General features: G+C 33.9%; 3 protein-coding genes and 1 non-coding gene across 4 annotated transcripts; 3 read left to right on the forward strand and 1 right to left on the reverse strand.

The window, feature by feature from the left end:
• The first annotated feature begins 18,785 nt into the window (after nt 1–18,785).
• Nucleotides 18,786–20,285, forward strand: LOC116114906 (small heat shock protein, chloroplastic-like). The gene is made up of 2 exons (XM_031401038.1): nt 18,786–19,221; nt 19,816–20,285. The coding sequence occupies exons 1-2, from the start codon at nt 18,969–18,971 to the stop codon at nt 20,250–20,252; spliced, it is 690 nt and encodes a 229-aa protein (XP_031256898.1). The 5' UTR covers nt 18,786–18,968; the 3' UTR covers nt 20,253–20,285.
• A 5,257-nt stretch (nt 20,286–25,542) lies between these two features.
• LOC116114909 lies at nt 25,543–25,649 on the reverse strand. Its single transcript, XR_004125605.1, has one exon. It is a non-coding gene; the product is annotated as a small nucleolar RNA R71 (small nucleolar RNA).
• A 12,686-nt stretch (nt 25,650–38,335) lies between these two features.
• On the forward strand, nt 38,336–41,671 carry LOC116114905 (50S ribosomal protein L9-like). Its single transcript, XM_031401037.1, has 6 exons — nt 38,336–38,477; nt 38,830–38,985; nt 39,085–39,219; nt 39,756–39,863; nt 40,137–40,241; nt 41,295–41,671. The coding sequence occupies exons 2-6, from the start codon at nt 38,851–38,853 to the stop codon at nt 41,457–41,459; spliced, it is 648 nt and encodes a 215-aa protein (XP_031256897.1). The 5' UTR covers nt 38,336–38,477; nt 38,830–38,850; the 3' UTR covers nt 41,460–41,671.
• A 486-nt stretch (nt 41,672–42,157) lies between these two features.
• Nucleotides 42,158–48,158, forward strand: LOC116114896 (nephrocystin-3-like). Its single transcript, XM_031401028.1, has 9 exons — nt 42,158–42,359; nt 43,066–43,287; nt 44,496–44,769; nt 45,182–45,332; nt 46,145–46,367; nt 46,452–46,543; nt 46,786–46,921; nt 47,370–47,701; nt 47,847–48,158. Exons 1-9 carry the CDS (start codon nt 42,313–42,315, stop codon nt 48,095–48,097), a joined length of 1,728 nt encoding a protein of 575 aa, XP_031256888.1. The 5' UTR covers nt 42,158–42,312; the 3' UTR covers nt 48,098–48,158.
• Nucleotides 48,159–58,830: the final 10,672 nt, after the last annotated feature.

Below are 58,830 nucleotides of genomic sequence, written 5' to 3' on the forward strand. Positions count from 1 at the left end.
CCAAAACACCCTTATAGAATTACAAATTAACCCTTATAATTTTGAAATATCACAAAAACCTCTCTAAGACCTGAATCGAACCGAAGAAGCTGTCGGGTCTCGGTCGGACCAGCCGGTCCGGTCCGGTTTTTAAAACAGAGGATAGATGGTAATTATAGCCTTGATAGCTTTTAAGGAAAAACCTTTTCAAGGTTATTATTTATTAATATTATAGGATCCACAAAGATTGAATAGCCTTTGATTTGAATCTCGACCATATTATATTATGTTGAAATGAATTCTGAAATAGAGCAAACAATATAATATTGGAAGTGGTAGTTGGTATTTGTTTATGTTTAATGGAAAGATAAATAGTGTACCTAAACAACACAACAAAATTCTGTCAAATTGTAGTTTTTTAAAGTAGCATATAAAATATTGAGTTCAGATGTTACTTTATTTAAAGAAAGCAACATTTTTTTTTCTATTATCTATTAGATTAGTTATATGGGTATTATTTTATATACTTATAGGATTCTTTCTTTTAAACCTCTGGAGTCATTAAGGCTTAGTAAACTCAATAAAATCAAGCTGAACTACAATAAAATATTAGTTTTCAAATGCCTGATTATTTTAAGGCATTGTTTATTGAAAGATGTATGATGTTGAATGGAGAGACAAAAAACTATTGGTGCTGATAGTCAATGGTTTGTTAAAAATACTGAACTCTTTGTAAACTTCAATCAGTTTTCTCTTATCTAGAATTTTTCTCTCTTTAATTACTAACTAATCTTATTATCTGACACTTTCAAATTATAACTTTCCGTTAAAGTTTAGAACTTGGGTTTGCGAAACAAATGTGTAGATTCTAGATAACTTTTTCTTTCCCAGTTTTCTATGTTAAGAATGTGTTTCTCAAACAGGTTGATGAATAGAAGTTGTCATTGAAGTTTGATTCATAAATAAAATATATATTTTTTAAAATTTCTTGTGTTTATGATTGGGGTGGGAATCTTGTTAAATGGTTAAATGTTCCTTCAGAGATCAATTCCCAAAGACTTTTAATCATCAAGTATGGGATACATAATAAGCATGGTTGGGACTCTAAACCATTAGGACAAGAAATATTTACAAATGTGTGGATGAGGCATCAGTCTGTTATATTCCCTCTCCTTTACAGGGTTTTCAAAAGCATGATCTATGGTTCCTCATCTCAATAAGGATGGTAATTGTTGTGAGTGAATGCTGAAACGACGTAGCACTGAACATTAGTGGAACAGTGCCGTTTTGGACAGCTTCAAGATGAATCTTGACAGCTGATTCAGAGACAATCCAACGGATGAAAACAAGCCACATGTCAACACTAAAAAAAGAAAAAGGTCTTCGTGTAAACGGAAGATCAAACGAGAGAGAGAGAGAGCCTGTTTTCGTGTTCATCGTTTTGTTAGGGTTCTTGATAATTTATGGGTCTGATTTCTATTGTAATCTGTTGCTTCTTGAGTGATTGTGGGATAATCAATCAAGGGAAGAACATCTGTGTTCTTGGTATAGGAATTCCAGGTTAGAGTATTCCTAGGGTAGGTTACGGGTTTGAATCAGAGTTGTTTGATTTGGGGATTCTGGTGTATTCTTGTAATTTTGACTGTAAGTGGTTGTTTGGTTAATCATTGTGCAGCAAACTCCCATTTTTCGGAGTTCAACGTGGATGTAGCTTGCTCAAATAGGGCAAGTGAACCACGGTAAAATCCTGTGTTGATTGTGTGTGTTGTTCTTGTTTTCTTTGTGGTTTGTGTTTGTTTGTTGGTTGATTACATAACAGTGGTATCAGAGCCATCATTCGATTAGGTGATAATATTCGAGTGCTAGGGTTAGGGTTTTCTCAGATCAAACAAATTATGCTAAGGCCAATCTGAGGTCAACTAGTCTCTATCAAACCAAGGGAAACACAAATTACGGTTTCTGTGGGTTGTGTTGTGAAGAGTTAGTTCTGTTTCAGGTTCTTAATCTTTCGTTCCTAAACACAAAATCCATCACAAACCATGTCGAATACCACTACCCGAATGGAGATCTCCCAATATGATGGGAAGATTGACTTTGGGAGTTGGAAGAAAAAAAATGAAAGCTTTGCTTTCACACAATAAAGTTGGTCTTGTGCTAGAGAAGAATCCCAAGAAGTGGTCCGAGGAGAAATTGAAGACGAAGGAGGAGATTGATGAAGAAGCCTATAATCTGATCGTGATGAACCTTTCAGACAGCGTACTGAGAAAGGTTGATGGAATCGAAACCCCTTTGGGGTTATGGGGTAAACTCGAAACCTTGTATGCTCTTCAATCTGCACCAAACCTAGCATTTCTTAAGGGTGCTTTATTCTCATATAAAATGGACAATAACAAGACTATAGAGGAGAATCCAGATGAATTCCTCAAAATGACCCTAATTTTAAAGGGCACAGATCAGGAATTAGGACAAACTAGCTTAGCCATGATACTGTTGAATTCCATACCTGAGGATTATCTTGTTGTTAAGAATGCACTCCAGTACTCCGGTACTGTCCCTAGTGTTGAATTGATTGTGGTTGGTCTTAAGGCTAGAGAACTTGAGTTAAAAGTTCAAAAACGAAATGGGAGTAACCTGTTAGTTAGGGGAAAACTAGACACCTTTCAATCTGTTAAAAGAAACCAACCTAGCCAGGGGTCCAAAAACAAAAAACGGGGTAAATGGAACAATAAGCATAAGACAAAGTCTAGAAAGTGTTTTTTCTGTAACAAAACTGGTCATTTGAAGAAAAATTGTTTTCAGTGGCTTAAGAAACAAAAACAGGGAAATACAGAAAGTAACCTAGCCTCAACCAAACACTTAGTTGAAGAAACAGAGGTACTTACTATTTCTGTTTCTGTTTCTGATAATACAAAAGAATGGGTGTTAGACTCTAGGAGCTCATTCCATATGAGCCCCAATAGGGACTGGTTTCAAGACTTTGAGGAATATGATAGGGAGACAGTTTTCATGGGGAATAACAATACGTGTAGGGTTAAAGGTAGAGGTAACATAACTCTTAGACTATGTGGTGGGAAACTAATAAAACTCACCCATGTTAGGTACATTCCAGAACTCAAAAGGAATCTCATATCTTTAGGAACCTTAGATGAGGAAGGGTGTTGCTACAGAGCTGAAAATGGGTGGCTGAATGTGTATAAAAACCAGAATCTTATCCTGAAAGGAGAAAAAAGAAATGGGTTATACATCCTATGTGGAGAATATTATTCTGATTGTCTAAGTTCAGCCCTAGTCACCTCAAATTTGTCAATAACTGAAAGATGACACCTTAGGATGGGACATATGAGCCAGAGGGGATTAGATATCCTAAGTAACCAGGGCATGTAAGGAAAGGACACTGTTTCAACCCTAGAGTTCTGTGAGAACTGTATTTTAGGTAAACAACACAAAGTCAGTTTCCCAAAGGGCATACACCTGGCCAAAGGATGCTTAGACTACATACATTCAGACTTATGGGGGCCTGAGAAAGTGAGGTCTCATGGGGGCAGTAGTTACTTTATGTCCATGGTAGATGATTTTAGCAGGAAAGTGTGGATATACAACCTTAGAACTAAGGACCAGGCCCTGTCTAGGTTTCAAGAGTGGAAAGCCCTAGTGGAGAATCGACTAGACAGAAAAGTAAAAACTCTAAGGACTGACAATGGATTAGAGTACTGTAACACTAAATTTGATAAGTTTTGTAGTGAGCAAGGAATTCTAAGACATAGAACAGTAAGAAGAACCCCTCAATAGAATGGAGTAGTTGAGAGAATGAATAGGACTGTCCTAGAAAAAGTTAGATGTTTGCTGTTCATTTCAGGTTTACCTAATACCTTTTGGGGAGAAGCCTTGTCCACTGCAGTCTAGCTGATAAATAGGAGTCCTTCTACTGCCATAAACTTTAAATGTCCTGAAGAGGTGTGGTCTGGGAGAAAACTTGGTCTGAGTCACTTGAGAATTTTTGGGTGTGCTGCCTATGCACATACTGTTGGGGGAAAGTTAGAGCCTAGGTCCACTAAGTGTGTGCTCCTAGGATATCAAGATGGGACCAAGGGGTACAGACTTTAGGACAGAGAATCACCAGGGGTAAAAGTCATTATTTCAAGGGATGTAGTCTTTAATGAAGGGGTGTTCCCTTGTAAAGCCACTGGGTAGGACACTGTTAATCACACCCCACCTGAACATACAAAGAACCCATCTGAGATTACAACAATTGAGGTGGAGCCTGTGGGTCAGCAGGCTGAACCACCTCAATCTGATGATGAACAAGTACCAGAAAACCAACCAGGACCAGATGATCCAGAATCTGAAAGTGAAGAACCTGGAGCAGATGCTCCAGAGCCACAACATACCCAACTGGAACACTATCAACTTGTCAGAGACAGAATAAGAAGAGAGGTAAGACCCTCAGCCAGATTTTCTTATGCTGAACTGATATATACTGCTTTGCTTGCAGGTACAGGTATTCAAAGAACAGAACCAGTTTCATATGAAAAATCAATGAAATCCAAGGAAAGGGAAAAATGGAGGGAAGCAATGGAAGAGGAAATGAGATCTCTTGAGGTAAATAGAACCTGGTCCCTGGTTCCGAAACCCAAGGACCAGAAACTAATAAAATGTAGATGGTTGTATAAGATAAAAGAGGGCATTTAAGCCATTGAGCCCCCTAGATATAAGGCTAGGCTAGTAGCTAAGAGGTATACCCAATGTGAGGGAATATACTTCAATGAAGTCTTTTCCCCGATAGTCAAGTACAAAACCATTAGGTTAATGCTCTCTATAGTTACCCATTATAACCTTGAGCTAGAACAGATGGATGTTACCACTGCCTTCTTGCATGGTAACTTAGAAGAGGTGATTTATATGAGCCAACCCCTAGGCTTTATTGACCCTAAAGCCCCTGATCATGTGTGCATTCTGCACAAATTACTGTATGGATTGAAACGGTCCCCAAGACAATGGTATAAGAGGTTTGACAATTTCATTGTAAGTATAGGGTACACTAGGAGTAGATATGACAGCTGCTTCTATTTTAATTTGAATCAGAATCTGCCTGTTTATCTCTTACTGTATGTGGATGATATGTTGCTGGTTAGTAAGTCTAAGGCTAAAATTCATGAGTTAAAGGGAAAGCTTAGGTCAGAATTTGACATGAAGGATCTAGGAAATGCGAAAAGGATCCTAGGGATGGACATTACCAGGAACAAGAGTAATCATGAACTAATCATTAGGCAAAAGTCATAATTAGAAAAATTAGTGTCTAAATTTGGTATGGCTGATTCAAAACCAGTGTCTATGCCCCTTGCAAACCATGTTGTGTTAAACAAGAGCCAATGTCCTAAAACTGAATCTGATATAATCAAAATGGAATCTGTTCCCTATGCAAATGTTGTTGGATCTGTGATGTATGAGATGATTAGCACCAGACTAGACCTGTCCTATTCCATTTCCTTACTGAGCATATTTATGGCAAATCCAGGCAATGATCACTGGACTGCCTTAAAGGGAGTATTAAGGTATATTAATGGTACTCTGAATGTTGATTTAAATTTCTATAAAAGGCATGATACACTTGACTTGGTGGGTTTTGTAGACTCTGACTTTGTAAGTGACAAAGACACAAGGAAATCCACCACTTCATATTATTTTTCCCTTGGAGGAAATTGCATTAGCTGGAAGTCACAGCTTCAGCCTATTGTTGCTCTCTCATCAACTAAAGCAGAGTATATTGCTATTGCTGATGTGTTCAAGGAAGCTGTGTGGCTGCAAGGATTGTTAGCCGAAGCAAAGCTGACTGATGGTAAGGTTACTGTATTCTCGGATAGCCAAAGTGCAATCCATTTTAGCAAGAATCCAATCTATCGTGAGCGGACCAAGCATGTGGATGTTCGCTTTCATTTCGTCAGGGACTTAGTAACCCAAGGGGTAATTGATCTCAGAAAAGTATCCACTGAGGATAATCCAATAGACATGGGAACCAAGATTGTCTCACCTGCAAAGTTCAAGCACTGCTTGAACCTGCCGGATGTGAGATAACCTGTGAAGATCAGAACTATGAGGGAACTGGTTTTGGGTTTGCTGCACTGTGTTTGTTCCAGCATTCAAGGTGGAGATTGTTGTGAGTGAATGTTGAAACGACGTAGTACTAAACGTTAGTGGAATGGTGCCATTTTGGACAGCTTCAAGATGAATCCTGACCACTGATTCAGAGACAATCCAATGGATGAAAACAAGCCACAAGTCAACTCTATAAAAAGAAAAAGGTCTTCTTGTAAACGGCAGATCAAACGAGAGAGAGAGAGCCTGTTTTCGTGTTCATCGTTTTGTTAGGGTTCTTGATAATTTCTGGGTCTAATTTCTGTTGTAATCTGTTGCTTCTTGAGTGATTGTGGGATAATCAGTCAAGGGAAGAACATCTGTGTTCTTGGTATAGGAATTCCAGGTTAGAGTATTCCTAGGGCAGGTTACGAGTTTGAATCAGAGCTGTTTGATTTGGGGATTCTAGTGTATTCTTGTAATCGTGACTGTAAGTGGTTGTTTGGTTAATCATAGTGCAGCGAACTCCCCTTTTTCGGAGTTCAACATGGATGTAGCTTGCTCAAATAGGGCAAGTGAACCACGGTAAAATCCTGTGTTGATTGTGCGTGTTGTTCTTGTTTTCTTTGTGGTTTGTGTTTGTTTGTTGGTTGATTGCATAACAGTAATGCTACCTTAAAATTCTTTAGAAGTTTGAATGGTACAGAGACTTCAGTATGCTCCCCTACTTTAGGTAGAAACTGTTACTAGATTTGGTAAATCTTCCACAAAATTCTTCTCCAACACATCCTCATTGAAACTCCTGGATTGTACATGCTTGTTCATTGATTCTTGAGTGTATCACTAATGTTGCTTAGTACTGAACTTTGTTTAGGTTCTCATATAAGAAGCAACTTAATTATATATTTATGGAGGAGAGACTCCTTGTTACTGCATATCCCTTCCTGTCTGAAGTTGGCATAATAGCTAAGGGAAGTTAAAAGATTGAGCATAAAATGATTCTTGACAAGGGATAAGTTTACAAAGTGAAAAGCTCCAATTTTAATGACAACAGCATATTGGAGAAGAATAATGCTCTTTATAATGAGTTCACAAATATATTCGATGTTCTCAATACATACTTATTTTAGTGACTTGTATCACATATGAGACATTTTTCAAGTATCCTAAAGATTTAACTTATTAGATGATGTAGTCTAAAAAAAAAAAAATGATTAAAGGGGATTTACAAATAGTAATATTAAAATTTTAAATGAGATATATTAAGAAGTGAGATTGTTTTCTTCTATATAGGGGATAGAATCACTCTCATTTAAAATGCCTAATCCTATGAATATTATAAAAAACATATGTTGCTTAATAATCTTAGTTTTGTTTCCTCTTAAACCACAATTCTCTAAAGTTGTGACTTGATTTTGATAACTTAGTTCGATATCTTTGGGCCTTCTGGATGGCTTGAGCTTCTTTGATAAAAATGAATAAAAGAAGTTAAATAAATTCTAATACAAGTCAACTAAAATAAAACCTATAAGTTGTAAATTAAATTATAAAGCTATTGTCGACCTATGGAAGAGTGAGTTTACACATAATGAGGAGTGATTTGTGATTTTTAGGTAAATTTGCAAAAGCAAATATGATCCATGGCAGGGAAGTTGTAATTGGAGTTAGAGGGAAAAAAGAAGTTGAAGGAGACACAAACTAGAAATTTACCAGAGGTGGAGTTTAGAAGCAGATAAGAAAACTGTTAGCTTTACTTTATTATCAATTTTAATAAAATTCATTAAGAATTTTTCTTTTCTAATTTCTTGATGTTTAAAAAAGAGTGTTCTGTGTATAATTTCATAAAGTTTTCAACATTAGTTTAATAGATTTCCCTTTTTTTTTTTTTTATTACTTATTTTATCGTTATACTAAAGGTTATTGGTAAAACAAGCGGGGATCAAATATCACTTCCCTATTTATTTTTATTTTTTTAATTGATTTTGGGTTTTCTTTTTGTTCTCTTGTTGGACATGTTTCACTTTTTTTTTTTTTTTTTACCCAAATTACATACAATCATGTTAACACTTGACAACATAACAAGTGAATTATATAATGAATGATTTGGTTTCAACGTGGCAAGTTAAAGAAAAACATTTCAAATATTATTATCCATGAAAAATTGACTTTTTAATTTATTAAACTTCATTAATAAATCCTCCTATACTAAATACTTTTGTATTTATTTTATGTGTTTGATTTGTAATAAAAAAAATTTAAAATTTAAAATAATAATTAGAGTATTATTTAAGGAAATGCTAGATATGTACTGTATTATCATGCATGTGACATGTTATCAACATAGTTTTCAAGTTTTTTTTTTTTAAATTAAAAAAAAAACTTTTTACTAAAAAAGAATACTTTCAAATTAATGCATGTGCAATAAAATTATTATTTACCCATTAATCCCAAAACTTGTTCTTTGAAAATGATAATAAGCAAAAAATAAAAAAATAAAAAAAATCTTATTTATAATTTCAAAACAAATTAAATAATTCATACTACTATTTGAGCAAATTAAGATAATTTATGTCAAAACAGAGAAAAATCAATTTCAGATTAAGATAATAGGAACTCTTTTATTTGTATATTCTATTCTCAAGATAAAAATAAAAGAAACAACTTAAAATATAGCTGATATTTCTAGAAAAAAAAAATTGTGGTGAAAATGCTTTATTTAAGGTATTTTGATTAAATAAAATAAAGGGGTGTTAATGTTAAAACATAGAGTATAAGAGTATAATTAATATTTTTCCAAAGTCAGTTAGTAGCTCCGTCCAGCTTTTAAGACATTTAGTTTAATATTTTTGAAAATATTTTTTCTTTTTTTTTTTTACCTCTCCACAAATTTCTTAAATACTCTTACATTCCATTTTTTTCATTAAAAACATAACCATTTAATAAACTTTACCCATGCTATTTGGCTATTTGCCCACAACTATTATTCATTTCCTCAAAATAAAATTTTAGTGATATAAATTGAGATTTTGAATGTACGCAAATCCTCTTTCATGTGTATTATAGATGCGTTTCACGGGTAAATTCATGATGTTTAATTTATTTTAAAAATTCATTGAAATTATTTAATATGACAATATTTGAATGCTACTAGAATTGAGAGACTGTTTTCATAGAAATTCCCAGTTGCAACTCAGTTTTCCTTAAACGACAGAAAGAAGCGGAGGCGAACTGTGCCTCACCCATTGCAACCGCATCATCTTTTACAGGTATTTCACGCTTCTGCTTTTGTGGGTGTTTTGCCAACTTCTAATTTACACATAAATTCTAGGGTTTTTTTTTAATATATCAATAAACCATATGTGTTTGACCTTTTTATAGCAAGCATCCTTTAGTTTCGGAAATACGATCCTAATCTCTAATATTTTATGTAACGTTAAGTTATTCTATTTAAGTTTGTAAAGAAATGATGCTTTTATTATTCACCTAAATTAAATCAATCTAACATCCAAAGCCTTGAAAGATTAATATATTTTTTTAGAGATTAAATTGATGAAATTATTGATAAATTTGAAAGTTGAATTGCTAGCTTGTATACCAACTTCTATTTTAAACGTAAATTATATAGAAAAAACTAAACATTATCATGGTAAATCAATATAACAAATTTAAGTATCATTTTGAAACAAGAAACAGTGGTAACATCTCTAGTATCCTTTATGCAAATATTTTATTCAGTAATTAGTATTACGAAATATGAATCACTAATCTGACTGTGAGAGCTGTCAATATATGTTGTTGCTGAGAATAATGTTAATTAATTTGAGTGCACTATAGGGAAAGGGCCAAATTAACTGTTGATATGTTTGTAGGAAAAAGAAATGGATTCATAAATTGTTATCTTAAATTTTTTGTTAGGGTAAATGATTTTATTACTAAGTTACTGTTTTTCTTTGGTGGGTTTTTGTGCTTCTTTTTTTTTCTTTGGTTAAGCTGATTACGAGTTCATAGTTCGAGTTCCTTTTGTTTAAATATATGTAAACTGTACTGCTTCCCGAGGACCATATTTACTTGGAGAGAATTAAGATTTCAAATCCCCATCTTAAGAGGTTGTTCATCAGTTATTCGATGAAGTTGGTTGAACTCAAGGTTGAGACTAGTAGTTTAAGTATTCGGGTGATATAATATCTTTCTCTTCAAATGCTTCAACTCTGTCAGAAACTGATCTCTGTTTCTACTCCAGAAATACTCATATGGAATGGTTTCTCAAGTATTTGAACTAGTTCTATCAAATTTCTGAAGTAGCGAATTTGCAATCTAAATCCGGTGAGGTATGTCTGGTTCGGTAACCAATTGATTCTCATATAATTTCATATTATAAATTTTGAAGTTGAAGCTGTAACTTACTTTTTTTTTTTTTTTTTTTTTTTTGAAGTAATTTCTTTTATGAAGAATATAATTGGCTCTGGAGAATTGAAGCGAACCTTAGCGTTTACACTTTGAAATGACTTCATCTATGGATATTACATTTCTATAACTTGTGGACAGTTTGCTCTAGATTTCACCTCGCGTAGAGGATGTATAAGTGAAGATCTGTGATTTTCACTCGCACAAGTTCTCTTTTCAGGTACTGTATATTTTCCTTTTATGAGAATTCAAGTTGCGATGAGATTAACAACTTCTTTTACTATATTTATGCTTTTCTTGTTAAAATAGCTAGGCTTCCTTGAACAGTAGAACCTCTTAACCCTGAACAACCAAAGTATAAATGAATTTCGATGTAATTTGTAAATAATATTATTGGAGATATAATTAGTTCCAGTAGCTCAGCACATTTCAATCAGCTCAACACACTTCAGCAGAGTAGTTTTAAGTTGGTTACTGATGTAACAATAGAATTGTAACTATAGTTAGTTAAGTGTTAGTTGAGTTTACTAGAGCTGGAACTTGAGTTAAGCTTTTAATACTTAAACACATTGTATTTTTCCAGTATGTAAGCTTTTACCCGATTAATAAAATGATCATTTTACACTCTCTGCACAAAATCTAATATGGTATCAGAGCATTAGGGTTTTTCATTCTTCAAATCGGTAAGAAGAAGAAAAGCTTAGAAAAGCTCAGTTTGTTCAATTCGTTCATCAAATTGTTTGATTCAGCCATCAATTCGTTCAACTTTGTTCAATGATTAGCTCAAGTAAGCTCAGTCTTTTGTTCGTCTTTTGTTCAAAGATTCTGGTTTCAAGCCATCAATTCGTTCAATTTTGTTCAAAGATTCTAGTCTTAGAAATTGTTCATCTTTTGTTCAAAGATTCTGGTCTTTAAATTTGTTCAATTTGCTCAACAATGGTTATCTTAGTTTTGCTTGACAACGCAAATTTGTTTGACCGCGAATCAGTGTAGTTTGATGTTAGTTTTGCTTGAAGACGCCAATCTGTTCGACGGCAAATCAATTTAGTTCGAAGACGCGAATTTGCCTTTTCTTTATTTTTGCTCGACATGGTTAACTTAGTTTTGCTTGACAACACAAATTTGTTTGATGGCGAATCAGTGCAGTTCGACGTTAGTTTTGCTTGAAGACCCCAATTTGTTTGACGACAAATCAATTCAGTTCAAATGTCACTATTGCACTATATGTGCAGAATACATAGAAATGGCAAAATCAAAATCCTAAATACAAAGGGAAGAAGCCCTACATAGAATGAGATTTTTGCCATTTACCAGGCCACAAGAGAGACACTTGTTATAAAATTCATAGATATCCAACAGATTATAAAGGGAAGATGATTGGATCCAAGGATAAATCATCAGCAAATCAAGCACAGTCCCATGCTCAAGCACCTTCTATGGCTGACTCTGCAAGAGATTCATCCAAAAGTTCACTTGGAACGATTCTCTCGACTGAACAATACTCGCAGCTCCTCCAATTGCTTGGCAAAGAAAATATTTCAGCTTTGGCCAACGTGCAAGTATTGCAACATCAAACTTCTCTTGCTATAATGAAACTGAAAATTGGATTATTGATTCATGAGCAACAGATCACATGACCAGTAGATTGTCTAGCTTAAATTGTCCTATTGACATGGACTCTAGCCTAAACACTTATGTTGGTCTGCCCAATGGTACAAAAACTAGGATTTGACACACTGGTTCTGTTAAACTTGATGAAAATCTTAGTCTTGATCATGTGTTACATTTACCAGATTTTAAGTATAATATGTTTTCAGTCTCAAAATTCACTTCATCCAATAATTGTGTCATTACATTTTATCCTGATTTTTGCTTAATCCAAGACCTCTGGAGTGGCAAGTTGAAGGGGATTGGTAGAAACTTCCAAGGCTTATACTTCTTTGTGCCTATTACACAATCAACCTCACCCAATCCTAACATTTATGCACTAGCTAAAACACTTTCCACCATTGATGTTTGCTATACTATAGTAAATAAGTCGAGTCTTAACTCCAAGTTTATTTCTTCTAGTTCATATTCTAATTTTCATGTTTGGCATCAAAGGCTAAGTCATATACCAAATTCTGTCTTTGAACAAATGATAAAGACTTTGCTAATTGACAATTTTTCTCACTGTTCTGTGTGTCCATTGGCAAAGCAAACTAGAATACCTTTTTCATCAAGTCAAACTAGTTCAAGTCATGCTTTTGATCTTATGCATTTGGATGTATGGGGACCTTATAAGGTATCTACTTATGGAAATGCTAGGTTCTTTTTAACAATTGTGGATGATTGTACAAGAGTTACATGACTGTTTTTGATGCAATTTAAATTTGATATTTTTCAAATACTAGTAAAGCATTTCTTGACTATGGTAAATAATCAACATTGTGTGACACCTAAATGCATTAGATCAGACAATGGTTTGGAATTTTTCAATAAAAATTGTCAAGAGTTATTCCAAAAGTATGACATTCAACATCAAAGTTCATGTGCTTACTCTCCACAACAAAATGGTGTTGTGGAAAGAAAGCATAGACATATTTTACAAGTGGCCCGGGCTTTAAAGTTTCAATCAAATTTACCACATTATCTTTGGGGTCATTGTGTTCATGCGGCTATTTACTTGATCAATAGATGTCCCACACCTGTGTTAAATGGTCTTTTCCCATTTGAGAAGTTTTATGGCAAGCCCCCTTCACTTGCACACTTGAGAGCTATTGGATGTTTAGGTTATTCTACCATTTTTACTCCTAAGGATAAATTTTCTCCCCGCTTTAGTCCATGTGTATTTGTAGGCTATTCTTTGGATAAAAAAGGTTACTTATTACATAATTTACAAACTCATACTATCCAAAATATTAGGGATGTTGTATTCTATGAGCATGTATTTCCTTTCAAATTGCATACATCAACTTTGCTTCCTTTTCCATCAGATTCCTTCTTAGATATTGACACATCTGATTTACAAACACATTCGGGTCAGTCCCCTTTGCATCATGATCACCTTACTAATTCCACAACAGAACCGGCTGTGATCTCTAATTCCTCACCTATATCAGGTCCTACTTGTCCACCAATTGTTCCTATTCTTACTTTTGAACCTGAATCCTTAAGAGATCCTCCTCTTGAGCCTTCTAGAAAATCCACCAGAATTACCAAAACACCTATTTGGACCACAGATTTTCATTGCCCTATACTTTCTTCTTCATCACAAAGTCATCTAGTGAAATATCCAATTTCAGATTGTATTTCTTATACACATATTTCACCCAAATACCAAGTTTGTCTTAGCAAAATTTCTTCCTTAACTGAACCTCTCAGTTTCTCCCAAGCTTCCAAAGATCCTAAATGGGTTGAGGCTATGTCAAAAGAGATAAAAGCTTTAGAAGATAATCATACCTGGTCATTGGTTCCCTTGCCTCCTGTTAAACATCCAATTGGATGTAAATGGGTGTATAAGCTGAAATTTAATGCCGATGGAACCTTGGAGAGGTATAAGGCTATGTTAGTGGCAAAGGATTACACACAACAAGTAGGGATTGATTATAAGGAAACATTTTCCTCTCCTATTAAAATGGTAACCGTCAAGAATATCTTGTCTTTGGCTTCCATTAACAATTGGCCCTTATATCATCTTGATGTTGATAATACTTTCTTGCAAGGAGACTTAACAAAGGAAATTTACATGACCTTACCTCAAGGTTTTCCTAAGCCCTTTGGACAGCATATTGTATGCAAGCTTACCAAGTCTTTATATGGTTTAAAACAAGCCTCTAGGGCTTGGAATTTCAAGCTTACTTCTGCCTTGGTTCAAGGTGGCTTCTCTCAATCCAAATCAGGTTATTCCTTATTTGTAAAGAAGGATGGTAATCAAATGGTGGCTATTCTAGTTTATGTTGATGATATAGTCCTCACAAGTAGTAGTTCAGCCTTGATAGCTAAAACTAAGCTATTACTTCACTCACATTTCAAACTTAAAGACTTGGGGCTACTAAGATACTTTCTTGGTTTAGAGGTGGCAAGATCTAATAAGGGCATTTCTATTTGTCAACGCAAATATGCCTTGGAGTTGATATCCATTACTGGTTTAGCTAGCACCTGACCTTCCCTTATCCCTCTTGATCAACATGTAAAGTTTACATCATCAGATTATGATAACCAATTTGGCAGTTCGAGAGATTCCTTGTTACCTGATGCTGCCCCTTATCAACAGCTTATAGGTAAACTTCTCTACTTTTGCATGACATGTCCAAATTTGAGCTATTCAATCAATATGTTAAGTTAGTTTATGCATGCTCCTAAAATGTCTCATATGCAAGCAGCCTTGAAGATTGTCAAATACATAAAAAATGCTCTTGGTTTAGGCTTATTTTTTCCTCTGAAAATTCTGTCCAACTTAATGCTTATTGTGATTCAGATTGGGTTTCTTGTTTACTAACAAGGAGGTCGGTTACTGGTTTTTGTGTGTTCTTGGGAAAGTTAATTATATCTTGGAAGTCTAAGAAGCAAGTCACAGTGTCTTGATCTTCTTTAAAGGCTGAATACAGGGTCATGGCCTCTGCTATCTGTGAAATTGTTTGGTTGGTACATTTGCTTTCGGAACTTGGGTACCCTCTTTCTTTTCATGTCCCTCTTTTTTATGATAACCAATCAGCCTTGCATATTGCTTTTAATCTGATGTTTTATGAATGTACCAATCATATTGACATTGATTGTCATATTGTTCGGGAGAAGATTCAAGCTGGTGTACTTCAAACAAAATATGTTCCTAGTGGTGAGCAAAGGGCAGATATCCTGACTAAGTCACTCGGGAGTTAGTTGTATCATCATTTTTTGTCCAAGTAAGGAGTCATTAATATGATATCATTTTGAAAATTCAACAAAATTAGCACACTTTTAGGTAGATTCAAGATCTTGCTTGAGGAGCAATAACTAATTGATTAATAGTAAGTTATTTTTAGAAGTTAAAATATATTTCTTGGGAAGTAATAGTTAAGCGTAGTTTATTTTCTGTAGTGTATTTTATCCTTTGAAAACCATTGTTCAGTGTGCTTTTCTTTATATTGAGCTCTTCCTATCGGATATTCACCATTTTACTATTGCATTAGGTTTTCAAAAGATTTAATCTTTTTCTTTTTGTGAATTTTATTCTACTTGTAGTTTTTGAAGAATTTTCTATATATATATATGAAAAATTTTCAATGCGGTCCTTAAATTTTTAACATCGGACCAAAAGTGAGCACGTAGTCGCTCACTTTTGATTGTAGGGTTTTTGAAGTGAGTGACTAGATTCTCACTTTTGATCCATATATTAAAAAATTTCAAGATGTTTACATTGGAGAAGAACTATATATATATATATTCTAAGGTGTAGATATTCATTGCAATTACTAGAGAAAACCATGTATTTATAGAATATCGCTACCCAATTTTCTATAATGTTGAAGATTTTGATTTTTCAGAGTATTTGTCATTAGACAATCAACAAAATGTACTTTAGGGCTTATTGATGCGATTGTCAACTTAATTCATGTAATAAATTATTGAACTTACCTTGTTAACATATTTGAAGCTAGAATTTTGAATTAGGTCTTTGCTGACTTTGATAAGGGTCTTTTGTTTACTTCGATCATTAAATGCTGAGATTTTCCCCCTTCTTTTTGTATAACAAAGATTGGTTAATTAATTGTTTCAGTTCTCATATAAGAAGCAGCTTATTTACGAAGGACAGACTCCTGATTGCTGCCAGTCCCTTTTTGTCTCATGTTGGCAGAATTGCATAAAGGAAGTTAAGATTGAATTTGAGGCTACGACCTGAACACTCGATGGAAGAAAATTAGTTAATGTAAGAAGGATGATGAGGTCTTAGGAGAAGATTAGGGGTCTTTTCACCGATTTTATTTGTTCCATTTGATTCATTCACTGGACTCTAAAGGTATTGTTATTTGTTAGCCACTAGCAATTTTATGTCTTATTGACCTAAGACAAATAAGTTTGAATACAAAATTACTTATCGTTCTCTTTATCTTTTAGGGTTAATTGTCCACATTGCTTTGGATTTTTATTTCATTTTTTTAATTAATATTAGAATTATATTTATATTTTTTTATACAATTTCTATAATTAAATTGTTTGATAAAAAAATATATTTTGTTAATGTCTTAGATTCCTAAGTTTTTTTTTTTTTTTTTTTTTAAGTTTTTTTCATTCAAAGTGTACTTTTTATGAGTTTCGGTACATCTTTGTATTCAGTTGAGATGGATGATGGCCCCTTGCTCGGTAGCCGCTACTTGGTCCTGGCTGCGGCAGCCCCAACGTGTTCTAGGCCCAACAGTTGCTAATTGGCCGTTGGTGGCATTAGCATCAGTAACTGTTGCAACTTGGCCCACGAAGGCGGGTACCATTATCCTTCCCTCGAGAGATTGTAATGTACTAAGCAGAATCATGATTTGCGAAAAGTATTTGATAGGCCCCTATTGTCAATTATATCTAACAGTTGAAGGACATTCTTGTTTCATATATTAATTTTTTCTATTCTTTTTCCCTTAAATATTTTTTTTCCATTCTCTCTTTTCTCTTTATTTTCCTTCTCTTCTTCTTCTCCCTCAATCTTCTCTCCGTTTTCGTATGTGAGAAAATAAAAACCTAATTTTTTTTTTTTATCTTTTTCCTTTACTATTGCTTTTCTAATTTTTTTTTTCTCTCCCTCTTCTTTCTCTCCCCTCTCTTCTTCCTCTTCCTTAAATCTTTTTATTTTTGGATCTAAGAATTAAAATGGCCAAGCATTAGTTACGGTGGCTGGCCGCAACAGGAGATGTATAGATGTGTGCCTCGTGGTGCTGCTCCGTACCAGGGATCGTGCCGGGGGTGGACTTGTCTCCCTTATGATTTTGTTTAATTGAATTTGTTTTAATGAGTTTCAATTGATTTTGCATTTTAGTTAATTGTTTGTGCAAATATATATTTTGTTTTGTTTTTGGGTTAAATTGTTTGTTTAGAGACGAGATTTAAGAAAAAAATTGTAAAGAGGAATGCAGAAAATTTTAGAGGGGGGATTTTCCTTGAGAAGATATAAGAGAAAATGAAAGAAAAAAAAAGGGAAAATAAATTAATATTTTAATTTGATAATGGGTGTATAAGGGTAAAATAGACTTTCTTATTTTAAAATTGAATATTAAAAAATTATTTGGATCAAACCTAACATTTAATTGACAGCTAGGGGTTATTTAATAATACTTTTCATAAATCATGGGTCTGCTATACTTTACGATCTTTCAAGGGGTTGGATAAGGGGGGAAAAAAAGGTTATTAATTTGGAAGTTATGTGTGACGTGTGGGCTTGCAAATTTTCCCTCTTTTATTTATTTATTTTTTTTTTTTTTAATTTCTTTGTTCTCATTTTTTAATTTTAATTTCGACAAAATATCATAGCCAGGTTTTTAAATTTATCAACCGGAAGATAAGCTTTTACACTGTTTTAATAAACCCTTAAAGTTTCAAAATTGTACATTGAATACCCTTTTAACTTAATAGACCCTCAAAGTTTAAAATTTTTATTACTGATACCCTTTACCCTAACTCGGTTGCATTGTCAATAAACTTGTAAAACCCTTTCTTAGAAAATCAAAGTTACCATTTTACCCCATCACTTTTTTATAAGATTAGAGTTACCATTTTATCCTTCTAGCACTTACCATAACATAACAAAGTTAGGCAAAAGGGTATTAGTTAGTTTTCAAATTTTGAGAGTCCATTTCATAAAAAAATGTGAATATTATAATCCAGATGATAAATTTAGAAACCTTAAGAAAACTATATGATAATCAACTTTTTTATATTTTAAAAAGTTTTGGTTAGTGAGGATATTATGTTGACTCTTCTTGTATTTTTTAAAATTGTCGGGTTGTTTTTATATTTTAAAAGGTTTTTAATTTGTTAAGTAAGTCGAATGTGTCTTTGAAAGTTAATTTCACACTACGTCTTTCAACTTGAAGAATGATTTTGTGGATGAATAATAAATCTATCCCTCAAGGACCAAAAATATAGGGACCAACATGTTATTTACCCTATGATCTTGTTCTTCTTCCCTTCACAGATTTAGGTAAATGGGAGATGATGCGATTCAAGAGAATCTAGAAAAATGTGATGGTACACTTGGAAGACCTTATGTTAAATATAAAAAATAACATAAAATACAAGGACCTACTTGCAAAGACATTCATTTGTCCCCACCCAGATGTGATAAATGAATGCCTGTAGAGAGTTTTCCCGAAAGAACGAGAAAATAGTAGAAAGCAAAACGTAGGTCCAGAAATTTCACACTCAAATCAAAACCTTCAAGATTTCTCTTCAAACTTCCCCAACTTTCTTTTCACATATCTATAAATATGCTTCTACCCTTGTTGATTCAGAACCATCTAAACTTAACTACACCAGATTGAGTGTGTTTTGTATCATTGATAAATTAATTAATGGCTTCAACACTGTCTATTTCTGCCTCACCTTTCCTCTCAACCAACCCCAAAATTTTAACAAGAAATAACTCAGCGCCGTGCCGGGTTGCTTTACCGTCGAGGAGGCCGTCTCGGTTGCCTATTGTTAGGGCTGAGGCCGCTGGGGACGGCAAGGATAGTGCTGTGGACGTGCATGTTAATCAAGGAAACCAAGGGACGTCTTCTGTGGAGAGGCGGCCCCGTAGACTGGCCGTAGATATTTCACCTTTTGGTAAGTTTCAGCTTTAATTTGCCACAACTTTTGGGACAAAAATGTTTTATAATGAAATGTATGATTTTATTTGAATTGGACAACTTTAAATGTTAGAATTAGTCTCCAACAAATTTTACGAGATAAAGAAAAAAAAATTACCATCATTCAGCTTTTTGTTCTTCTCTCATTCTCTACTAATATCAAACATTCTGGCTTTAAATCAAATTTAAAAAAATAATAATAATAAATAAATAAAAATATGTTTTGAATAAAAAAAGAAAGCACAACTTTAGGTTTAAGACTTGGTTTTAAAGGATCGTATTATACTTTTTCCGATTTCTCAATTTACTTTACTAGTAATTTAAATTTTAAACTTTTAGTTAAATTCTAATTTTTTTTCTTGATATTTGAAACTAAAGTGATAAATTGAATTATTAGAAACAAATTTCTTTTTGTATCAAAATAAAAATAAGAGTGATCTTGTTAACTATACAGATGGTCAAGCAACCACATATCCATCATTAAATAAATGTTAGCTCAAACTCAAATTGGCAATTTATAATTTTCTCAAATCTTGTTGGTCTAATTTTCTTAAATTTTTGGTGCATGAAGGTTTGCTGGATCCTTTATCTCCAATGAGGACAATGCGTCAAATGTTGGATACAATGGACCGTCTATTCGAGGACGCCATGACACTCCCCGGCAGCAGGAACCGGACTGGAGGGGAGGTGAGAGCGCCTTGGGACATTAAGGACGAGGAAGACGAGATCAAGATGCGGTTCGACATGCCAGGACTCTCGAAGGAAGATGTGAAAATCTCCGTGGAGGATGATGTGCTTTTGATAAAAGGAGAGCGCAAGACAGAGGAAGGCGGCGATGGAGAGGATTCGTGGTTGAGCAGAAGCGTTAGTAGTTACGATACTCGTCTTCAACTTCCTGATAATTGTGAGAAAGATAAGATCAAGGCGGAGCTGAAGAATGGTGTTCTCTATATAAACATTCCTAAGACGAAAGTAGAACGCAAGGTCATTGATGTTCAAATTCAATAAATAATTAATCAGCTTTTGGTGTTTTCTCTGGATTTTGAGCTTCATGTAAATATGTTTGTGCTTGTGTATTAAGTAATTTGTAAAGAAGAAAAAGCTTTTCTTCCTAAATGACAATGCTTTCTTATATGTAAATGAGATAATTGAGTTTAAGTTGCATTAATTTTTATCTTAAAATCTGTTATTTGAATCATATATCAAACAAATTGTTATGCTAAAAATCAGAACTCAATCTACCAAAACAAACATCAAACACATTTCAAAGAATCTAAATCACACACCAAATAAGCAAGAATGCACAATGAAGAACATCAAAGATTTTACCGTGGTTCACTTATTCCAAAATTGGAAATAAGCTATATCCACATTGAGATCCAAGAACTTTTGGGGCTCATTGTACTAAGAGATTAGAAGTTTACGATTACAAGAACAAATCAACTCTAAATCTTTACACACTCAATCAATCCCCAAATTCTAACTATAACATTTAATCAAAAGAGAAATCACAACCTAGATTCTCTACCCTTGAAGGAAGCTCGACCTTCAACTCAAGATTACAGAAATTTAAAACTGATTACAAGAAAATTAGACTCAATTAGAAACCCTTGTAAAGTACCATTTTTGATCGTAAAGAGAAAGCTGGAGAAAAGATGCAAATCTGGAATTTTTGATGTCTTTTATAGCTTTGACTGTCTTGGACAAATGGCAGTCGTTAGATTTCTTTAACAAGCAAAGGCCAAGATTAAAACTTCTAATTCCTCAAAATGCCACCATTTTGAGCTTCATTTAACAATCTCCACCTTGAAGCTCAAAACTCATCAACTCCAGAATCTCATTAGTGCAGCTAACCCTTCCAAGTTCTCTTCATAGCTTAGTTGTTGCTCTAATTTACAAACAACATGTTCAAGCACTGCTTGAACTTGGCAGGTGTCACCATCTTTATCCCCATATTTGCTGGATTATCCTCTGTTGCTATCTTCTTCAGATTTATCACTCCTTGCGCCACTAAATCCCTGACAAAATGAAACCTCACGTCCATGTGCTTGGTCTTATCATGGTAGACTAGATTTTTACTTAGATGTATTGCACTATGACTATCACAAAATATAGTCATTGCCCCATCTATTAATTTCACCTCCGTTAGAAGTCCCTGCAGCCACAATGCTTCCTTGAATACTTTTGCCAATGCCACATGTTCAGCTTCTGTCGAAGACAATGCCACAATAGGTTGGAGTTGGGACTTCCAACTCACACAATTTCCAGCCAAAGTGAAGAAATAGGAAGTAGTTGACTTCCTTGAATCCTTGTCACCTGCAAAATCAAAGTCTACAAAACCCACAAGATTAAGTGACTCATATCTTTTAGAATATTCTAAACCAACATGAGTTGTACAATTTATATACTTCAACAACCATTTTAGGGCAGACCAATGTTCTAACCCTGGGTTAGACATGAACCTACTCAGTAGTGAGATGGCAAAAGCAAGGTCAGGTCTTAACCTTATCATAGCATACATAACTGATCCTATTACATTAGCATAAGGAACATTTTCCATTTTTAACAAATCAAAATCAGATTTAGGACATTGAGACTTACTCAGCATAAAATGACCAGCTAAAGGCAGATTTGCACTCTTAGACTCAGCCATACCAAATTTAGAAACCAGTTTTTGCAAATAAGCACTTTGATGTATTTTCAGCCCATTACACTTTCTGTTTCTAGTTATAACCATCCCTAAAATCCTTTTAGCACACCCTAAGTCCTTCATATCAAACTCAGAATTGAGTTTTTTCTTTAATTCATCTATTTTAGACTTAGACTTGCTAATTAGAAGCATATCATCCACATACAAAAGAAGATACAAAGGCATGTTATCATTTAAGGCATAATAGAAACAATTATCATATTGACTCCTATTAAAACCAATACTCATGATAAAAGCATCAAATCTTTTGTATCATTGCCTAGGGGACTGTTTTAAACCATATAAGGACTTGTGTAGCAAACATACATGATTTGGAAGTCTTTTATCTACAAAACCAACAGGCTGCCTCATGTAGATTTTTTCTTCTAAATTTCCATGTAAAAATGCAGTTTTAACATCAAGTTGTTCTACTTCTAAATCATGGCATGCAACAACAGACAACATAAGTCCTATGGTCTTATATTTCACAACAGGAGAAAATATTTCATTAAAATATATTCCTTCCCTTTGTCTGTAGCCTTTGACTACCAATCTTGCCTTATATCTAAGAGGATCAGAGAGAGATATACCTTCTTTTACCTTGAATAACCATTAACACTCAATTAGTTTCTGGTGTTTGGGATTTGGACCAATGACCAAGTTCCATTTACCTTTAGGGAATGCATTTCCTCCTCCATTGCAGTCTGCCATTTGCTTCTGTCCTTGGATCTGATTGCCTCTTCATAGGTGACAGGTTCTGCCCTTTGCAATTCAGCCCCAACCACCAAGGCTGTGTATATGAGCTCAGCATAAGAGAACTTTGTTGGTGGCCTGATCTCTCTTCTAATTCTGTCTCGGGCCAGTTGGTATTGGGCTAGTGAATCATGTTGAGAAACCTTAGGATTTTCAACATGTTCCTCTTCATAGTCAAGATTCAGATCTGGTGTGACAATTTTAGTTCCTGGATCTTCTTGTTCAGGTTGGGTTATTAGAGGCTCCAACTCAATTTGAACATTCTCAGGTGGTTCTTGACTTATAGGGATACTGCTTGAGGTACCTACACCATTATCAATAGATTTGCAAGGAAAAATATTCTCATTGAATATTACATCCCTACTAATTATAATCCTCACTCCAGGTGCACTCCTCTCCCATAACCTATACCCCTTGGTTCCCTCTTGATAACTTAGAAACACACACCTTAATGATCTTGGATCTAATTTTCCATCAATGGTGTGAGCATATGCTGCACATCCAAAAACCCTTAAGTGACTTAAGTTGGGTTTCCTGCTTGACCACTTTTCTTCAGGGCACATAAATTCTATGGCACTTGAGGGACTCTTATTGACTAAGTATGTAGCAATGTTTAAGGCTTCCCCCCAAAAGGTTTTAGGTAGGCCAGATGTAAAAAACAAACATATAACCTTTTCTAATAGGGTTCTATTCATCCTCTCAGCAACTCTATTTTGCTGAGGAGTTTTCCTAAGTGTTCTATGTCTTAGAATACCCTAGTCACTCCAGTAGTTATCAAACTCTAAATTGCAGAATTCTAACCCATTATTAGTCCTAAGGACTTTGACCTTTCGGTCAATTTTTGATAATCCTAGGGTTATAATGTTTTATCTAGGCTTTTTGGCCGGATTTTGGATACTTCTTCTTTCGTTTGTGCCTGAATTGCAACTTAATTTCATATATTTTATGTTTCAGGCCAAAATGTGTAGTTAGAGCAAATATTGAGCGGAATTGAGTTTTTGGACCCAGAAGCAAGCGAATCTCAGGATTTAGGGAAGTTCTGATGCGGATTCAAAGCACTATGAAGCTTGTTCCTATTGGAGATCACTAAAGATTGAAGATTCAAGCAAGGAAGCAAGCGGATGGCAGTTTCATAATTTCATAATAGTTCAGAAAACTTCACCGCGTCGATAATCTCTCGGGTCAGATAGTGAATTAGAAGCCAACTCGATGCTACGGCGAAGTTCTTTCTTCGCCACGGTGAAGTCTGCAATTTTCAGTTATTAAAACTGTGCGTTTTAATTGTATTGAGAGAATCTTAGGGTTGAGGGATCGACTATATAAGTGGGACTTAGTCATTTTAGAAGGGTTCGACTTTGTTTTGGAAAAAGATGAGAGAAATTGAAGATTGGATGTTTTGGGTTCATCAAATAGGGAAGATTCACTCTCTTTTCATTATTCCATCATGTTGAATTCTTCGTTTACAGCTTTTATTTTGATTTGCTTTAATTTCAGTATGAACTAACTCACTCTTGGGTTAGGGTTTTGATGTAATTGGGATTTTAATGTCTAATCAATAAATTGATGTTGCTTTTACATTCTATTGCATGGATTGTGTAATTACTCTTGTTTTTATTGAAATTACTTGTTGAGCATGATGAGACTGAGAAGTGAATCATTGTATTAGCTTCTTAGGGTAATTGCCATTGATTTATTGGACGCTAGAGATAGGTTTGAGAATCAATGAAATCAATTTTGGATTCCATTTAGCTTAACGGACTTGGAACTATTAACCTTCAATTTGTTGGGTGCGGAAGCTTAATAGGGATAAGTAAAAAAACATAACCTGAGAAGGTATGTTTTACATGTTAGGGTGTCCGATTTATAATCTTTGCATGTGAATGTAGAAGTAACAGAATTCGTAGATTAATTCATAAAATCCTAGTGAAGTCAAAACCCTAGCCGCTTTGTCTTAATTGATATTTTTCTTGAATTAATATTGTTTTCATTATTTAGATTTTAAATTACGTAGTGAGTTTTGTTTTAATCTTAGCTTAATTGTCTCCCGCAAATCCAACCATTTTTCATTGCTCCAACTTGATACAATACTAAGAAAATCAGTGCTTAACAAGCAATCCTTGTAGGAACGATACTCTACTTATCACTTTATTACTTTTTGCAACTAGTGCGCTTGCTAAACATTGCATGTTGTAAATTCAATGCATCAAGTTTTTGGCGTCGTTGCCGGGGATTGATTTTTTGTTAATATTGAATTTTTTTGGTTTTAGCTAGATTAGAGTTTAATTTTAGTTTTAATTGTTTCTAGTTTAATTTTGTTGTTTCTTTTCTGGTTGCTTGTGATCTCACGCTCTTTTTCTTTATGTGTAGTTTATGCGAAGAGCTAGATGTCATCCAATGGTTCCTATTGATCCAGAGATTGAAAGAACAGCAAGAAGACTTAACAGAGAGAGAAGAGAACGAGAGGCGATAGTCATTAAGATTATGGAAAACAGAACATTGAGGGAATTCTCAATGCCCTTGGTTGATGGTAGTGGTCCAAGTATAACTAGGCCACCGATGCAAGCCAACAACTTTGAAATAAAGCCGACAATCATCCAGATGATCCAACAGTCGGTACAATTTAAGGGAAATCTAAAGGAAGATCCAAATTCACACATTGCAAACTTCTTGGAGTTCTGCGATACCTTCAAGTCAAATGGAGTGTCAGATGACACCATCAGATTAAGATTATTTCCTTTTTCATTAAGGGATAAAGCAAATGGATGGTTAATGGCACTACCAACAGGAACAATCACAACTTGGAATGAATTGGCACAGAAGTTTCTGACTAAATACTTTCCTCCAGCGAAATATGCAAAGATGAGAAATGATATCACATCATTTCCACAGGAAGAGAATGAATCACTTTATGAAGCTTGGGAAAGATATAAGGAACTACTGAGAAAGTGTCCATACCATGGTTTGTTGGTTTGGATGCAAGTCCAAACGTTCTATAATGGGTTGATGATAAATGTGCAAACAATGGTAGATGCAACATCTGGAGGAACATTGCAAAACAAGACACCTAAAGAAGCTTATAAGTTACTTGAAGTCCTGGCAAGTAACAACTATCAGAGACCCAATGAGAGAATGCAATCGAAGAAGTCTATGGGTATTCATGAAGTTGATGCTTACACGACCATTTCAGCCCAACTTACAACACTTCAAAAGCAATTAGGAGGTATGCAAGTAAATTCTATTCAAACACCTCAAATGACATGTGATTTTTGTGTAGGTAACCATGCGAGCAATGAATGTCAAGTGGGGAACACCTTTACTTCAGCTTCATCATCATAAGAACAAGTCAACTATTTGGTAGGGAATCAGAGACAACAGAACAATCCTTTCTCCAACACGTACAATCTTGGTTGGAGAAATCATCCAAACTTGTCTTGGGGCAATCAAAATCAACAGAATAACCAATGGAATCAAAGAATAGTGCCAAACAATCAAGTAGGGGTGAATAATCAACCAGGGGATCAAAGATTGTCAAAATTGGAGGATATGTTCAGGAAATTCACACAAGAGACCATAGGTTTCATGAGTGAGACGAGGGAAATTTTCAGAAACCAAGGGGCGTCCATTCGAAACTTGGAGGTACAGGTGGGGCAAATAGCCAAAAAGCTGAATGAGCGACCACAGGGTTTCCTACCAAGCAACACGGTGACAAATCCACGTGAACAAGCAAATGCAATAACTTTACGGAGTAGAATAGTCTTGGAAGAGGTTGAACAAAGAGGGAAAGAAGAGAGCCCACAAAAAGAAAGGGGAGATTCTAATGAAGAAGTTGATGAAGAAATCATTATTGAAGAGAAGACAACAAGTCCCAGGGAAGAAGAACCAAAGAGGGAAGAGAGGCCAAGGTAAAATAAGGAAAAAGTACCATTTCCTGAGATACCACCAGAGTTGGCCCATCACACCCCTTCTATGCCTTTTCCTCAGAGGCTCAAAAGAAAAATCAGGATAAGCAGTTCATGAAATTCATTAAGATATTTAAAAAACTGCATATTAACATTTCTTTTGCAGATGCCTTGCAGCAGATGCCAAGGTACGCAAAATTCCTCAAGGAAATTCTGTCAAACAAATAGAAGTTAGAAGAGGAGGAAATAGTGATGCTTATAGAGGAGTGCGGTGCCATTCTACAGAAGAAGCTACCTCTAAAACTCAAGGATCTAGAGAGTTTCACTATCCCTTGTGTTATAGGAGATATTACATTTGATAAAGTTTTATGTGATCTACGTGTAAGCATTAATCTAATGCATTTTTCTGTTTTCAGGAGACTAGGGATTGGTGAGGTGAAGCCAACAACCATATCTTTGCAGCTTGCAGATAAATCCATCAAGCATCCGAGGGGCATAGTTGAAGATGTACTAGTTAAGGTGGACAAAGTTATCTTTCCTGCAGACTTTGTCGTGTTGGATATGGAAGAGGACAAAGAAATGCCTCTCATCTTGGGGCCATGCAATTTCCATCAGAGTCGGATTCTTTAGTGTAGACTTGGTGGACAGACTAGTAGCAGATGCAATCGAAGAAAACACCCCTCAACTACCTTTAGAAGCTTGCATTGCCCAATAAAAAACAACAGAGGTAGATGAGCCAATGAAGAATGAGTGTGCTAGGCTTTTGGAAGCACTTCAACCGATAAACGCAAGCCAAGATCCAGAATTTGAAGATTTTGACATTGAAAAAGAGAAGGAAAAGGCAAGAATGGAAGAACCTCTAAAACTTGAATTGAAGCCTTTACCTTCTCACCTCAAATATGTATATCTTGGTGAATCAGAAACCTTTCTAGTGATCATCAATGCAAGGCTGAGTAAATTGGAGGAAGAACGGTTGATTCGGGTGTTAAGGGAGCATAAATCAACAATTAGATGGATAATATCAAACATTAGAGGCATCTCTTTATCTTTTTGTCTGCATAAGATACTCATGGAAGATGATGTCAAGCCTAGGGTGCAGCCGCAGTGGAGATTGAATCCTTCTATGAAGGAAGTGGTGAAACTTTTAGATGCAAGCATAATCTACCCTATTTCAGATAGTCCATGGGTGAGCCCAGTGTAAGTGGTTCCAAAGAAAAGAGGTATCACGGTAATAAAGAATGACGACAATGAATTGATACCAACTAGGATAGTCACGGGTTGGAGGGTGTGCATCAATTACAAGAAATTGAATGAAGCAATAAGGAAGGATCATTTTCCACTTCCTTTCATCGATCAAATGCTGGAAAGATTGGTGGGGCATGCTTATTATTGTTTCCTGGATGATTTTTCAGGTTATAATCAGATTGCCATTATGTTACCTTTGCTTACAAAAGGATGCCTTTTGGGTTGTGCAATGCACCAGCCACATTCTGGCAATGCATGATGTCAATTTTCGGTGACATAGTGGAGCGGTTCATAGAAGTCTTCGTGGATGACTTCTCTGTTTTCGGTTCTTCTTTTGATAATTGCCTATCTAACCTTTCATTTGTTTTGTAGCGATGTCAAGATACAAATTTGGTACTCAATTGAGAGAAATGTCACTTCATGGTTCAGGAAGGAATAGTACTTGGTCACCGAATTTCAAAGGATGGCATTGAAGTAGATCGAGCCAAAACGGAAGTGATGTGGAATGAGCAACCTGAGTTTAGTACCCATTCATTTACATTATTTGATTTAGAGGCAGTGAGGACCTTTGGCTCTTCGATATTGGTTTTAGTGGATGCTAGGTTGCTCTCTGTATTTTCCTGCTTTTGTTTCTTAATCCAAGCAAAACAATTTTTCCTTAAATGTCTTGTTTTGTTAAAAAAGAAACACTTTCTAGTCTCCCCTTTTGCTTTGCAACTGTTTTTACCCTTCTTTTTATTCCTAGGGCCATTTTCAAATTGTGTGTTACTACCCAACATGCTTCACTCACCTTTTCCCTTCACAAACAGATTGTTACCACTCCTTTTTTGCACTAAGTTTTAGTTCCCTAGCCTTTAATCCTAAGATTATTAAATCTAGACTAGGGATAGTTCCAATGTATTGTAATGCATTTTTTACAACCTGATATTCCTTAGTTAGTGAATTTAATAGTATCATGGCTAAACTAGAATCTCTAAGTTCTTGATTTGTACCCTTAAGCACTAGAGTCATTTTCAAGAACTCATCAAGATTCTCATCAATTGTCCTAGAACTATCCATCTTGTAAGCAAATAAAACACCTTTAAGATATGCAAGATCAGGTGTTGATTGCAAAGCATAAAGAGATTCAAGCTTACCCCAGAGTGTGATAGGCGTTTCAAAGCCATCTACCTTCCTTAAGACACTGTTAGAGAGATTCATGATGATGAGGTTGTAGGCTTCCTCATCCATCTCAGCTTTCTTCTTTAATTTTTCCTCTATCCACTTTGTTGCGTCCTTCTCCAGTGCAATTGCTACCTTATTGTGAGATAGCAATGCTTTCATTTTCTTCTTCCAGCTATTAAAATCAATTTTCCCATCATATTGGGTGATTTCAATACGTGTGGTAGTCATTCTAAAGACTTAGTGTTTGATTGGAATTTTACTGAGAGAAACCCTAGAAATTGAAAACAATTTCTGACCTTTTTCAAGAGATTGAGACATTGATTTTAGGAATTTCTAACCCTAGGTTGCAATTGAGACTCACAAACCAAAAAGCCCCAAAATCAACAAACCATAGATTTCAAGAAACCCTAGACCTTGCTCTGATACCACTGTTATGCTAAAAATTAGAACTCAATCTACCAAAACAAACATCAAACACATTCCAAAGAATCTAAATCACACACCAAATAAGCAAGAACACACAATCAAGAACACCAAGGATTTTACCGTGGTTCACTTATTCCAAAATTGGGAATAAGCTACATCCACGTTGAGCTTCAACAACTTTTGAGGCTCACTGCACTAAGAGATTAGAAGTTTACAGATTACAAGAACAAATCAACTCCAAATCTTTACACACTCAATCAATTCCCAAATTCTAACTATAACCTTTAATCACAAGAGAAATCACAACCTAGATTCTCTACCTTTGAAGGAAGCTCGACCTTCAACTCAAGATTACAGAAATCTAAAACTGATTACAAGAAAATTAGACTCAATTAGAAACCCTTGTAGAGTACTATTTTTGATCGTAAAGAGAGAGCTGAAGAAAAGATGCAAATCTAGAATTTTTGATGTCTTTTATAGCTTTGACTTTCTTGGACAAATGGCAGCCATTAGATTTCTTTAACAAGCAAAGGCCAAGATTAAGACTTCTAATTCCTCAAATACCACCGTTTTGAGCTTCATTTAACACAAATACTATCAACTGTAAATAGAATTTGATCATAATGCAACATAGAAAAATTTGAAACGATTTATTATCATTTTCTAAATCTAAAAAATAAAAACAGTAAACAAGTATTGCAAATTTTTGTGATAAACTACCAAAAAAATGATAAAAACAAAAACAAAAATGATAATAAAAGAAATCTTACCTTTTAATAAAGTGATGCTATTAGCTTAGACTCTTTTAATTTTTAATTTTTAATTCTTGTTATATCCTCCTGTAAAATGATTAAATTAGACAAATTAAAAGTAATAAATAAAATCAAGATATGTAATTATTACAAACCCTAATTTCCATTCTAAATCATGAAACCTTGTTTAGATCAATATTTTTCAATTCTTCTGTTTTTACTTCAATTTTTTCCTCTTTTTTTTTTTTTTTTTTTTTTTTATTGGTAAAACAAAGAAGATATTGTTATTATTTTTGTCAATGATACAAAGAGATTTTAATGGGTTGAGTTGAACCCTTTTCAATGTATTGAGGTGATTGGTTGATAGTAAAGAGGTTTTGATGAAGGGATTACATAATTTATTGATGGTGTTGCCAAGGCTTGTTGATAATTTTTGGAAGGAGAAGAAGAAATAGATTCTTCATCCCAGAGACTGAATTGATTTGGTTGGGTAATAGTAGTCTTTTGTTTGTTGGTTTTTAATGGTTTTGAGAGTGGTGTGATAGGTTGTTAAGGGATCATAGCATAAGATGGTTTTGATGAGAATAATTTTTCACTCCCTGAAAATTATTTTTCTTGATAGCAGGAGTACCCATCTTTTTCTCACTTTCTCTCAAAAGTCTTTTTTACTGTAAGAATTCACAGGAAAAAGATTAGAGAAAACATTTTTGTCTTTTTTAACATTGAAAATGTTGAAAATATATTTTAATGTAAAAGCAAATGTTTTAATGCAAACATTTGATAAAAGTTCTTTTTCAAATAATGAAAAACATTTTGAAGTACCGAGCCAAACTCTATTATGGAATCTAACTGTAGCAAATTACTGTTTATCAATATTTACTATTTACTATTCAGTATTACTGTTTATTCACTGTAGCAGTTTACTATTCATTCTTAACACTGATTATTTCTTAGTTAAACTAAGAATCAGATAAATGTAAAAGGTTTTAATCTAAAAGAACTCTAGGATTAATTTTAGGTTGCGCTTGGCCAGCTTGGAGGGTGCTCTTGGTCAACCTGTAACCATTGGTCAACCGTGTTAGGTGGTCCCGTGATCTAGGAGAAAAACTAGAACTTTTAGGTTAGAATTATTTTAGAGATGTTTAATTTCTTCAGAAGACTGGAAAGTGACAATAGGTGAGATGATAGTAGTTGTAGTAGTAATGCTATTAGAATTAATAATCAACAACAAAATACAAATAATAATGAACAGTGTTACTTATGAACAATAAATTGCTACAGTGATGAACAGTAATAATGAATAGTGTTTGCTACAATGCCCTAAGAAAATGATGACACCTACTTGTTGACTTTCTTGGCTCTGATACCATTATCTGTCATTACCAGAATCCCCATCGATTAAGCATGGGTGAACGACTAACCAACGGATCTAGTATAGGACCACGGTCTTACGATACACTGTCGTTGACCAATGGACAACTAGGACCACTGCTACCTTCATGGCTACACCCAGTTAAGATACCTCCCAGAACCATTGAATCACCACTTAACAAGTGACTCAACATTCAAGGGTGGAGAGCCTCACTTTGGCATTAGGTCATGAGTGAGAGTTCCCTTGGGTGTATTGCCTGTATTGAAAGACAGGTCTATGGCTCTGATACCATTATATGTAGGATCATGTAAATTGACGAAATGATAAAATCATGAATATAAAAGTAAAATGTGCAAGTATAATTTTAAAACAAAACAAGTGAAAAATGCTTAAAATATTGAAATATGATACTTACAAAGAAGATTTGATGAAGAACACGTTTATTGCTTCAAAATATTTTACAAAGAGTTTTTGAAGGCTTGAGGACACAATAGAATTAACTCGATTTTCCTCTGCCTTCCACACTGATTCTTACATCTATTTATATGAAAAAAGGAACGGATGTCAAATACATTTGAATCCATCGTGATGATTACAAAAGATAACATTATTGAAAAAAGAAAAGATTGTTGATGAGATGTCTTGACTGTTGATGAACTGTCTTGAATTATTAAAAACTTGTCTTGATACTTGGCAAACAAATGATCTTGTTGATAAAGGGGAATCTTGTAAAATCTTGATATTCGCCAAAGTAACCAAAAGTTTGAACACATGATAAAAATGGTGCTATGTTATGCTTTAATAATCTTCACTTTCAGAATCTTGAAAATCATCCGAAAGAAAGTTGTCGGAGGAATCATTGCTTTGAGAATTTTGGGAAAAGTCTGGGACTTGAGAATCATTAATTGATATATCCTTTTCAGCTTCCACTGAATTAGCAGCTTCTTCAGCTTTGGCTAATTGATTGAGATAACTATTGTCTTTGGATGTTGATGCTGAAAATTTATTAGCATAAAAATTGGAATCCCAAGTACTGAATAATTCTTGTGGTTGTTTTAAAACTTCTTGCTCATATTTCATGAGGACTTTGTGGACACGAATTTCAGTTTCAAGAATAATTTTGTTAACAGATTTTGAAGAAAGAGATAAGGCTTCAACTAATTGCATTGGTGTTGGATTTTTAATATACTTATTTAATTCCAGAAAATCATTAATATGGGTATCGAAAAGTATCCTTAGCGGATATTATTTGAAAGAAGATGTTTTAATAATTTTCTCTAACCATTTTTCTTTTGAGAAAGATGACGATTTTGAACAATTTTGAAAATATTACTGCTAGAACTAATATTCTTTTTTATGAGAGTGCCTATCCTCTCTCTCTCTCTCTCTCAACTTTTTTATTTCCCTATAAAAATTTCATAGGAAAGATAATCAAGTAATGAATTATTGTGTCCCTTATTGTGTTCAATTTCAAAATCAAAACAAGAAAGTATTGCTTGCAATCTGGCAAAAAATCGACATCTTTTTCAAAAATAAATTTTGATGCAGAAGAATTTGTTCGAATTAAAAATCGTTTATTAATCAAATCATCTTGAAACTTTGTAATGCATAAAACAATTGATAAAATTTCTTTTTCGATAGTTGAATAATTCTTTTGGGTACCGAGCCAGACTCTAGAATGGAACCTAAATAGACTCTCTTTGTTGTCTAACTTTTGTTTTAATATTCCACCATTACCTATGTCATAGGCATTAGTCTCTATAATAGGGGTAGGGTGTTGGATCTAATATATTGAGACAAGGAAGAAATTTAATTTTGGATTTAATTTCTCTAACTATTTAGGTATGATAATTAGACCAGACAGGAGGATTTTTTTCTAAGCATTTGATATAATGGTTCACATAGCTTTCTAAGATCTTGGATAAAATCTGCTACATAGTTTAGACATCCTAAAAATCTTTATAATTGAGTTTTATCTCTTAATTCATTAGGAAAATTATTTACAAATTCTATTGTTCTATCAATTGGTTTAATAGTTCCTTTATGAATTTCCTGACCTAAAAATCTAATTTTTGTTTGGAATAATTTAATTTTTGTGGCTGAAACAACTAATCCATTTCTTTTAATAATTTCTTCAAATATTTTTAAATATTTTAAATGCTGATCTATTGATTTTGAATAAACTAAGACATTATCAATATATACTATTGTAAAGTGTATATATGGGTTAAATATATCATTCATAATATTTTGAAATTCTGAAGGGGCATTTTTTAATCCAAAGGGCATAAGATTCCATTCATACTGACCAAATGGAACATTAAATGCAGTTTTCTATCTATCTAATTCATATATTTGGACTTGCCAAAATCCTGATTTCATATCAAATTTTAAGAATATTGTTGCACTATATAGTCTATTAATTAAATCATTTTTGTTAGGGATTGAATATCTAATCCATTGTAGTACTTTATTTAATGGTTTATAATTAATTACTAATCTAGGAGCTCCTCTTTCTTTTCCTACCACGTTATTGACATAGAAGGTAGAACAACTTCATGAAGATTTACTAGGTCTAATTAATTTTTTATCTTGTAAATCTTTAATTTTTTTATAACAGTGTTCAAGTAATTCTTTATTCATTTGTATAGGCCTTACTTTTGTTGGTATATTTTTCTTGTCAAAATTTTTGACATAAGGAAGACAAACTACATGTTGTTTTCTATTTTAAGAAGCATTTGGAAATGTTGAGCATATTTCATGCGGAAATCGTTTTTCTAAATTTTTAATAATTTCTTGAATTTTTTAATTTTTTAGTTGTTGCTTTACTCTTTCATACTTTAGTTCTTCTTTTAAAAAATTAATTTGTTTCTTTTTATTATTAATAAGATTTATTTTTTATGTTGATAAGTCTTTTAAATTATTAATGTCTTTTATTAATGGAGGATTAACAAATTTAAATATTACTTCTTGTCCTAAAATGTTTGTTGTGATTATTTTATTATTAACTGTGAAAGGGTAAATTTGAGTAATATAAGAGTACCTAATATAACATCTTGATCTAAATCTTTTGTTAGAATAAATATATTTTTAATACAAAAGTTTTCTATACATACATGAGTATTAGATAATTTGTAATTAATATTTAATTGTTGGCCATTAGCTCCATGTAATATTTTTTTTTTTTTCATAATATTTTGTTGGAATTAATCACTCTCATACAATTTTGATAGCTCCTATGTCTATTAAAGCCTGTGTAATAATATCTAATTCATTATTAATATTAATTCTAACATAAGCATGCCATTTTGAAATTGAATTCTAGAAATTTCATTAATAAATGATGCTTCAGTTTCTTCAGCAATTTTTAATTCTAATTTTGATGTTGATGGTTGCCCTATAATTTCTTTAGAGGCTTTTAAATATGATAAATCTGTCTTAGTTTCAAAATTATCTTTTTGTCATTCTTTGACTTTATTTTTAAGAATGTTTGTTTTTTCCTGCAAGTTACTAAGAGTAAGTTGAGTGGGTTTTTCAAATCTTTTTAATATATCTTTTAAATTATAAGAATCTCTTTTTGTTTTTCTTCGTATAAAACTAACTCTTTAAGTTTTAATAAATATTCATTTTTAATATCTTCATCTTAAACTTTATCAATAATATCTAATAAATTTTTTTTTGATTTAGTGATAACATTTATTGACCTAGAGGTTAATATCATATTTATTTATTTCATTGCACTGTAAGAAGGACCCATGCAATTACAATCATCATAGCTTTGTGAAGATTCACTCATTGTTTCAGAAGAATTTTCTTGAATTTGATAAATCATATCTGCGTGATCTATGTCATAACTAGATTCTTCTTCAGAGTCTGTTTGAATAATATTTACTAATTGTTGTTTTAATTCTGTATCTATTTTTAATTTGATTTTTCATAGGACATTTAGAAGCATACTGTCATTCTTGCTAACACTTTTAGCATGTGATTGGTTTCTTAGATATTCTTTCACTTTTATCATGCAAGGGTTTTCTTTTCTTATAATTTTGTTCTTTAATTGAGGTTGATTTTGAAAGGACATTAACGTTTGATTTTGAGGGTGATAATTCATTAAGTTTTTTACTAATAGTTTCTAAAATAGTGTTGTGATTATTGAATTTTACTATTTCTTCTTTTGGAATATCAAAGGGTTAAAAAAATGGTTTAACATATTTTGATGAATAAAAAAAGTGTTGAATTTGAATTTTCTACTTCTAATATCTCTTTTCCGGGGTTTTTTGAAATTTTTGTGATTAAATGAGAAGTTTTTATCTTCTATCATATCCATTTGTTGACTAATAGTGTGAAAATTTTGATTAGAGTAATTATTTTGATGTTGAATATTTTTAATATCTCTTAAAGTTGGTTGTTTTTTATTATCATCAATTTTATTAATTCTTTTAAAGGATGATGCTATTATTTTTGCTTGTTGATGTTCTATTTTTATTTCTTCGAGAGGTGGATATACAGATGTAATAATTTTATTGGTTGATGTTTGCCAATTTTTGTAGTATTAGTTGTTACAAAAATAGTTTTCTTTTCACTTAATTCTTAATAATATTTTCTATTTTCTAACCAATTAAAGAAATATATATTTTGTTTTAATTTTTCTTGTATATTATACTATTTAGATCTAAGAGTATTTTGTTCTTCTGGTTTAAATAATTTAAAGAAAATTTGTATTTTTTTCTTTACTATAGTTTTGTAAGAATTATTACTTGTTTTAATAATTATTTATTAAATTCAAAGGTTTTAATAATTGTATTAGTTTGACTATAATTTCCTAATACTTTTGATTGTGTTGGTAAACTAGGTAGAGTTGATGTGTTTTGGTAAGCAGGTTTTGGTACAGGAGGGGAGTCATTTACACCTATTAATTTACTTGTAGAACTTGTTGATGGAGGCTTAGGTGTAGTGATTTCTTCCCTCCTAGGGTTGTGATGATTTTTATTAGTAATAATGAGTTGATTTTGTTCTAAGGGAGTTTCTATAAATTTTAATCTTATTGTTTCATCGGGTTATTGTATTATTTGTCATATTTTAGATTCACTTTGATTATGTAGAGGTTTTGGAGAGCATAATTTTTCCAATTTTGAATTTGTTTGTTTAATAATTTCATCCCAAGCTAATATTTGTGGTGTTAAAGTTTTATGTTTTGTTTTATCAGCTTCTATAAAAACTATGTGTCCCGATGGAGACGTCCTAATGACTCTTCGACTAATAGTGGTATTCATAACTTTGTAATAATCCTATATATTAATGTTGCTTGTTGGGCTTTATCTTTATAAGTAAGATTTAGTAGCTTTTAAATTAATAGTTAATGTCAATATTATTGTTGGATCCTATAATCCTACTGTAAAATTTAGATAACAATCAAAATAAACTGGTTCACTTTCTAAATTTGAATTTAATATTGCTAATAAAGAGTTATTAAAATTTAAATTTCTTGCGTCTCTTAACATAACTAATATTGGAATGTTTTGTGTTAATCTAAATAATGGTTTTACTATTACTAGAACTAATCCTATATGTAAAAAATTATAATTGTTTTGTTTGTGCTTATGTATTGCTTCTTAAGAAAAAAGTTGAATTTCTTCGACCTTTTATTCAGTTATCATTATTGTATCTATTGTTGTTTTAATAGAATAATCTGACATGAATTCAAAATTACTTATTTGATATATTGTGTTGTGTCTTTCCTAACTGGTGGTATGTTCCAGTTATGTTAGTGTTGATAAATTTTTGCCATAGCAATCTCTTGAGTGTTAATTAATTTGATTAATTCTTGATTATTGTTTAAGATTTGTTATTGATTATTAATTCTAATAGCATTACTGTTACTATTACTATCATCTCGTCTACTATTGTTTTCAAGTCTCCTGAAGAAATTAGACATCTCTAAAATAATTTTAACCTAAAAGTTCTAGTTTTTTTCCTAGATCACGAGACCACCTAACATAGTTGACCAACGGTTACAGGCTGACCAAACGCACCCTCCAAAACAAGATCTAATGAAAATAAAATAAAATTAGTTACAATAATTTTTTAATGATTGAGAGTTGTCTTATAACTGATTTAATATCAAAACAAGATCTCATGAAAAAAAAAAATATGGTTGTTATCAAATTCTATATAAAATAAAAGTTTGATAATACTGTTTATGAGATAAATAGTTAAATATTAATAAGAATAGTAACTTTAAAAATATATGGGATTTATTTAGATATTTAAATAATTTTAGAAATTTTAATGAGATTTTCATAAAATTAAGGTTTAATAAGATAAAATATTAGAGATAAATAGTACAACTCTTTTTAATACTTGAGGACGAGGCGACGATTTTCACTTCGATTGCCATCGTTACCTATAAACTCTTTTCGAATGTAAAAAAAAAGAAAAAATATTCGTATATTTTATAGATTATTAGAACTTTTTAAAGATAATTTAAGCAAAAATACTCTTTTACATGTTTTAAAATAAATAATTAACAGTCTTTTCATAAAATCTCTATTTTATAATATCAAATCATATGTTAAATAAGCCACGTTTCATAATCTCTACTCGAAAATAAACAAATATTCTTATTAATATTTGTTTAAAAATGTTTTAATATTATAATAAAAAAACCCTACAGCCGATCTCTTATTTCACCTAAAACCCAAGCAGCCGCAAACAAACATACAAGCCTTACACCTCTTACTGTCCCATCACTCCGGCGACGGAGCACGGCGGCGAATACCTACACTCCACGGTCACAGCTCTCCTCTCCAAATCTCATCTTCAATCTCCTTGTGTCACTATCAATGAAAACCTCACATCAACAACACTAGAAAGACTCAATTTTTCACTCCATTGAAAGAGCTTTGCTTGCCGGTTTATATTCTTCTCCATTAAGTATGTTTATTATAATGGGGTTGTGCTTTTTTCGTTTGTCTAAAATGATTTGTTCTTTTGGGATTTATGTTGGATTTTTTATTTGAAGAAAATTTTTAATTTTCTTAAACTATAATTAACATTTTTTATGAGCGTTTATACTGTGAGTAGTAAATTTGATTGAATATTTAGAAATTAAAGATCATTTTTGAGGTGGGTTTATCAGTTTGACTAGAAATTTTGATGAATGTTTACAAATTGTTAATTGATTTTGCTGTCGTAAGCTATGAAAATTAATCAATTAGTGGTTATGTTTCGGATGTTCAAATGGTTGGATTAAATGATTAATTTATGAAATTTTTTGTTGAAGTAGATAGTTTGAAATAGGCATTGGATGGCTTATATTCAACACAGCAGAAATGCCCTCCGACAGATTATTAAAGAGGGCGCTGGTCGTGCATTCCATCATCCCATATTGTATGCTTGTCAAGGAGTCAGATATAGACGATTGGAAGTTATTCTCACGACGGTGAGTGAATTTTGAATCGACCAAAGATTTTATTTTATTTTTATATTAAGTTGTATTTTGCTTTCTTAATTAATTGGTTGATTAGTTTTACATGTTTAGAAAATAGAAAAGCTTGGAAATGCGGGAGAGATGGTGAAGGTTGCACCTGGATATTTTCGCAATCACTTGATGCCCAAATTGCTTGCAGTCCCAAACATTGAGAAGTATGCTCATCTCATCAGAGAGCAACGCAGGGTATCCATTTATCTATTAAATATATTGAATGTGCAAACAAGCACTTATTGTCTTACAAAATGTGCATGTGCATGTGTGTGACCACAGATAATCTTGAGGAATGCAATACGAAACTGTATTTAAGATGCTTGGAAAGAACCTGAGCTTGTGGCTTAGGTAGAATGTTGTTGAATTTTCATTATTAGACAGTAGCTTCAAATTATGTGCTGGTTATGGTGCAAGTGATACCATTTCTTAAATGTTATCTGCTGTACTACTCTTTGGAAATATCAAATATCTTCATAGCTGCATCGTACATGAGTTAGTTATTTACACTATTTTTATAGACATTCTCCCATTTGTAGATGACCTCGTATTGTCTAGAGATCTTAATTTCAGTTATGCAGAAAATTTCACAGTTTCTTCTGATACTTAAAAGCATACATACTTAACTTCTTTATAAATTTGACTTTTGTTATAATCTTTATTTCTTTCCAGGTCATCCTTTCTTTTTAATTTTAATTGCAACTTGCTAATTTGTGATCTATTTTTATCAGATTTACCAACCTGAGGAAGTGGAAGAGGTTAAAGTAGTCAAAAAGACTGAGGATGATAAGTTGAAGGAATATGAAAAGGCAGCAAAACGCCTAGAGAATACTCGACTGGTTCGTGTCCTTTCTTTTACATCTTTTAGATTTGGACATATAAATCTTTGGTCTTACATATCTTCAGCCTTTTTGAAATTTATTTTCTTCCCCTAATTTAAGCTTGAGGTGGAGCAATATGGTTTGTTTTCTTTTACAAACATTAAAAAAAAAAAAAAAAAATAAAGATGTTATAATAGAACATAGTGATTGGTGTAACTAGTGATTCTTGGGGGTGCTATTCTTCAAAAAAATTTTCAGGTAAAAGCTATCTGATCAAGTTTGCATTTCTAGGTATTGCGGAGGTTCCCCAATATTGAAAAATTACGTTCTCGTGAATCAAAAGATGACCCAATAGAAGTGCGCTCTCCTGTGACAAAAGAGGAGATTGTGGCTGAGGTATAATATTTTCCTCTTTGTTTGTAATTTTTTCTTTAATAGAATACTAAAGCAAGCTTTGTTCTAATGACATGTGCAACCTATGAATAATCATTCAATTGGAGATCTCCTGCATCCAAGAAACTATTTTTCGTAATTTCTATTTATGGCTGTTAAACATTGATATAGGATACAGGAAAACATAATTCTTAGGATAGATCACACATTTACATGTAGGTCAGGTAGATAACCGTTAAGGTCATGCCAATAATTGAAATGATTGCCCTTTTATTTTTCTGATAATTTTGTCCAGTTTAGACAATTGAACTATTTTGTCATAGGAATCTGGTTACTATGTAGTATATTTGGTAAGTTTCAACATATGTTTGTGAAGTTTGGAGAAAATTGCATATGATCAGTGTACTGAAATTTTAACATAATTTTTAAGTATGTTGTATGTGGATGAATGCAGAGCACTATAAATAAGGAAGAAAGAGTTGCTGTGTTGATCCATAAACTAGAAAAAACGATTTAACAATTTTGTTTTAAGTGGATAAGAAGCATAGTTTAGTGATTAGAGAACATTACTGCATCATGATTAAACCGATGGGGCTGCAGATTTTAAAAGTCATTATGAATGTATAATTCTTGAATATCTAATTTGAAAATTCAATATGCAAGTGCAAGTAAAATTTGAGTTTCATGGTAATTTTATCTGGTTTGTCTTCAGAGAATATGGTGTTTGTTGTTGTTTGTGGCCTGTGAATCACATAATGGTGGTTTGAATTTTAATGATTTTTTTATCAATTTTCTTTCGAATTTGCTTGGTATTTCATTGAGGTGTAGCTTTTGTTCTTCCTTAGATTAGGAATGTGTAGTTAACCATAAAAATTCAGGATTGGGTCTTGGAACCTCACAAGATTCCGTTGATAAAAGTTCATTATTCTTTATCTTTTATCCTACACTGCACTGATACAATTTTATAATGTAAGATTCTGTTGACAAAAGTTCATTATGCGAATTCTATTTATCTTTTATCCGCTGTTGTGCTGATACAATTTTATAATGTTTCAGGTGGCAAGGCAGCTATCGGTAGTTATTGAACCTGAAAATCTTCATCTACCGTCTCCTTTATCAATTTATGGAGAGTATGAGCTGCCTTTGCGGTTGCCAAAGTCCATCCCCTTACCAGAAGGAAAAGTTCAATGGACGCTGAAAGTTAAAATCCGGGGCAAATAAACAATGATGAGAGGAATCCAATTTCATCTGAGGATTTTTTTTTTGTTTTTGTTTATTTCATTGATAATAATCTAAATGATGAGCTAGATACTTCAAAATTTCGGTGACAGTATAGATACCCTCAGAAGTTAGTACGGAGTGTTGTAATGTCCATGATTCCTTTTGTAATGATGAATTATTTTTCTTATTAGTGGTTAATTTCATTCCTGCAATTGTCTCTTGACATAAATTGATTCCAAAGCCTTGATCTACAAGTTTTCTTTAATCCATTGGGATTGAGATAATTCGCTCTGGTTACAGTACTTGTGAAGGTAACATCAGTGGAACCAAACTTTTGCAAAATGAAGACATCGAACTTCATACCCTCGTAAATGGTATTAAGGATGTTTGCAGTTTAGCAATGAGTACTCTTTGTAAATGTTATGAGGGACGTTTCATGTACGACAGTTTGCCGTTAAGCAATGAATGCTCTCGTACTCATACATGTTATAACTTATAAGGATGAAGCTTCATGTTAAGAAGATGTATTATGAGGGTGATGCTTTATGTTACAAAGACGAGGATCCAAGGGGCTTTTTGGTAATATATCTCAAAACACCCCCTGAAGACCTCAAGTAGAGTAATTTCCAATATCCGAGGGGCTTTTTGGTAATATTATGTTTAAGAAAGTATTGAGCTGTGACTACACTGTAAATTTCATTGGAAAATTAGGATAAGCTTATGTACCTCTGCCTTATTGGGTTTCTTGAGTTGAGGCTTTTTAAAAGGAGAATCCGCGACCAGCCGAGTCGACTCACTTAGCCCCTCACTGCAATATTGAGCTTGTACTCAGATTCTGCTTCGCAACTCTCCCATGGCAGCCTCCTTCCTTCTCCCCTCTCCTTCTCTCAGCAGTTTCATGTACAATTTTAACTCTCTATTGTTCCGTTAGTTCTTGTATATATAAATTGATTTTTGTTTTGAGTTTCTTCTTGTTTCTACAATCGGAATTATGATATTCTTGTGTGTTTTAAGTGGCTACTCTTAGAACTATGGACATTCTTGTTAGGTTTGGGCTTATGCTTACACTTTCTTTCATTATACCTTTGACAACCATTTTCAAGAATTATACATTCTATTCGAAAGAAAAAAAAATTGAATTATGTGAAATGAATCGCAGAAAACTTAGTTTGGAGTCTGTGGTTGGTGTAGTTCCAATGAATTTTGCGGTGATGGCATGGAGAAGCGGTTTATTTTTGTTTTTACTTATTTTATTTTTTAAAAGTGTGTTAAATTTTGTCGAGGACAAAGAAAGTATTTGTAAGAGGAGTTTGTAACCTGTATGATTGTGTTTCTCTGAGTGTCTTTGGACACGCTTTGTACTGCACAATACTACTAGATTTTTCCAAAGCTTTAAGTGGTCTTTAAAAAGTGCCAGCTTGCTACTCTTGTTACTTTCGTGATCTTTTATGATCATCTATTGAATTTCTGCTCGAATTTGATGCTCTAGTTTGAGACAGTTTAGTCTGCATAGATCAATTTTGGAGGCTGTCATTACCGTATTTGAAGATTCACTTTTCCTATATACTGTTAGCTGACAAGCCTTAATGTTTTCATATGTTTTCAGGAAGGGACAAGTGGGTGTGCGTTTGTATTCAGAACATTGTCTTAATTGCATTACATTCTTCTACAATTGTAGCCAAAAGCAGAACTGTAATATTAAGCTTTACATGATACCTGGTAAAGCCATTGCCCGTCACTGCTGGTCAAGACAGTTTGCTTCAATTGGCTCATTAGGAACCAATGTAGATGTTTCTTCTGGTGTTTCTGATCCGGATGACTTCCAGAGGTGAGATCATTCTCAAGTGCTAGTAATGTATCATTCTCTAGAAATTATTGATGTTGGCTTTTTTTTTTTTTTCCTCCCTCAAACATCCATATTTTGACGTATCAAGACTCTGGGTATGCTGTTAAAATTTGATAGTTGTCACTAGATAAATGTAGACCTGGCAAAACGGGTGGGTGGGCCAGGTACGGTCCGGGTTAAACGGGTACGTGTCCTTATACGGGTTGAGATTTACGGGTCCAAAATGTTGGACCCGTGCCCTACCCTATACGGGTACGGGTGGGCCCACGGGTGGACCCGTATTTTCTCTCTCCAGATTTTAGTTTTTAATTTCACCCTATACTACCAATTCTTGAATACCAAATTCACTAAAACCTTGGTTCTCAATAGCTTGTTGTTGACCTGAGACTAACATGTTATTACCAAAACTTTTCAATTCCCAGCCCATCAATATGTTTTTACTTCTTGCAGAAGAATCCGAAGGTGAAATTGTATCATTTGCGATAGATCCTTTCCCCCCAGAAACATGGCTCCAAGACTCCATTAAATTGCATACAAACCCAACACACTTCAATTCAAGCAACAAATTTAAACTTTTTCTTTAAACACTTTTACCCAAACACCAAGCTTAATTAAATTTAAAATCCTCAAACAAGTTTCAACCCACTCAAGAGTATCCATTGAAGAACTTTACTAACACTTGAGAGAGTACAGAACCCACAAAAGAAAAGCCAAAAGTTTCCTTCTTTGAAAGCTCATACGGTCAAGAAACTCAGTCCCTGAGATATCAAATGCACCAAAAAAGAAAAACCATTAGAAAAAAGCAGCAGCACAACAAGGCAGACAGATACGAACAAAAAAGCTTCAAACTTTGACAGCACATACACTTGAATTCAATAATGAAACAAACAACGAAACAAGGGAAGTGAAAGATCTTGTTCGTGCAAAGACTAACCAAAAATAGCACAACTTATTATAAAGAGAAGGATAAGGCTTTTCAGTTTTCAGTAACCAAAAGAAGAAACTGTAGCCCAAGTGGTTATGTGTTCAAGTGTGAGTGAAAGTCTGAAAGAGAGAGAGAGAAAAGAAAGACATATACTTTACCAGTATAAATGCTTTGGTATGTTTAGTTTATTTGAAAATGTGAAGGCATTTTTAATTTGCATAATATCCCCTTAGAAAATTTACTACCAGAAATCTGCAATTAACAGGTATAAAACGTTGCGTGACTACTCAAGTAACCATTTGAATGGTATTAGTGATTTTGAGAGACAGTTGCAAGAGTTATTTGATGAAGTGAAAACTATGATTATGAAGGGAAACAAAAATGATGCCATAGACCTGCTTCAAGCAAATTATGAAGCTGTAAAAGAACAGATAAATGCAGGCACTAAAGGCATAGAAGAAGCTGCAATTCTTGACATTATAGCCTTGGGATATGTGGCTATTGGAGACTTGAAGTTTGTTGGGTCTCTTTTGAATATGGTAACTTCCTTTTCCTGTGTGTAATGCCAAAAAGACTTAAGGTTCAAGAGTCCCATATTTTGTACACAGGTTTTACCACAATTTTTTAGCCGTTAAATTAATGCACTTATATGGTTGGATTGCATCTAAATTGTGTCATTTCTAAGATGCATAAGTTATGCACTTTCCATTAAGTGTCAGCCATTGAAAGTGCCTTAGTCAAATGTTTCAAAAATATTGTTGTGATTTGTGTAAAAAAAGTGGTTCTTTTAAACCTGTGTATATCTTACAATTCAAATCATATTACAATTCATTTAGTACGTCCTACATTAACATTAAAGGTCACATATTTGTTGCTTTTGGTATGTAGATTTTGAGATTCTCAATGTTATTTTTCATCTCATTCTTATTGCTGCATTGTCTTCATGGTCAGATAAATGAAGTTGTTGATAGTCTGAAGAATGAGGAACCTCTTCTAGATGGAATACTCATCCATATGGGAAGTATGTATTCAATGTTGGGGAAGTTTGAGAAATCCATGCTCGTTTATCGAAGAGTTATTAGTATTTTGGAAAACAGATATGGTAAGTACAACCTCGAAACCAGTCTGTGCAGTCTCTGTTACTTGTTGGAGTAGCATAAAAACTTCAATCTTAGCCTTTTGTTGGCTGTCAGACTTTCAATTTCTTTGACATAAAGTTGGCTAATATATTTCTTCTTTGTGCATTACTACAATTTAAGATTTTTACATTGGTTATCTCTAGTAGTTTCTGTTAAAGGTAAAGGGACAGCAGAAGCTATGCGTCAAATAAACCTTTTACTAGGATTAAGCACTCTTAAGATGTTTTCTAGAACCTTCATTTACAGTTTGAAATGTATGCCTTGAAATTCTAAATTCTTTGTAATTTCCAACTCAAAATTCATTCTTTTTTTAATGGTTAAAACTACATGAAATTGCTTGCTTTGATCTTAGAGTATTATTTATTCTTGACAATTATACTGCAAATTGAAAAATGGAGAGTCACGTTGTTGCCTATTTGTCCTTCATTTGATGGAACACGCATACCTGGTTGTAAATCTTTCGGAGCTATAATTTTTTTCGCAAAATAGGGACTTTTGATTGCTTTTGGTACAAAATTGCAATTTCACAAGGAATACTTTAGCAATTATGCTGCTTAAGATGCTATATTTAAATAGGCTAGAAACTGGAACAAGTAATATGTTTTTTCCTCCACTTTCCGGCATTAAGCTGCTCTGCTGATTTGTCATTCTTTTACAATTTTAATGTCTTATCACTACTGTTGCATTTTTGGGGTTTTCTTCTGTTGTTTTGTAATTCACTAAAAGCAGCAAACCAGAAATCAATGTTTTCCTCAAAATGATGTTTTCCTTCTAGGGAAGAATAGTACTTTTCTTATCACACCATTATTGGGGACAGCAAAAGTTCTTGGCTCTGTTGGAAGAGCCACAAAAGCAGTTGAAATCTACCATCGGGTGATTACCATCTTGGAAACAAACAGAGGTGCTGAAAGCGAGGATTTGGTGCTACCTTTATCTGGTCTTGGCAATCTTTTGATTAAGGAAGGAAAAGCTGTGGCTGCAGAAAGTGCTTTTATAAGGTTGTATCTCTTTTTCATGTGTATTTTTGGGTTTTGCAGAATTTGGATTTGATAATTCACCTTTTTATTATATTTGCCTTTTAGAATTCAAAAGATTTATACAAAGAAATATGGGGAACATGATGGAAGAGTTGGAATGGCTATGTGTTCTCTAGCCCATGCAAAGTGTGCAAAAGGTAACTTTTTTATGCTCTCTCTCTCTATCTCTCTCCATATGTGGCAGATTTCCTACTTTTGGACAGAACTTACTTGTTTGATGTGTTTATATATATTGCAGCAATATTTGTAAGTGTAAAAGATTTTATTCTAGAATTTTAGGTTCATTATACAGTTTCTGTCTCATAAATTAGTGTTATCACTCTCTGAAAGTTTATATGTTACCGAAGCTTAAGTATCGCTTTGTGTGTAAATTTGGCAGGGAATACAGATGAAGCCATTGATCTGTACAAGAAAGGTCTCCAGGTCATCAAGGATTCAAAATATATGGCTCTGGATGACAGCATAATGGAGAAAATGAGGATTGATTTGGCGGAGTTACTTCATGCTGTTGGAAGGTATTGTCTGATGCAAGATTGGATTTCTATAGGGAGCATGAATGCATTCTGATCAGACCAATATTAGCACACATAGGCTGTGTAATTTGTTTCATTTCTTAGTGGAACAACCTTCATATTGTGTTATGTAGATCGCCTGTCTTGGCAATTGGCATTATCCACTGGGAATTGGTAGGCTGACTCAATGCAGTAGATGTTTTACATTGATAATTTGTCAAATCTTTTGGTGAAAATATCCCTACTGACTTTTTGAGTTTGGAGTTAAACTTGTAACTTCATTGTTTGATGACCTGTGGTTACTCTTGCTGACCTTATCATTTGCAAGTCTTTTTACTCTCATAACTCTAGATTGCATTCTGCTATGTTATACAGCTATGTTTTATACTATTGCATGCTGCTAAGCTTATGAGAATAAGTGTTGTATTTCTTTTGTTGGATTGCTTCTCAGAGGAAAAGAAGGTCGAGAGCTACTAGGGGAATGCTTGCTGATTACTGAGAATTATAAAGGGAGAGAGCATCCCAGCTCAGTTGCACACCTTATAAATCTTGCAACCTCCTATTCACATTCAAAGAATTTTGTGGAGGCTGAGCGTCTACTTAGGACAAGTTTGGAGATCATGATGAAGACAGTGGGGCCTGATGATCAGTCCATCACCTTTCCAATGTTGCAGCTTGGAGTCACTCTCTACCAGTTAAATCGGGATGAAGAAGCTGAGAAGCTAGTGCTGGAGGTTCTGTGCATCCGTGAGAAGGCTTTTGGAAAAGATTCTCTTCCTGTTGGTATGCCTTTTCTGTTTTTTATTTTGCTTTGTCTGTATTATGATCTGAATATATTTGTGATCAGCCATGTCTTGGTATAATTTTATTCTCAACTTGCCAAACTCTGTTCATGTGTCCATCTTATGTTATTTAATTGATATGGCAGGCGAGGCTCTTGACTGTTTGGTCATCATTCAGACAAGATTAGGGAAGGAGGAGGTCGAGTTACTGGAGATGCTGAAGAGGGTTCTAAGAATTCAAGAAAAAGAATTTGGTAATGATAGTGAGGAGGTTATGTTAACTCTGAAAAAAGTTGTGTTCTATTTAAACAAACTAGGTAGAAATGATGAGAAATTTCCCTTGCAGAAAAGATTGTCCATTCTGAGGATGAAATACAAACAAAAAGTTGCATATTAAGGGCAAAATTCTATTCTTTATATGACCTTCTCTAGGGGAAAAAAAATGATTTGATTGATTATTTGATCTGCGCTCTTTAGATCCTAAAGATTACACTAATATGAAAGACAGCGAATTCCCTGCAATTGCTGCTTCTCAGCAAACCATCCATGCTTTCTTGTGGTGAATGTATGCCCAAGTAGCACTCCAGTTATCAATACGCCTGCATTCCCTATCATGAACATTTGTCGATTAATAGAAAATGGAGACTTGGATCCCTGATCTTCTTCTCTTGGAGTTGGAGCCTCACTTCAGAATCGGAACGACAGTTTCTTGATACATATTTTCCACACGATCCTGGGTTTGCATCGAACGAGCTGTCTGGAAATGTATAGAATTGTGGTCCTTCTGGTATGTGTCCGATGAGAAGGTTATGCGAGAGGTTGAGTCAATTCCGTAAATATTTTTGAGTCAATTCTGTAAATATTTTCAGATACCAATAGCTTGGTTATGCTTAAAAATATAATATATGCATGAATAATATTATACATACATTATTTCTATACAACATTTTTCATACAACATTATGTGGCAAAATGTGATTAGGTGAAAGTTTAATTTTAATTTTAAATTAGCCAATCATATCTTGCCACATAATGTTGTATGGAAAATGTTGTATGAAAATGATGTATGTGTAGTATTACTCTATATGCATATATTTTAGTGTTAACACACTTTCGTGTGCGAATTGGATTCAAATAGACGCTTTAGTATTATGTTGAAAAATTAATAATCTTAATATTGTATAAGCGAAGACTTCAAAAAGTAATATATATTAAATACTATAACGTTTTATCTTATAATTCAAATCGAATATGAAACAAAAAAAATTTTCTCATTGATGGTAAGATAATCAGAACCTTAGGAGAATAATTTGGCGAAGACCTAGCAATGATATTTAAGATTCGGTACTAGTAATTTGATTGGATATCATTTGTATTGATTAAAGTTATATTTTAATTCTTTTAATAAGATTCTGATCCATAAGCATCACTATCATGTAAGAGAATCAAACTTCTTATTCATTGGAAGTTAGTGCATTTTCCATACAATAATATTACACCCCCAAACTATTTTTACTAACTTTTTCTCACAAACGTAATATATTAGCTCTTATAGTTTACAATGAGTCTCGCTTAATCAAATGCGAACTGATCAATTACGAATTGCTACATCAGCGTTTGTGAGAAAAAGTTATGAGAAGTGTTTATCAATCTATTTTTTTTATTTTTCATAAATATTTGTCTTTGGTTCAGGAGACTTTGAGTCGATGTAAACACAGCCATTGCCCAAGTTGATATTTGTCCCTACCAATTCCTAGCTTGACAAAGATTTAATAATAGATTTTAATTCATACATTCACCAAGTTGAAACAATCTGACGGGACCATTATTAGTATTAGACATAAGATTCTCCCATTTTAATTTAATTTATTAAAGCTACCATATTAACACATGCACATCACCTTGACTTTTAACCGGAAGTTTCTTGAATTGGCCTCATCAGTTTTTTCTCTCTTATTATCTCTGTGATGATGATGTGGCTTGAAATTGCCACGATGGAGTCAACATCAGTCAAAGAAATCAGATTCAACTTAAACTAAGACGACATCGTTTTGACTATCAAACTTAAGTGCCTTATCTAGCACTCGAAAGCCATTCTGTTGTAACGAATTCACAGCAAATCTCTCTTTCTCTCTGGTCCCATTTCAGCCCTAGCTCTTCGTTCATGATAGAAGATTCTAGTGCCCATCTTCTCCAACCGATTGCAGATCATACTGGACAGCTAGAGGATGATCAACGAAGTCCTGATCTGTAAAAAATCAGACCAATATGTGCGAGAAAAAACAGAGTTGTGAGAGGGCTTAATCGGGTGTGTTTTTTCTTGTATTTCTCTGGTTGTATACTCTCAGTAATCTTGGTTTCCTTGATTAATGAAATACCCTATAGTGTGCCTTGCAGAGTGGATGAAAGCTACCTTAGTCGAACCACTATAAATCCCCTATGTCAATTTTTATTCTGTTCTTTCATGCTTTACTTAATCTTTGGAATTGATTGCATGTTTATTGATAAGATTGTGTTAGCTCATTGATTGATTTGATCAGCATAGTTGAAAACCCTAATTAGTCACTACAAATTGGTATCAAAGCTTGAGTTCAAATATGAATTATGGTTATTTGAAATTTATTTTCTGTCATTGCAAATCTTATTCCAAAAACATGTCCACTAAATTTGAACTCGAAAAGTTTACAAGAGACAATGATTTTGGACTCTGGAAGATGAAAATGGAAGCTATGTTGATTAAACTAGCATTAGCTTTGAAAGGGGAATCTGAGCTGCCTGACACCTTGACCGAAGCTGAGAAGCAGGATGTACTCAACAAAGCTAAGAGCTCCTTGATCTAGGTGACAAAGTCTTGCGAGAAGTAAAGAAGGAGAAAACTGCTGCTGAGATCTGGAATAGGTTAGACTCCCTGTATCAATCTAAAGCTGTTCCTAATAGACTGTATTTAAAACAAAGACTGTTTGGGTTTAAAATGGATGAGTAGAAATCTTTAAAAGACAATAAGGATGATTTTCTGAAACTTATATAGGATTTAGAAAGCATATCAGTAGAGGTTGGTAATGAAGATCAGGCTGTAATTCTTCTAAATTCCCTACCAAAACCCTACTCCAATTTTGTAGAAACATTAAAATATGGTAGACAGACACTAAAATTAGAAGAGGTTGTACAAGCAATTACTGCTACGGATAGAGAGAACAGAATGACATTAGGCAGTGATGAGGAAGGTCTCATGGTAAAGGGTAGATCAGAGAAGAGAAACTGGAAAAAGAGGGGACAAAATAGGAATAGATCTAAGTCCAAAACTAGGAAATGGAAGTGCTTCTTCTGTCACAAAGTAGGACATCTTAGGAGAGACTGTCTTGAGAGAAAAAATAAGAAGAAGTATGGAAAGGAGGAAGAAGAAGGCAGTGTTGGTGTTATGTCTGAAGGTTAGGAAAGTTCAGAGATATTAGTCATCTCTGAAGGTAGAAATAGCGAGGAATGGATCTTAGACACAGGATGTACCTACCACATGACACCAAATAGGGAGTGGTTTAGCTTTTTTCAAATTGTAGATGGTGGAAAAGTTGTGATGGGAAATAATGCAGTATGTGGCATTAAGGGCATAGGTACTGTTAAGCTAAGCCTTCACAATGGCCTAACCAAAACTCTCACTGATGTAAGATACATTCCTGACCTCAAGAGGAATCTAATATCACTAGGCGCCCTAGACTCAATAGGACTAAGTTACAAAGCTTCAAGTGGAAGTCTTAGTGTAATGAAATGGTCATTAGTAGTGATGAAAGATGAAAAGAAAAATGGTCTCTATGTGTTAAAGGGTAGGACAAATTATGGCATAGCTGCTGTAGGGTCTCTAGTAACACAGGACAAAACCTTATTGTGGCATCAAAGGTTGGCATATGTTAGTGAAAGAGGGTTAGATGAGTTGAGTAAACATAATCTATTAGGAGGGGATAAAACTGGAAACTTAACCTTCTGTGAACACTATATTTTTGGCAAAATGTGCAGGGTGAAATTTGAATCTGGTAAACATTACTCAAGCTCACCACTTGAGTATGTTCACTCAGATGTATGGGGGCCAGCTAGACACTACTCACTAGGGGGCTGTAGGTATTTCATTAGCTTTGTAGATGATTATTTTAGGCATGTTTGGATATACTTCCTGAAGACTAAGGATGAGACATTTCTTAGGTTTAAGGAATGGAAAATAATGGTTGAAACTCAATCTGGGAAGAAACTTAAAAGGCTTAGGACTGATAATGGTCTTGAGTTTGTGAATGAGGAATTCAATAGTTTCTGCAAAAACCATGGAATTGTTAGGCACAAAACTGTTAGAAATACGCCACAACAAAATAGCCTCTGTGAAAGAATGAATAGGACAATCCTAGACAAAGTTAGGAGCATCCTATCAAATTCTAAGCTACCTGTAAAATTCTGGGCAAAAGCTGCACATACTGTGGTGTATTTGATTAATAAAACCCCCTCATCTGCCATAGGTTTCAAGGTGCCCTTAGAAAAATGAACTGGACACCCTATAAAGTTGGACAACTTAAGTGTTTTCGGGTGTCTATCTTATGTTTATGTAAAGGATGATAAATTGAAACCTAGAGCTATAAAGTGCATGTTTCTTGGATATCTAGAAGGAGTAAAAGGTTATAAGTTCTAGAATCTAGAAACCAAGAAGTGTATAATCAGTAGGGATGTGATTTTTAGGGAAGAGGTTCTTCCTGGACTAGAATGTGAACCTGGAAAAACAGTTGACAATGCCTCAGGATCAGATATTCTAGAACTGGAAATTCAGGATGTAGTTCCTAATCATCAAGATGGAGCTGATGAGACAGAGGAGAATCCTGAGAATCCTAATACAGATCAATTGGATGAGCAAGGAGAACAAAGAGAACATGAGCCAGACTTGATAAACTATCAGCTAGCTAGGGATAGAACCAGGAGAGTCATTAAACCTCCAAACAGACTAGGATATGCAGACCTGGTAGCTTATGAATTTCAGGTAGAAGAAGAGCTGAATGATAAGCCTAAAACATTTCAGGAAGCTATATTAGGATCTGATAAAACTGAATGGAAAAGGGCAATTGAAGATGAATTCAATTCCTTAATGAAAAACAATACTTGGACCCTAGTAGATAAACTAGAAAACTGCAAGGCAAGTGGATATTCAAAAGGAAACCAGGTCTAACCTCAAAAGATTCACCTAGATACAAGGCTAGATTGGTTGCAAAGGGATTCACTCAAGTGGAAGGCATAGACTATAATGAAATATTCTCCTCAATGGTAAAGCATGCATCAATCAGAATTCTGATTTCTCTGGTTGTATAGTTCAACCTGGAACTGGAGCAACTGGATGTAAAAATAACCTTTTTACATGGTGACTTGGAAGAGAATATTCTGATGGAACAACCAGAGTGATATTCAGGACCAGCAGGTAAAGTTTGTCTCTTAAGAAAATCACTTTATGGCCTTAAACAATCACCACGATAGTGGTACAAGAAATTTGATTCTTTTATGATTGAAATTGGCTTTAATAGATGTCAGTTTGATAGCTGTTTTTATTTTAAAAGAAATTTTGATTTGACTCATACTTACTTGTTGCTTTATGTGGATGACATGTTGGTTGCTTGCCATGACAAAACTGAGCTTGCTCGATTGAAGAAAATCCTCAACACTAAGTTTGAAATGAAGGAGTTGGGTCAGGCTCAAAAGATCCTTGGTATTACCATTATAAGAGACAGAATGCAGGGAAGCTTTAAGCTGGTTCAAGAAGAATATGTAGAGAAAATTCTATAGAAGTTCAACATGTAGAATACTAAGGCTGTCCAAACTCCCCTAGGGCAGCACATCAAACTATCTCATGATCAGTGCCCGAAAACAGAAGAAGAGCAAAAGGAAATGTTCACCATTCCATATGCAAATGCCCTGGGCAGCCTAATGTACCTAATGGTTTGCACCAGGCCTAATCTGGCATATTCTGTGAGTTTAGCAAGTAGATTCATGAGTAATCCGGGAAGACTACATTGGTATGCACTTAAATGGATTCTAAGATACTTACAAGGATCAAAATCAGTGGGCATAGTATTCAGTAAGAACAAAGAAGAAAAATACTGCATTAAGGGGTATGTTGATGCTGATTATTTAGGGGACTTTGATAAGACAAAGTCCACTTCAGGTTTTGTTTTTACATTGTAGGGAAATGTGATTAGCTAGAAATCAAAGCTTTAGCATATGGTTACACTCTCATCAACAGAATCTGAGTATGTAGCCCTGACAGAAGCATCAAAAGAAGCTGTATGGCTCAAGGGTTTTGTGAATGAACTGGAGCTGGAACAGAAAACTGTGGAGATCAAAAGTGACAGTCAGAGTGCAATACATCATTTTCATTGGATGGTGCCGAAAGTTGAATTGGTATAATCAGGAAGCATAAGATTTTGTTAGCTCATTGATTGATTTGATCAGCATAGTTGAAAACCCTAATTAGTCACTACAATCTTCCATTGGATGGTGCCAAAAGTTGAATTGGTATAATCAATAGATTTTTTACTTCATTTTCTTTGGACGACTTGATATTTTAAGGATTAGAAAACTCTATAAGATTACAATTAGAGGAGAAATAGGTGAAGGTGGTGGTTGGCGTGAGGTTCGTGATGGAGTGTGTTTGTATGATGACAAAAATGTTTATAGGTGTAATTGTGCTTGTTAGTGATGAGAAATAAATCTAGAATTATTTTTAAATTGTGTTGGTGTTTGGCCCCGTTTCTTTTATCTAATAAACACTCCTGTTATGAAATATTACAATGAACCAACTGCTGCTGAGATCTGGAATAGGTTAGACTCCCTGTATCAATCTAAAGCTGTTCCTAATAGACTGTATTTAAAACAAAGACTGTTTGGGTTTAAAATGGATGAGTAGAAATCTTTAAAAGACAATAAGGATGATTTTCTGAAACTTATATAGGATTTAGAAAGCATATCAGTAGAGGTTGGTAATGAAGATCAGGCTGTAATTCTTCTAAATTCCCTACCAAAACCCTACTCCAATTTTGTAGAAACATTAAAATATGGTAGACAGACACTAAAATTAGAAGAGGTTGTACAAGCAATTACTGCTACGGATAGAGAGAACAGAATGACATTAGGCAGTGATGAGGAAGGTCTCATGGTAAAGGGTAGATCAGAGAAGAGAAACTGGAAAAAGAGGGGACAAAATAGGAATAGATCTAAGTCCAAAACTAGGAAATGGAAGTGCTTCTTCTGTCACAAAGTAGGACATCTTAGGAGAGACTGTCTTGAGAGAAAAAATAAGAAGAAGTATGGAAAGGAGGAAGAAGAAGGCAGTGTTGGTGTTATGTCTGAAGGTTAGGAAAGTTCAGAGATATTAGTCATCTCTGAAGGTAGAAATAGCGAGGAATGGATCTTAGACACAGGATGTACCTACCACATGACACCAAATAGGGAGTGGTTTAGCTTTTTTCAAATTGTAGATGGTGGAAAAGTTGTGATGGGAAATAATGCAGTATGTGGCATTAAGGGCATAGGTACTGTTAAGCTAAGCCTTCACAATGGCCTAACCAAAACTCTCACTGATGTAAGATACATTCCTGACCTCAAGAGGAATCTAATATCACTAGGCGCCCTAGACTCAATAGGACTAAGTTACAAAGCTTCAAGTGGAAGTCTTAGTGTAATGAAATGGTCATTAGTAGTGATGAAAGATGAAAAGAAAAATGGTCTCTATGTGTTAAAGGGTAGGACAAATTATGGCATAGCTGCTGTAGGGTCTCTAGTAACACAGGACAAAACCTTATTGTGGCATCAAAGGTTGGCATATGTTAGTGAAAGAGGGTTAGATGAGTTGAGTAAACATAATCTATTAGGAGGGGATAAAACTGGAAACTTAACCTTCTGTGAACACTATATTTTTGGCAAAATGTGCAGGGTGAAATTTGAATCTGGTAAACATTACTCAAGCTCACCACTTGAGTATGTTCACTCAGATGTATGGGGGCCAGCTAGACACTACTCACTAGGGGGCTGTAGGTATTTCATTAGCTTTGTAGATGATTATTTTAGGCATGTTTGGATATACTTCCTGAAGACTAAGGATGAGACATTTCTTAGGTTTAAGGAATGGAAAATAATGGTTGAAACTCAATCTGGGAAGAAACTTAAAAGGCTTAGGACTGATAATGGTCTTGAGTTTGTGAATGAGGAATTCAATAGTTTCTGCAAAAACCATGGAATTGTTAGGCACAAAACTGTTAGAAATACGCCACAACAAAATAGCCTCTGTGAAAGAATGAATAGGACAATCCTAGACAAAGTTAGGAGCATCCTATCAAATTCTAAGCTACCTGTAAAATTCTGGGCAAAAGCTGCACATACTGTGGTGTATTTGATTAATAAAACCCCCTCATCTGCCATAGGTTTCAAGGTGCCCTTAGAAAAATGAACTGGACACCCTATAAAGTTGGACAACTTAAGTGTTTTCGGGTGTCTATCTTATGTTTATGTAAAGGATGATAAATTGAAACCTAGAGCTATAAAGTGCATGTTTCTTGGATATCTAGAAGGAGTAAAAGGTTATAAGTTCTAGAATCTAGAAACCAAGAAGTGTATAATCAGTAGGGATGTGATTTTTAGGGAAGAGGTTCTTCCTGGACTAGAATGTGAACCTGGAAAAACAGTTGACAATGCCTCAGGATCAGATATTCTAGAACTGGAAATTCAGGATGTAGTTCCTAATCATCAAGATGGAGCTGATGAGACAGAGGAGAATCCTGAGAATCCTAATACAGATCAATTGGATGAGCAAGGAGAACAAAGAGAACATGAGCCAGACTTGATAAACTATCAGCTAGCTAGGGATAGAACCAGGAGAGTCATTAAACCTCCAAACAGACTAGGATATGCAGACCTGGTAGCTTATGAATTTCAGGTAGAAGAAGAGCTGAATGATAAGCCTAAAACATTTCAGGAAGCTATATTAGGATCTGATAAAACTGAATGGAAAAGGGCAATTGAAGATGAATTCAATTCCTTAATGAAAAACAATACTTGGACCCTAGTAGATAAACTAGAAAACTGCAAGGCAAGTGGATATTCAAAAGGAAACCAGGTCTAACCTCAAAAGATTCACCTAGATACAAGGCTAGATTGGTTGCAAAGGGATTCACTCAAGTGGAAGGCATAGACTATAATGAAATATTCTCCTCAATGGTAAAGCATGCATCAATCAGAATTCTGATTTCTCTGGTTGTATAGTTCAACCTGGAACTGGAGCAACTGGATGTAAAAATAACCTTTTTACATGGTGACTTGGAAGAGAATATTCTGATGGAACAACCAGAGTGATATTCAGGACCAGCAGGTAAAGTTTGTCTCTTAAGAAAATCACTTTATGGCCTTAAACAATCACCACGATAGTGGTACAAGAAATTTGATTCTTTTATGATTGAAATTGGCTTTAATAGATGTCAGTTTGATAGCTGTTTTTATTTTAAAAGAAATTTTGATTTGACTCATACTTACTTGTTGCTTTATGTGGATGACATGTTGGTTGCTTGCCATGACAAAACTGAGCTTGCTCGATTGAAGAAAATCCTCAACACTAAGTTTGAAATGAAGGAGTTGGGTCAGGCTCAAAAGATCCTTGGTATTACCATTATAAGAGACAGAATGCAGGGAAGCTTTAAGCTGGTTCAAGAAGAATATGTAGAGAAAATTCTATAGAAGTTCAACATGTAGAATACTAAGGCTGTCCAAACTCCCCTAGGGCAGCACATCAAACTATCTCATGATCAGTGCCCGAAAACAGAAGAAGAGCAAAAGGAAATGTTCACCATTCCATATGCAAATGCCCTGGGCAGCCTAATGTACCTAATGGTTTGCACCAGGCCTAATCTGGCATATTCTGTGAGTTTAGCAAGTAGATTCATGAGTAATCCGGGAAGACTACATTGGTATGCACTTAAATGGATTCTAAGATACTTACAAGGATCAAAATCAGTGGGCATAGTATTCAGTAAGAACAAAGAAGAAAAATACTGCATTAAGGGGTATGTTGATGCTGATTATTTAGGGGACTTTGATAAGACAAAGTCCACTTCAGGTTTTGTTTTTACATTGTAGGGAAATGTGATTAGCTAGAAATCAAAGCTTTAGCATATGGTTACACTCTCATCAACAGAATCTGAGTATGTAGCCCTGACAGAAGCATCAAAAGAAGCTGTATGGCTCAAGGGTTTTGTGAATGAACTGGAGCTGGAACAGAAAACTGTGGAGATCAAAAGTGACAGTCAGAGTGCAATACATCATTTTCATTGGATGGTGCCGAAAGTTGAATTGGTATAATCAGGAAGCATAAGATTTTGTTAGCTCATTGATTGATTTGATCAGCATAGTTGAAAACCCTAATTAGTCACTACAATCTTCCATTGGATGGTGCCAAAAGTTGAATTGGTATAATCAATAGATTTTTTACTTCATTTTCTTTGGACGACTTGATATTTTAAGGATTAGAAAACTCTATAAGACTACAATTAGAGGAGAAATAGGTGAAGGTGGTGGTTGGCGTGAGGTTCGTGATGGAGTGTGTTTGTATGATGACAAAAATGTTTATAGGTGTAATTGTGCTTGTTAGTGATGAGAAATAAATCTAGAATTATTTTTAAATTGTGTTGGTGTTTGGCCCCGTTTCTTTTATCTAATAAACACTCTTGTTATGAAATATTACAATTTTATCTTTAACTAAAATTATTTTTAAAATCATATATAATTTCCTTGAGGGAAAAACAATTCATACCATAAACATAATTCTTTTTTTAAGCACCAATCGATGTTAATACTTAATTTGAAATAAATCTGGAAATCTTAATACAGCTTAAATCACCCAGTGAATTTGTCTTCGCTTTTATGTTGTGGTTGAATTTATCTAGAAATACTTAATACAAGAACAACTTACATGAAACAGTTTGAACAAAAGAAAACCACTCCCAATCTTTAGACTCACGTTTGCTACCCAGAATTCGGACAATGATAAACCCACTTTGTCCCTCAAATGTCAAAATTCCGGCCTACAACCAGCGCGGGTTTCCTGTTCATTAGTTGACGGACGACCCA

This window comes from Pistacia vera, unplaced genomic scaffold (genome assembly GCF_008641045.1).
Source record: "Pistacia vera cultivar Batoury unplaced genomic scaffold, PisVer_v2 Contig727, whole genome shotgun sequence".
Classification (NCBI taxonomy): Eukaryota; Viridiplantae; Streptophyta; class Magnoliopsida; order Sapindales; family Anacardiaceae; genus Pistacia; species Pistacia vera.

Bases quoted from the DNA above. Each gene is read 5' to 3' on its own strand.
- LOC116114906 (XM_031401038.1), top strand. From the start codon at position 18,969: ATGGCTTCAACACTGTCTATTTCTGCCTCACCTTTCCTCTCAACCAAC. The intron at 19,222-19,815 runs GTAAGTTTCAGC...TGGTGCATGAAG, and splicing joins CGTAGATATTTCACCTTTTG to GTTTGCTGGATCCTTTATCT.
- LOC116114905 (XM_031401037.1), top strand. From the start codon at position 38,851: ATGGCTTATATTCAACACAGCAGAAATGCCCTCCGACAGATTATTAAA. The intron at 38,986-39,084 runs GTGAGTGAATTT...TTACATGTTTAG, and splicing joins TGGAAGTTATTCTCACGACG to AAAATAGAAAAGCTTGGAAA. The intron at 39,220-39,755 runs GTATCCATTTAT...TATTTTTATCAG, and splicing joins TCATCAGAGAGCAACGCAGG to ATTTACCAACCTGAGGAAGT.
- LOC116114896 (XM_031401028.1), top strand. From the start codon at position 42,313: ATGGCAGCCTCCTTCCTTCTCCCCTCTCCTTCTCTCAGCAGTTTCAT. The intron at 46,368-46,451 runs GTTGTATCTCTT...TTTGCCTTTTAG, and splicing joins GCAGAAAGTGCTTTTATAAG to AATTCAAAAGATTTATACAA. The intron at 47,702-47,846 runs GTATGCCTTTTC...TTGATATGGCAG, and splicing joins AAAAGATTCTCTTCCTGTTG to GCGAGGCTCTTGACTGTTTG.